This window comes from Lichenostomus cassidix, chromosome 22 (genome assembly GCF_008360975.1).
Source record: "Lichenostomus cassidix isolate B80296 chromosome 22, HeHo_3.0, whole genome shotgun sequence".
Taxonomy (NCBI): domain Eukaryota; kingdom Metazoa; phylum Chordata; class Aves; order Passeriformes; family Meliphagidae; genus Lichenostomus; species Lichenostomus cassidix.
The window spans coordinates 3,773,169-3,835,064 of NC_139502.1; the positions used below are offsets into that span (position 1 = coordinate 3,773,169).

Below are 61,896 nucleotides of genomic sequence, written 5' to 3' on the forward strand. Positions count from 1 at the left end.
GGCCAGCGAGGCCACCAGAGATGCCACAGCCCCGAGGATGTCCCAGCCCCACCACAGCAGGGACACTCTGACTCCAGGCCTGGAGAAGCTGAGGTGCCTGCAGCACATCCTGAGCTCAGCCTGGCTGTGTCCAGCTCCAGCTCCAGCAGAAGGTGCTGGGGTTGGTGGAATCCCATCAAACCCGAGCTCAGCCCTGGGTCTGAGGTCACCCCACAGCCCAGCCTTCCCTGCAGGGAATTGTGGCTGAACCAGCATTGCTGGAAAAGGAACATCCAACGGTTTTACCACAGAACTCCAGGGAAAAGGGAACAAAGCAAAGGGTTCAGGACTTGGGATGCTGGTGCAGCTCAGCATCCTCAAAATTGAGAGGTGACAGGCAGAGGGACAGTCCAGGAGAGGATGAGGAAAGGAGTGGAGATCCCAGCCCCATTCCTGCTCCTGCTGGGAACTGTGCTCCCCAAAGCATTCCAGCCAGCCAAGGCTGCTCTGGGGCACCCAAACCCCAGGGCCTGGGGTGCAGCAGAGCCCAGGCTGGGCTGGGAACGTGCAGAGCATTGGGATCAGCTGAGAGCCACAGAGGGACAGCCAGGAGTGCTCTGAGCTCCAGCTGAAGGCTGTCAGAGCTCAGAACCTTTCCCAGCTCCAGAAATCCACCCTCAGCCAAGCCACCCAGAGCTGCCTCCAGAGCAGCCACGGCAACAAACTCAGTGCAAAAGAACAAGAATTCTAAAAAAAGGAAGTTTTTATTAAACAACAACAAACCCAGTAAAACATCCCCCCTTTCCCACCCCACTCTGCCCACGGGGCTGCTCCTGTCCCACCCCCAGGGACAGCCCCCCCTTGTCCCCGCAGTGTCCCAGGGCTCCCTGGCCCTGCCCGAGGTCAGCAGCAGTGTCCTGGAGGGGCTCTGCAGGACAGGCCCCACCTTGGGGCACCAGGCTGGCACAGGAACGGTCTGGCAGGAGGAGGAGGAGGATGAGGAAGGCTGAAGCCCTGGTGAGCTCCCACACCACAGGGTGTCCCTGGGGTCACTGCAGAGAAGGGACAGCCAGGGTCAGTGGCCTGGGGATGCAGTGCCCACCTGAGCACAGAGACCCCAAAACAAACCCCAGTGGAACCCACGACAGCCCAAAGCAGCACCAGCCCCTCCCAAGAAGTTGGGATCCAATTCCCAGCTCCCATCCCAGCTCTGATTCCCAGATCCCCAGGATTGCCTCTCTCCCCCCAGGTCCCCCCATGAGGGTCCTGCCCACCCCAGCAGCTGCTCCCTGCTCTGGGCAGCCCTCCAGGCTCCCTGAAGTGTCCCAGGGACAGTGATGTGGCTCAGAGCACCCTGGGACAGGGGAAGGTGTCCCTGCCCGTGGTGGGACTGGATGGGCTTCAAGGGCCCTTCCAGCCCAACCCATCCAGGGTTCTGTGACCTTTTCCAGCAAGGACAGGAACCCCATGGCTCAGGGACAGCTGGGGTGCCCACAGTGGGACTGAAATTCCTGCTCCTGGAGTGTCCCTCGGGAAGGGAAAGGTGTTCCTGTCCCCCAGGGCTGCAGTCAGAGCTCTCCTCCTGCCCTCCTCACCCCCAGCTCAGCCCCAGCCCCAGGCCTGGTGCTGTGACCCTCCCCAGGACAGAGGTGTGACCCATGATCACTGCCCACCCCCGGAGCCACGGGCAGGATGTCCCCTCACTGCAGGGGACACCCCACAAGGTCCAAGCCTCCATGGAGCAGTTTCTTGCAAAGAGAAGTTCAGGTTTACTTTGTGTTTTTCACGTCACAGACACACCAGTGCTCATTGATCTCCTCACCCTGCTCTCACAGAGTCTCACACCGAGCTCCCCAGGGAAACTCCTCTCAGTTTTCCACCTCCTGTTTCATTCCCACAGGGGAAGGAAGGAGATGCCCACCCCAAAGTGCAGCCCCAGATCTCAATCCCGGCCTGGGCCACAACCAAAACCACCCCCAACACCCACACCAAAACACCAACACCCACAACCCAAAACCCACCCCCCAAAACAACGCCCTCAGCTGGAATTCCAGAGGGAACCCAGCCCTGGCTGCTGCTGGGAACACCAGAGCAGAACCCTCAGGAATCCCCCACAGGCTTTTGGGAACTCGCTGTGTTCCAGGAAGCCCTGCTGGGTGACAGAGCCGTGCCCAGGGCTGATGTCAGAGCTACAATCAGCCACACAAGCACACAGCTGCCCGTTTCCTGTCAAAGGCAGCTCTCAGTTTGCTGGTGCAGCAGCTCTCACACGGTTACAGCCCTGCCCTGAACACACAGGCTCAGCGTTGTAGGGAGAAGCCAGAATCCAACATCCAGCTCCAAGTGCCACCAGCTGGAAAAATGAACCTGTTCCTGCAGCCCTGGAGCCATCCGTGCCAAATGCCACCCTTGTCCTGGCTGCTGAGAGGGTCTCACAGGTGACAGGGACACATAGCACAGTGCAGCAGCTCTGAGGGGTGATTGAAGAGCACCAGAGTTGCCTCCAACAGTGAATTTCAGACCTGCAGCAGTGACTGTCCCAGTGCCCAGGTGGGACCTGAGGGCCACCAGCTCTGGGTTCCAGGCTCTGCACTGAGCTCTAAGCTCAGGGACTCAAAGAAATTCAGCAAAGTCAAGGAGGAAGGATGTGGATGTTCCCAAATCCTGAGATTTAGCCAAGATTCTGCATGAGAACTCCTAGCAATGATGGAGGCGCTGTCAGCTCTGAGGCAGCTCAGGACAAATGAAGGATTTATGGCTGCTGCTGTCACCCCACTGCCATCCAAAGGCTGCTCCAGCAGGATAATGCTTCCCTCAATAAATTCCAGCACCTCCACACCCTCCAGGATGCTGCCCACAGCTGGAGCTGAGCCCAGCAGCGCTGCAGAGCCCCAGGTAGCTCCAGTGGAAGGGACACTGCCTCAGAATGGGACAGCTTTAAGGTCTCTGCCAACCCCAACCAGCCAGGGATGCTGTGAGGATGCAAAGAGAAGATGGCTCTGCCTCTCCTGCAGAGCTCAGCTGGCCAGGGCCATGTGGGCACAAGTGGGAAAATCCCGTGCAAGGGGAAAAAGACACAAATTCTGCAAAGCTGGAGTGATCCTGGCAATCTCAGGGCAGCCTGAAATCCCTGCTGGGAACGGGAGCTGAGTGCCTGTGGGTGCTGATCTCATTCCCTGTGGGTGTTGATCCCTAATGGGTGCTGATCTGATCCCTGTGGGTGCTGATCTGATCCCCAATGGATGCTGCTCCCCCTTCTCCCTGCCAACCCAGCTCTCAAACCCTCTCCCTCAGCCACACCCCTGGGAATACCCTCAGGGAACCAGCAGCTCTTTCCCTGCAGTGTCTCCTCCAGCTCCCTGATTTCTCCTCCATTCCCAAGCCCAGGACATCCTGAGGAAGCCATGAGTGCTGCTGGGAGCACAGGGAAGCCACCAGAGCTCGGGCCAGCCCTGCTGCAGGCACAGCACAGCCACCAGCCTGGGCAGGGGCAGAGCCAACTTCCCACCCTCACTCACATCCATGGATCTGCCCAAAAACTGCCTCTGCTGCAGGATGGACCCTAAGGACCTCTTTTCCTCCAGGATTTGGGGATGAGAGGTCCATGTGGCAGTGCCCAAAACCCCACTGTGTCTAGAACAAAAATCTCCTCTCTGACCTGGCAGCCACACCAGGCCTTCCAGGATCCCTGGGACAGCACAGGAATGTGCTGAGAGCCCAAAGAGGAAGAGTTTTCCCTCCTGTCAGTGACCCCAAGAGGAATCTGCACCAGCAGCTCCAGCCCTGGAGCACAGGTCCTCAGCAGGGCAGGGAGCAGCAGCTGGGGAGCTGCACCAGGAAACAGGGCAGGAATTGGGGGAAAACTGCAGAATTCCCCATGTCCACAGGGCCTGGCCTCACATCAGGGGAGCTGAGAGGCAGGAGCAGCATTCCCAGGAGGAACACAGCTCCAGGCCAACCTGTTCTCCTGAGGAGAGCAGCAGAGAGATGCCACAACAGCTTCCCTCCTCCCACCATGATCCGTGGCTGCCAAGGAAATTTGGGATTCAGCGACAATTCCCACGTGGATGTCAGCTTTCCAAGGCAAGCTGGAGATTCCCTCAGTGCAGGAGCAGTGTGGGAAGGTTTGGATGGGATTTGGGAAGGAATTCCTGGCTGGGAGGGTGGGGAGGGATGGGATAGAATTCCCAGAGGAGCTGTGGCTGCCCCTGGCCAGGCTGGGTGGGGTTTGGAGCAGCCTGGGGTGGGGAAGGTGTCCCTGATGGAACTGGATGGGATTGAAGGTCTCCCCCAACCCAACCCCTTCCATGATATGGAGGACAATCAGACCTGAAGGGACACAACAGTGACAACACCCTGAGTCCTGTCCCCTTCCCCAGCAGAGCCCTCACAGCCTAGACAGCACCCAGATCTCCTTCCCTGCTGCAGAGCACAAAGCCTTGCAAACTGAGCTGATCCCCTGTGGGTGCCTTGGTAAGATCCTTGCTCACTCCTGTTACTTTGGCTAACCAGAAAAGCACTCTGGGAATGATTCAGCTAAACTAGAGGTGAAAACCAAGTTACAGAATTGTAAAACAATTATTAGAACCAATCAGTGCTCACACCATGGGGCTGTAGTTGGTCACACCTGATGCCTATTGTGAGGCACAGCAAATGTGCTTAACCACCACAGAGCACAAGTGTATAAACTCATAACAAACAATTCAAAAACCCTGAATTTTTGCAATAAAGCATCTTTGCCATACCATTGTAAAAATTGTGAGTTTAACAGCATAGACACCCAGGAGGGCCAGGAGCAGCTCAGGAGAGCAGCCAGGTGAGCAGCCACAGCCACAGCCCAGCCAAGGTGTCCCCTTACCTGTGGGCCCTGTGCCTGCTCCTCCAGCTGGGGCTGGGCTGTCCCCATGGCCGCTGGGCTCAGGGTCCCCACGCGGCCCGGCTGTCCCCGCAGTGTCACCGTGATGGTCGTGGGAGCCTTCAGGCCTGTGGGACACACAGCAAGGTGGCTCTGAGACACCATGGGGGTCACCCCCAAACCGGGCTGCAGCTCCCACCAGAGGGGGATGCTTGGGAACCACCAGAAACAGGGCAGGAGCAGCTGGGGCTTTGGGGGTCCCTGTGTGGGGCTTAGAGAGGGGCTGGGGGTCCTAGAGGGGTCCTGAGGGCTTCTGAGGGGGCAAAGAGGGGCTTGAGGGGTCCTAGAGAGGTTCTGAGGGGGCAAAGAGGGGTTTGAGGGGTAGAAGGGTCCTGGGGGTGACTGGGAGGCCCTGGGCAGGAAAAAGGGGTTTGAGGGGGTTTGGGGGTGTCCTAACGGGTTTGGAGGGGGTAAAGAGGGGATTTGGGGGAGGTCTGGGGGTGACTGGGGAAGTTCTGAGGGAGCAAAGAGGGGTTTGAGGGGGTCCTGGGGGGTTAAAAAAGGGCTTGGGGGGCACAAAAAGGAGGGTTTTGGTGGGGGGAAAGAAGGATTTTGGGGGATCTCAGTGGTCCCAGAGTGTTATAGAAGGGTTTGGGTGGCACAAAGAGGGTTTGGGGGGCACAAAAAGGGGGGTTTTGGTAGGGCAAAGAAGGATTTTGGGTGGTCTCAAGGGTCCCAGAGGGGTCCTGGCAGGACAGCACCTCCCTGCCCTCCCTCCCTCACCTGCAGCCTGGTTGGAGATCTGGGCCAGCCCGGGCAGGCTGCTGGCCAGCTTGGCCAGCCCGCCGTTGGCCAGCAGCTGGTGGATGGCCGTGGGCTTGCCCGTCCCCGAGGCGCCCAGGGCCAGCGAGGTGGCCACCGGGATGGTGCGCACGATGGCCCCGGGCTCCGTGCCCATGGCTGCCAGGCTCTGCAGCGCCGCGGGGGCCTTGCCAGCCGAGCCCTGGGGGACACACAGAGCCCTGAGCCGCGGGACAGCGACACCGCGAGGGACAGCGACGCCGCGAGGGACAGCCACGCCGCGAGGGACAGCCACGCCGCGAGGGACAGCCACGCCGCGAGGGACAGCCACGCCGCGAGGGACAGCCACACCGCGAGGGACAGCCACACCGCGAGGGACAGCCACACCGCGAGGGACAGCCACACCGCGAGGGACAGCCACACCGCGAGGGACAGCCACACCGCGAGGGACAGCCACACCGCGAGGGACAGCCACACCGCGAGGGACAGCCACACCGCGAGGGACAGGCAGGAGAGGATGGCCACTGTCCCTCGCAGGCCAGAGGCCTCTGGGGCTTCCAGGCTTCCTCCCTGGCCACAGGCAGGATTGAATCACACTGGGTTTGTCCTTCCCAGGGGGTTTGTCCCCCACAGCAGACTTGTCCCTCCCAGCCGGTTTGGCCCTCACCGATTTGGACCTCCCAGTGGGTTTGGCCCCCACAGAGGATTTAGCCCACCCAGCAGATTTGGCCACCCCAGCAGGTTTCTGTCTCCCAGAGCGTTTGTCCTTCCCAGCCTGCACAACTCATTTCAGCCTGAACCTGTGCCTGGGACAAAACTGACATCCCTGATGTCCCCTCACAGTGACACGTGTGGGTTTTCCCCAAGGTGTGGGTTTCCCCAGAACATGATGCAGAATGAGCATGGATCCCCCTGGATCTGTTCTGTAACTCACAAACACCACCCCACAGAGCCCCTCAGGACCCGTGTCACTCGAGGTGACACCCCTCATCTCTCCTGCCCCACAAGGCCTGGCCAGGTTCCCCCTGTCCCCCCTGTCTGCTCACCTGTGCAGGTGAGCTGGCAGCAGCCACGCTGGCAGGGAGGCTGGAGGCCTTGGTGCCGATGTCCTGCAGGCTGAAGCTCAGCCCCTGGAGCAGGCTGCTGGCAGAGGCTGCTCCTGAAACACCCAGGGGAGAACAAAGTCAGCCTGGGAGGATCCAGCAGCACGGAATTCCAGGTGTGTCCCGGGGCTGTGAAGCTGTTTGTCAAGGAGCAGCATGCTGAGGTGGCTGGGAATTGTCCCACAGCACGTTTATGGGATCATGGAATATCCTGAGCTGGAAGGACCCACAGGATCACTGATCCAACCCCTGGCCCTGCACTGACACCCCAAAATCCCACCCTGTCCATCCCTGGCAGTGCTGTCCAAACACTCCTGGAGCTCTGGGTCTGTTCCCATTTCCCCAGCACCCTCTGGGGGAAGAACCTTTCCCAAAATCCACCCTAAACCCCCCTGCACAGCTTCATTTCACAGCTGCAGCTCCAAAGGGGTTCCCTGTGAGCCAGAAGAGGTTGGGTTTGGTGTCTCAAGGCATCATTCCGTTCAAGTGACACAATTTCCAAGTCACCAACAGCACAACCCGACAAACCCCATCCCAGCCAGACCCACAGCGAGCAGGGCACACAAGGAAGAGGCTCCACCAAATGCTGAGAACCTAGCAGAGCTTTTCCCATCCCAAAGGAGTACCTGTGAGGGCAGTGGCTGGCTGGGCCTGCAGGCTGTGGGTGCCACTGGCCACCAGCCTGCTCTGCAGGGCGTGGAAGGCGCTGGGGGCAGAGCTGCTGGGGATGCCGGCTGGAGCAGGGCTGGGAGAGACCTCTGCTGCTGAGCTGAGCCTGGAGGGGAAGGGAGAGAGCCCAGTGAGGGATGAGAGTGCTGAATTCAGCCTGGAGGGGAAGGGAGAGAGCCCAGTGAGGATGAAAGTGCTCAATTCAGCCTGGAGGGGAAGGGAGAGAGCCCAGTGAGGATGAAAGTGCTCAATTCAGCCTGGAGGGGAAGGGAGAGAGCCCAGTGAGGGACAGAACTGCCCAGGGCAGGGAGGAACAGCCTTGGCAGGGAGCTGGCACTGCCCTGAGCAGGCAGAGCTCCGGGAGGAGGGAGCAGAGCTACAGAACACAGAGCAAGAGAACCACAGGATTGGTCAGGCTGGAAAAGGCCTTTGAGATCATCAATTCCAAGAGAAGTTTCCTTGTGTTCAGGGCAGCAGCCAAGACAAGAATCACCAAGGGTAAAATCCATGTGGATTTCCAAACTGGAAGAGGGCAAAATCTATGGATTTCTCAACCAGAAGAGGGCTCATTACCTGTGTAACCTCCCTGGTCACCCTGCTACAAAGCCATCGACCCTGCAGGGGCATCTTCCCTGTTTAAAACCTCATTCCTATTTAAAAACAGCTCTTCATGCTTTCCTAAATCACAGAATCCTGGAATGGTTTGGGTTCGCAGTGCCTTAAAGCCCACCCAGGACACCTCCCCCTGTCCCAGGGTGCTCCAAGCCCTATCCACCACTTCCAGGGGCAGCCCCAGCTGCTCTGGGAATGAGGTCAGGCAGAGCCCAGTTCCCCAAAGCCTGGTTTGGATCAGGAAGTTAAAAAGGTGCCCACATGAGATTTATTCCCCAAAACACATCCCTATAGACAGTTCATCCCCTCGGTGAGCTGCTTTGAGAATTCCTTCCCTGCCTTTGGAGTGAAAACCTTCGGCTTGCAGAGGGAAGGAAGGGAAGGATGAAACATGGAATTTCCACCAAAAACTCCAAAGCCAGGGATAAGCAAGCTTGAGTTTGGGAAAACAGCAAACATAACCCACAGCCACACCACCTTCCACTGCTCCCAGTCCTGCCATTCCCTGCTGGCACAGAGCTCCCAGCAGCCCCAGTCTCCCCCATGACACGAAACTCCAGTGGGAAGCAAGACACCAGAAAGCTCCACACGCAGGGATGACCCTGTGGAGGTGTTTGCCTGTCAGAAAACCCCCAAAAAACCCCAAACCCCAAATTCCCACTCACTTGGGGGTGGAGAGCAGCCCCGACAGCTCCTTCGCACTGGACACGGACTGGCCGGCGGGCAGCGGCTTCCCGGAGACAACTGCAAAACAAGAGGGAGAATCCTCAATTTCCTGCCCCAGGAATCCTGTGGGATCTCTCAGGGATCCCCCTCTCTCCAAGTACCCACAGGCACAGCCAGGGGCTCATCCAGCTCCCAGAGCTTCTTCTCCAGGAATCAGGGGAGGATGAAAATCCAGTTAAAACGCGCGTGGAATTACGGCAGCCAAAAGTGAAGTGAAAATCACCTTCCAAAACCCTCAAGGAATCTCAGGCCCTCGGCACCAAATGCAAATCTCTCTCCACTAATCCCCTCCTCAACGGGTTTCTGGGATCTGGTTGATTTTGTAAGGATTCTTTAATCAAAGACACTTTACAAAATACACAGGGATGCGACGAGTCACGGTATTTGTTTATTGCAGCATTTTGGGATACAACTGCATTCCTGTCTTGTGCATTCCTCCTGCTCACACCCAGGAAAGAGGGAATTCTCGTTTGGGTTCATGTTTACTTCTGCAATTCATTTCCTTTCTGTGAAAAGAAGTAAAGTTTGGAAAATTAAAAAAAAATTTTTTAAAAAAATAGCTTCTGGAAACCAGAGGTTTTCAAAGCTGCCAGAAGATCAAGTGAAATCTTCCAGAAGGATGTGGGTTTGTCTTTTCACAGCTCAGAACAGCTGTTAATCTGGCAGAGAGGCGCTTGGAAAGGAGCAGTTATTTCTCAGCTTTGAAAACCTCGGATTTCCCAGCAGAACGGAGCCGCTGAGCTCTGACTCCACGAGCAGGGAGTGTTCATGGAGCTGGGCTCTGGCACGAGGAAGATGCTCCAGACAAGGCAGTATCCTTGGGGACAGCAGCCAGAGCTCTTGGCCTTTCCTGCAGAGCTCAGGGGAAGAAGATGGAGCACATCACCTCTTCTTGGACACAGCAGCTTTTCCAGGATGCAGAGGCAGGATGGGAGCCAGGATTGGTTGGGATTGGCATCCAAGGTGTGCTGTGCTGTGCCAGCCTCCAGTGCATCAGCAGCCCCCCACATCGGGGATTTTGAGCACACAGAACTCTTCCAGAGGGAGGAACATCGCTGTGATCCTCATGCAGAAGCAGCTTCCAGGCAGGTAGAGTGGAACTGGAGATGCTCCCACCCTGCATGGAGCACGGGGTCCAGCAGGACCAGCATCCAGCTCCTGGCAGGGCCAGCATCCTGCTTCCAGGGGGGCCAGTATCCTGCTTTTGGTGGGGCCAGCATCCTGCTTCCAGCAGGGTCAGCATCCCACATCCAGCGGGACCAGCATGGCCAACATCCCACTTCCAGCAGAACCAGCATCCCACTTCCAGCAGGAGTTCCAGGCCTCAGAGCGAGGTGTGGGACCAGAGGGAGGTGTGGGATGCACCTCCCAGCTCCAGGCTGTGGCTGAGTGTTTTGCCAGAGCACAGAATTCCAAGCGCCATGGAAAACAGGCTCCCGCCGAGCCACACTCCCCCAGAGCCCGTGCCTTTTCCTTGCAGCTGCCTCCTCCAAAAGCCAGGCTAACCGAGCCACAGCTCCCTCCCTCCCCTCCTGGGCGCAGCCAGGCCCTGGCTCGGGGTGCCCCAGCGGCTAGCTGGGCATCACGACTCACTTTCTGCCGGCGCGCCGAGGGCGGCTCCGCTCCCCACGGCCGCAGCATCTCCGTGGGAGACAATGGTCACCTTGATTTTGGCTCGTTTGGAGGCTTTGGCGCTCGGGGTCGGGCTGGGGCTCTGCTGCCTCTTCAGCTGCACGCGCACATCACCTTTGTCAGCCCTGTCCGAGTGCTCGGAGGCCACGGGCACTGGGGGACACAGAAGGAGCTGTCTGAGCCCCGCGGCCAGCCTGTGCCACAGGAACATGCCCATGCACACTGCGCTGCTCCCTTCATGCCAGCCTGCCCATGCACAGCAACCCACGCTGCTCCTCTGCTGCGCTGCCTGCCCCCAGAGCCCAGCGTGGCTCCAGCTGCTCCCAGGAAGCTCTGCCTCTGCAGAGAAGAGAAAGGGCTGCAGGCAGTGGTGCCACAGCTCCACAGGGATGGTTTTCAGCTCACATCCTGGCGTCAGGCCCCTCCGACAGCCCTGATGGCCAGGAGAGGGGACAAGGTGTGGACAAGGCACAGAGATCAGAGCTCAGAGCATCTCCCAGCAGCTCTGCTGGGGCTGGGAGGCTTCTGAGAGGCACCAAGCCAAGCAGAACAAGGGCTGCAGCAAAGCCAAGCCCCCAAAACCCCACATTGCCAGGGACTGGGGCAGAAGAAGCCCAAGCTGAGAGCTCATCTCCACACCAGGGTGTCACTGTGCTGCCACATCCCTGAGCTGTCACATCCACTCCATCCTGCCCCAAGGCCAGGGCCATCAGGAAAAGCACAGAGGACCCACAAGGGCAGCCCAGGGACACTGCCATGACACTGCCATGAGCTGCCACATCCACACTCTGCCACCACTGCTGCACAATCCCCCAGCCTGAAATGCTGAGAATTCCCTCCTTCCAGAGGGCCCTGGGCATCCCAGCTGTGTATTCAGCAGCCCAGAGGCCAAGATGCACATCCCCTATCATCAATAAACATCTGGGTACAGATACATGATATAAACTCAACAGAGACGTGGATATGTTCATATTCACACTGTGTGTCACCCACACACCTGGAGCTGAGGGGCAGGACAAGGCTGCAGCCAAATCCCCACATTTCAGGTGACTCCAAGCGTTTTGGGGCTGCTCTGGTCCCCAGGCCAAGTGCCAAGCTCACTGTCCTGCTCTGTCACCTCGAGCCTGTCCCCTCATGCCCCTCGTGCAGCATTCCTGCTGTTCCCCCAGCTCCCAGCATGCACCAAACCATCCAGGACAGCCCCACCCAGGGCCACCAGCCAAGCAGGACAGCGAGTGGCACATGCACAGGCACCAGGTGTCCCTCCAAGCCCCGGCAAGCAGCGACCCAATGTCCCTCTGTGTCCCCTCCTGTCCCTGCCCGTGCCGGGAAGCGCTGGCTGTGTGTTCCCAAGGAGCATCCCATTCCCAAATCAGCAAAGTAGCTTCCTGTCTCACACCAAGCCAGCACGGTAGTGAGCTGTTAATTAGCTCTGGGTGCTGTGCACAGGCAGGCCAGGCCTGGGCTGGGCTCTGCACAGCCAGCAGGGAAACATCCACTGGAGATTGCCCTGCAGGGCTGCAGGTCTGCTCCCACCCTCGTGCCTCAGGGGAAGCTCACGGAGAGGCTCGGATCAAGGAACATCCAAACCAGGCTCGAGAGGGAAGGGAACCTTCAAAGCACAGCCTGGGGCAGTGCCTGGCTCAGGAGCTGGTGCAGAGTTAAAGCAGAACATTCTGGGTGGTCAGGGGCACTCTGGGCCCTGGGGCCACCCCAGAGAAATGACAGTGACAGCTCAGGTGACACCACTGCAGCCTCCCAAAGCCTTGGATCTGCATTGTCCTCCCTCTCCTGAGCCTAGATTCACACAGAAACTCGTTCATGATGGCAAAACACATCATTGGGACAGCCTGGACCTCACTCTCCATCCCCAACCCTCAGAGCACAGCACACACTCAGTCACCTCTGTGTGTGCTCAGTGTCCCCTGGGCCAGACAGTGTCCCTCTGTCCCTGATCCCAAAGCCATCCCTCTGTCTCTGACCCATCACCCCTTCTCACAGCCATCTCTCTGTCCCTGACCCATCACCCCCTTCCCAAAGCCATCCCCCTGTCTCCCCCTGTCCCTGATCGCAAAGCCATCTCCCTGTCCCTGATCTATGATCCCAAAGCCATCCCCCTGTCCCTGATCCATGATCCCAAAGCCATCCCCCTGTCCCTGATCCATGATCCCAAAGCCATCCCCCTGTCCCTGATCGCAAAGCCATCTCCCTGTCCCTGATCCATGATCCCAAAGCCATGACCCTGTCCCTGATCCCACAGCCATCCTTCTCCCTGACCTCTGTGCTCTTCCCTAACTCCCTGAGGCCAAGCAGTGATGCCCCAGGTGTCTCCCTGTGTCCCTTGGAGTCCCCTGGCTGTCCCTCATTCCTGTCCCACATGTCTGGGATGCTCCACTGACAGCCCTGCTCTGTCACACTGCTGTCCCCATCACCGGGGAGGGAAGGGTTAAACTCATGTCCACCAAGCCTTAGTCCAGCAGAGCAAACCAGACTCCAGAATTTATCCCCTGGGAACAGGGAAGGGCTCGGGAAAAGGCTGAGCTCTCTGGGAGCAAAGCTCAGGTTTAGTTCCAAACGCAGCAGAGAGAAGGCAAGAAGCAGGGGACAAGGGGACACATCAGGCCACATCCCCAAACCAAGGCCAGAGGAGAGGAAGATGATGGAAGAAGGCAGCAGAGACAGAGAGAAGGAGGGAGACAGGGAGAGAGACAGCGAGAAGTGAGGAGATACTCACCAAAGAGACATGAGGAGGTGCCAGGAGGAAGAGCTTTCCTCACCAGCATGTTTTGTTTCAGAAAAGCAGCAAACTGAGCTGAAATGAATCAGAGAGAATTACAGTATCACAGCCCGGCTCTGCAGGGGACAGGGGCGCCAGGGACACCACCGGGAGCTCCATGGAGAGCTGGGAGCAGCCAGAGCTCCGGACAGGGCTGATCAGCATCGGGAGTAAGAGACACGGGAAGCTCATCTCCTGCAGCACTGCCAGGGCACAGCTCAGCTCTGGGAAAGCACAGCCCAACAGAGAGCCCTCTCCAGCCACCAGGAAAGCTCTGAGAGCAGTGCTGAGCTCAGCTGAGCTGCACCAAGAGGCTGAGAGCAGCTGGAGACTGAGCCAGCACTTCTCTGAGCAGCTCCAGCCAGGAATCACCGCAGCATTCCCAAAAAAACCAGGCAGCTCCACACAGCTCCACCACAGAGCCTCCTCGTGCCTGTCCTGGGCCAGCTGGGAACTGCCTCTCTCAGCTACAGCAACACAGGAATGCAATCCTTTAGTCCATGGTCTGAGGAACTAACCGAGATCCACGATCCAGCTTCCCCCTGGAGTCTGTCCCTGAGTCAGGATGGATGGGGAGGGTCACAGGTGACATCATCCAGCCTGGCCAGGGTCACTGCTGCAGGTGACACCACCTAGCCTGGCCAGCTCTGTCCCTCAGGATGGATGGGGAGGGTCACTGGTGACACCACCCAGCCTGGCCAGCTCTGTCCCTCAGGATGGACAGTGAAGGTCACAGGTGACACCACCCAGCCTGGCCAGGTGTGTCCTGAGCAAAGCAAGGAGAGCAGGGAGGATGGAGAACTCTCCCCCAGGTGCTGCTGTGTTTGCCAGAAGGGATCCTCAGCCACAAAACCACTCCCTGCACTCCCAGCATTCACCACCAGACTGAAGTTGTTCCGTCAACCTCTAACAGGACACAAATCCCATAGCTCAAGATGGTTTCTTATCCAGAGTTCCACAGGCCATGTGCTGCAAGATGGTTCTCTAATTCTCCAAATCCCGCAGTTTCCACCTCAACCCAACAGCCTCAAGCATCTCCTGAGCACCTTCAGTCTCACCAAGCAGCCTTGAAGGAGACACCAGACCAGGGTCTCTCCCAAAATGATCAGAGCCAGAGAGAAAACCCTTCCCACTCCCAACAGCAGGAAGGAAGTCCCCACAAGCTGCAGAAACACATTCCCAACCCAAACTCCATCCCTCCACAGGCCGTGACAGAGGGCTGAGCTGCAGAGAAAGCTGCCACAGGTAGCTTGGAATTCAACACAAGACTGACAAGATGAAAACTTTTACAGGTCGAGACAGAGAAAGACCAAAGCTGTGGCTGCTGCAGGGTGGGAAGGCTGAGGGATTACCTTGTGCCTGCTTGTGGCTCAGGACAGCGTCCGTCCTGGGCACCTGCCTCTTGAGCAGCTGCGTGGGGCCCTGGCTGGCCTTGGGCAGGGACAGCGCCGCCACCTTGGTCTTGGGGCTGGACGTGGGGCTGCTGGACACGCTGGACAGGTCCTGCTGGGACAGAGGGACACCTTAACCCCGTGTTTCCCTGAGCACCGGGCACTCTCTGGTGGAGCAGCCCTGTGGCTGAAGGTGCACTTCCCTCACCACCAGAAACCTGGGATTTTTAAAGCTGGAAAAGACCATCAAGTCCCATTGTCAACACCATGGTCACCCCTAACCCATGTCCCCAAGTGCCACATCCATGTTTTCTGAACACTCCCAGGGTGGTGATGCCACCCCTGGCCTGAGCAGCCTGTTCCAACGCCTCACAACCTTAATCATTTATCCTAATATCAAAAAAAAAAAGTCATTTTTCTTAATATCCCGTGCAAACCTCCCCTGGCACACCCTGATGCCATTTCCCCCTCAGTCTCCTCTCTCCTCACTCTCCCCACAGATTCCAGCGGCACAAAAGCCTCTCTTCACACAAGCCCAGCTGGAATTCCCCCGGGAAGGGAAGGGAGGAGCTCCCACCTCGGAGCCCGAGGGCGAGGCTGGCACTTTGGCTGCGGGTGAGGCGGGTCTGCTGCTCCTCTCGGGCAGCTCGAAGGACAGATCCCTCCTGCTGGAATCCCGAGGCTTCCTCTTCTTCTCAGCGTCCAGGTCGCGGGGCTCGGAGCCCGAGTGGCTCTCGGCTCGGGTCAGCACTCCTGTCAGGAAGTCTGCAATCTCATCCTGGGAATTTCGGGAGAAAGAGTGGGATTAAGTGCTGTGCAGCTCTCTGAACAATGGGTCTCCACAGCTGGAAGCAAAGAAATTAAGGATTCCCAAAGGGATATATGGATAAGGCTCTGTGGGTTTGATATTCCACAGGGAATCCCTAAAATCTCACAGACAGAACTTGATTTCTCGGTGAAGCTCACAAGGCACTGATTTAGGACATGTGGGAAAAAACCACAATGGTTTCTCCTGAGATGCTGCTGTGTCCCCAGGCAAGTGTGTTGGGACACTCAGGAAACTGCTCCTTGTTTGAGGTGCACCTCCAGGAATCTCCCATCTCTCCTCCCTTCCAAACCTCCCTCAGGAGAAGATTCCTTCCAATCCAGCCTGTGAGCACTGAGACATTCCAGCACAGATTCCTTCCTCTCTTGAGGTGCAAAGGGAAGATTCCTGTGCTCACCTGGATGCACCTGTCCACCATACTCTGGGTCAGGCCTTCTGCCTTCTTTTTGGCCTTGCTTATCCTAGGGAAAAAAGAACCAAAACAGGTGGAAATCAACTCTTTTCCACGTGCACACTCCCGTCATTCTCCACCTGAGAGCAATGCAAGATCACTGCCCTGCCCAGTTACACACCGAGTAGGGGCAGAGTAAGAGCCAGCTCACAACCCAAGAGCACCAGCCCCTGGGAAGATGAGGCTGATCCCTCAGAAGTGCCAAAAAACCAACTCTGATGAGGAAAAAGATCCTTTTTGGAACTCCCCAAAGCATTTTGCAAAGCCAACTCAACATTCCAGAGCTCTGTCTTCACATCCAGTGTCAGAATTTTACGTTTCTTTCTTTCCTCTCCTCTACTTATTTTCACTACTAGGGATTTCTGCCCAGTTTGATGCTCCATAACCTCATCTGTCCTGCTAGGCCCAGCCCTAAATCAGGCCCAGCCCTAAATCAGGCCCATTCCCATACACGCCTTGCTCAGGTTCTTCCTGCAGTTATTCCCAAAACCACATGAGTTTGGAGTATTTTTATGCAGTTCCCACCTCGCTCCACTCCCAAATCTGAGGTTTGATGCACCCAGCATACTCAGATGTTGCCCAGAATTCCCAAGAAGAGAGAATCTCCCTGGCAGAGCTGTACCTGAGGTTGTCATCTGCTCCTCCCACCACCACCATGCTGTTATCTGCCCGGATCTTCTCCCGGAAATCCTCCATGGCTTCGATGTTGCACTGCAGGGAATTCTGTCCGATGACAAAGAGCACAGGAGTCTTCATCTCCAGGAGGGGATCATCCACATCCTGCAGGAACAACGGGGGTTGGAGCCTGGAAGGAGCTGACAGCCCGGGATGAGGCTGAGGAGGGAGCTGAGATCCCAGGATAGGCTCAAAATGGAGAAATCCAGGTTTCATGTCAATGACATGGACAAGGAGGGAGCCAGGCCATGGACAAGGAGGGACACAGGCACGACAGAAAACACCTGACACAAACACCTGACAGCAGAGACAAACCAACCCTCCTCACAGCAGCTCCTGCACCAAGAATCCCACCAGGAATGCAGCAGTCCCTCCTCTAAAGCAACACCTCCTCCAAACAAAAATCACACACACATCCCCCCCAAAAACCAGCCAGTTATGACTGGACTTCCAAGAATGACTCCATGAAACAACCCAGGGAGATTTAGAGTCAAGCAGAGTGCTCCAAACAGCTCCATGTGGTCCTTACCCCTCTGGGGCCATCCACGGTGAGCAGTGGGAAGCCAAGGCACACGACAGCAGTGACATATTCCATCACTGAAACCTGGGCAGGGAGAGCAGCAGTCAGCATTGCCAGAGCCCAGCACGTCCTGGGAATGAAGGCTGCTTTGCCAGGCCTCTGCCAGGCACAGAAACACCTCAATAGCAACACCTCGCTGACTAAACAAGTGATTAAAAAATATTAAATGATTCAAATTGCAAAGGGCCCATGACCAGAGAGGTCAAATGCAGGCCTTGGAAAGAGCAGAGGGACAAGGAAAATCCTGGCAGATTCTTAAAATCAATTCAAATCCAGCTCTGCACTGAGGCTGCCAAGGGCTCTGGGAGAATCACAGAACCCTGGAATGGTTTGGGCTGGGAAGGACCTTGGAGCCCATCCAGTGCCACCTCTGCCAGGGCAGGAACACCTTCCACTGTCCCAGGCTGCTCCAAGCCCCAGTGTCCAACCTTTCCTTGGATACTTCCAGGGATCCAGGGGCAGCCACAGCTTCTCTGGGAATTCCATTCCTGCCCCTCCCCACCCTTCCAGCCAGGAATTCCTTCCCAAATCCCACCTAACCCTGCCCTCTGGCAGTGTCCCCATTCCCTGTGTCCTGTCCCTCCAGCCCTTGTCCCCACTCCCTCTCCAGCTCTCCTGGAGCCCCTTTAGGCACAGGAAGGGCTCTGAGCTCTCCCTGGATCCTTCTCCTCTCTAGGTGAACATTCCCAGCTCTCCCAGCCTGGCTCCAGAAGGGTTCCAGCCCTGGGAGCATCTCTGTGGCCTCCTCTGGACTGCTCTAACAGATCCACATCCTCCCTGTGCTTCCCTGAGGACACAGAGCATCTGGGCACTCACGTGACAGGCCACCAAGGCACCCGTGTTCCACCCGATCAGGATGATCTGCTTGTGCGAGAAGTGGTTGTGAATCTGTGGGAGACAAAAAGAACCACAGATGGACAATGGGGACAGAGCCAGGATGATGCCCTGGGGTGGCACAATGGGGACAGAGCCAGGACGGTGCCCCGGGGTGGCACAATGGGGACAGAGCCAGGACGGTGCCCCGGGGTGGCACAATGGGGACAGAGCCAGGACGGTGCCCTGGGGTGGCACAATGGGGACAGAGCCAGGACAGTGCCCCGGGGTGGCACAGCCCCTCCAGGCACAGGAAGGCTGTCAGGGATCCCCAAGGAGCCGCTGGTGTCCTCACCTCGGCCACCTTGCCCCTGACGGCGCCGATCATGTGCTCCAGGCACTGCAGCACCCCCACACCGCTGCCGTTGTTCAGCAGGGAGGTGGCGATGGGAATCACCTGCCAGGGAAAGGGAACATCAGGAATCACCAACTCGTGGCTGGGGACAACGACCAGCATGGGCTGCAGCCCAGCTCAGGCAGGAACTTGTGCTTTCTCTCCTCTCTCATGGGATTCTCTCCTAACACCAGTGGGAATGAAGAATTCCCCACAGAATCCCAATGGAACCAGCCCTGCTCCTGCCCTGTCCCAACCTCATCCATGGGATGTGGGCAGCTCCACACACAGGCTGAGTGCTGAGGTGACCTCTGGGACCCCTCCTGCAACCCCTTCCCACCAGAGCCCACATCAGTCCTTAATCACAGGATCAAATGACCCCAAACCCATCAGATTTGGGCAACTCCATCCCCTGGGAAGGGCCTGCAGGTGGCAGGTGCCCACCTTGGCTTCCAGCAGAGCCCAAGATTCCAGAGCAACAAAGACCTCTAGAAACAAAGCCTAGCAGCCTCAGCCCTGCTCTGCTGTGGGTTCCTCCTTCAGAACCAATCCCTCAGAGCCAACTGCACAGCCAGCCCCAGAGTCAAGCCCAGAGCTGACCCTGCAGAGGCAACCCCACATACACAACCCTAGAGCCAACCCCGCAGAGCCAACCCCAGAGCCAACCCTGCAGAGCTGACTCTGCAGTGACAACCCCGCAGTGACAACCCCAGAGATGACCCCGCAGTGACAACCCCGCAGACCTTTCCGAGGCAGGAGAGCTGGGACTGCCAGAAGCGGTGCCGTCGGGACGTGGGGAACATGGAGTTGGCGGGGCCGGAGGACGCGATCAGGATCAGGGGGGAGCCGGGCAGCTTGCTCTGCAAAGTTCAACCCAAGCCGTGTCAGGGACAGCAGCTTCCTGGGAAGGACCTCCCTGACACACAGGAACCGGGGAGGGATCCTGCACAGCTTGGTCATGGATTGTTTTCCCAAGCCAAAGCTCCCTCGGGATAGCCCAGGGAATGTGCTCAGCAGAAGGAATGTCCCTTCTTTTTGAGGGACAGACCCTCAGCTCAGGGGAACAGGGACAGGACCCAGGGAACAACTGGGGCCCTGCCAGGGGGGTTTAGGGTGGATTCTGGGAAAGGTTCTTCCCCCAGAGGGTGCTGGGCACTGCCCAGGCTCCCCAGGGAATGGGCACAGCCCCAGAGCTCCAGGAGTGTTTGGACAGTGTTCCCAGGGATGCACAGGGTGGGATTTTGGGGTGTCAGTGCAGGGTCAGGGAATGGATCAGTGATCCTGTGGGTCTCTCCCATTCATGGAACAAGTCCAAAGCAGGGCAGAAGAGCCCAGGGACAGGACAGGGCACAGGAGGGGAAAACCAAAGCTGAGCTCTCATTCCCCACAAGCCCCCAAGGCACTCACTGGTTTATTATGGGACAGGACTCCCACTGCAGGGTCCCAGGGCCTCTTGAGCAGCAGGGACAGAGCCTCAGCCCCGGCTGCTCCGGTCTTGGCCGTGGAGGACAGCAGCATCCTGTCAATCAGCGTGGGGATCTGCAACCAGAGCCAGGCAGGACTGAGGCAACACACACAGAATATGGGATAACAATCCCAGCCTCTTCCCTCTGCCAGCTGTGTGAAGGGGGAACATCCCCTGGGACAGCCAAGCCTCCCACTGCCTTTATCACCTACCTTTCCTTTCAGGGTCTGCAGGGCATCCAAGTAGGCAGCCAGCACGGGCAGGCTGAGCGTCTCCACCAGCGTGGTGTGCAGCCACTGGATGAGTTTGGTGTCCCAGTTGACGCTGGCCAGCGCCTGGCGCACCCTGCGGGCACACTTGTCCACCGCGATCCTCCTCAGCACGGGCTCGTTGCAAGCCTGGGAAGCAGGAATCCCCACAGCAATGGTCAAAGGAAGATCAGGCGTGGCAGGGCAGTCCCATCCACAGGGAAGCGTGGCACGGGCTGCCCAAAGCCCTCTGAGGACAAATTCTCAGGAGGAGGAGGCTGAGAGGAGCCCTCAAAGCAATCCAGAACTTCCAAGGGGAAGCGCTGATCCCTGCTTTGTGTGACAAGGACAGGAGCCAAGGACCCCTGGAATTGGGCCAGGGGGGGTTAGGGTGGATTTTGGGAAAGGTTCTTCCTGCAGAGGGTGCTGGGCACTGCCCAGGCTCCCCAGGGAATGTGACATTCCCCAATCTGCCAGAGTTCCAGGAGTGTTTGGACACTGCTCCCAGGGTACACAGGGTGGGATTTTGGGGTGTCTGTGCAGGGCCAGGGGTTGGATCAGTGATCCTGTGGGTCCCTTCCTGCTCAGGACAGTCTGTGACTCCACAAAAATCACAGCTCAGAGAAACCCAGAGCTGCCTGTTTCTCAAGGCTACATGGCCCAAAGGCCAAACTTTCCATCCTGACTGTCTGGGGTTTTTTGGGAAGGATGGATCCCAGCCCCTCTTACCCCCTCGTTGGCCAGGCGAGCCAGCCTGTCCGACTGCAGCGCTTTGTGGATCTTGTTGAACAGCTTGTTCTGGGCCATGGTCCAGCCTGTCCTGTGGGGACACACACACAGGGGTCACCCAGAAAACACCCAAACCATTCCTGCCTTCAGCAGGACCTTGGGCTGGAGGGTTCCACAGGCTGGAGTCCATGCACATCCTCATTTTCTTTGGCACTGGAATATGGCTGAACTAAAAATCCACGTGTAACCCAGTGAGTGCATGGATCTCCCCCTGAGCTGAGGCACCTCCAGTCCTGGGTCAGTGCTGACCCCTCAGAACAGTGGACACTGAGGGGCTGCAGTGTGTCCAGAGATGGGAACGGAGCTGGGGAAAGGTCTGGAGCTCCAGGAGAGGCTGAGGGAGCTGGGAAAGGGCTCAGCCTGGAGAAAAGGGGGATCAGAGGGAACCTTCTGGCTCTGCACAACTCCTGACAGGAGGGGACAGCCAGGGGGATTTGGGATCTGATCCTCAGGGGGATTTGGGATCTGATCCCAGGGAACAGAGACAGGAGGAGACGGAACAGCATCAGGCTGTGTCAGAGCAGCTTCAGGGTGGATATTGGGAAAATTTCTGCACCCAAAGGGCTGCCCAGTCCTGGCACAGCTGCGCAGGGCAGTGGTGGAGTTCCCACCCCTGGGGTGATTTAGCAGCAGTGTTGATGTGGCACTTGGGGACACGGTCAGTGGTGGCCTTGGCAGTGCTGGGGGCATGGTTGCACTTAATAACCTCAGAGGGGTTTTCCAATCTAAACAAGTCCATGGATCTATTGTATGACTCTAGGACTCACTGCCCCAACCTCCCATGAACAGAACAGGCAGTTTTCTGGGACGGACATCAGCAGGAATTTTCCCTTGGAAAGGGCAGTCAGGCAGGAACTGTCTGGGAATGGTGGAGCCCCCAGCCCTGGAGGTGTCCAAGGAACACCTGGAGGTGGCACTCAGTGCTCTGAGGTGAGCATCAGTCACAGGCTGGACTGGATGATCCTAGAGATCTTTTCCAGCCTCAGAGATTCTGGGATTCTGTGTGGGAGAGGCTCCCCAGCTGTGCCAGCCCCTCATCACGCCCAGCAGCTTCCACAGCAGCCTGACGAGGAGTTGGGAATGAGAACCAACACTCCTCGGACACAGCTCAGCTCAGGAACATCCCCATGGATGCCGAGCCATGGCTGCTGGGCACCTGGATTCCTATTCCCTGGTGTTCCCAGCCCACCTGCTGACATGCTCCTCCCCGTAGAACTCCCAGCCCAGATTTCTGTTCCCTGGCATTCCCAACCCGAATTCCCTTTCTCTAGAATTCCCAGCCCACCTGTGGATGTGCTCCTCCAGGCCCAGGCTTCCTCTCTCTGGAATTACCATCCCAGATTGCCCTTCCCAGGCATTCCCAGCCCACCTGTTGACATGCTCCTCCCAGGCCAGATTCCCATTCCCTGACATTCCCAGCCCCAATTGCCATTCCCAGCCCGGATTCCCACTCCCTGGCACTCCCAGCCCAGATTCCCACTCCCTGGCATTCCTAATCTGTATTTCCATTCCCTAGCATTCCCAGCCCCGATTCCCACTCCCTGGCACTCCCATTCTCTGCCATTCCCAGCCCAGATTCCCACTCCCTGGCATTCCTAATCCGTATTTCCATTCCCCAGCATTCCCAGCCCTGATTCTCGTTGCCTGGCATTCCCAGCCCCGATTCCCACTCCCTGGCATTCCTAATCTGCATTTTTGTTCCCTGGCACTCCCAGCCCCGATACCCGTTCCCTGGCACCCCCTGGCACTCCGTGCCCACCTGTTGACGTGCTCCTCCCAGTCGTCAGGCGGCGGCGGCGCGTCGGCGTCAGTCCGGGCGAACATCACGTGCCGCTCGCACTCGTTCATCACGCTCCGAGCCTTCTGGTTGTCGTACAGCGGCAGCGGCGTGGGTGTCACCGTCTCCACGTCGATGGGGACATCGGCCTCCCTGCCACCGCCACGGGCACGGGGTCAGGGCAGGGATGGGGCACCCCGGGGGTTTGGGTGATCCCGCCCCACTGAGCTGTGCCAGGGGGGTTCAGGGTGGATTTTGGGAAAGGCTCTTCCCCCAGAGGGTGCTGGGCACTGCCCAGGGAATGGGCACAGCTCCACGGCTCCAGGAGTGGTTGGACAGCACTGCCAGGGTGCAGAGGGTGGGACTGACCCAGGGACCTTGGTACTCCTGGGCCATGGAATGGCAGCCCCTGGAGCCCCCAGACTGAGACCTCTGGACCCCAAAACCAAACCTATTCCGGACCCCCAAACTGAGCCCCCGGGATCCCAAAACCAAGACCTCTGGACCCCAAAACCAAACCTTACCCTGGACCCCAAAACCAATCCACCTGGACGCCCAAACCGAGAGCCCTGGACACCCCAAACCAAACCTATCCTGAAGCCCCAAACCAACCATCCTGGACCACCAAACCAAGACTCCTGGAGCTTACAAACCATGGCCCCTGGAGCCCCCTGGACACCCTAAACCAAGACTCCTGGACATCCCAAACCAAGTGCCCCAGAACCCCCAAAACATGACCCCTGGAACCCAAATCAAGACCCTCAGCTGTGGTCCTGAGTGTTACCCCATCCCTCATCCCACCCTCCCCTGTGACCCCAGGCCTGTCCCTGGCCCTGTCCCACCCCAGCACTGCAGTGGTGACACCAGCCCAGAGCCCACCCCACAGCTGAGACCCCCTCAACTCAGCCCCTCACCTTCCCCCAGCCCATCCGGCTCCCCACGGACCCCAAAACCTGCCCTGGTGTCCCCAGGCCACGCTCTGCCCCCTCCAACAGCCCCTCACAGACCCCTCAGAGCCTGCCCTGCTCCTTCCCCAGGGCCCCAAAACTTCCCCCATCCCACAGGACTGCCCCACGACCTCAGCCATACCCAGACCTCTCAGCCCCCATCATAGCCACCACAGTGTCCCCTTCCCCAGGCACCTCAGGGACCCTCACCCACCCCACAGCCCCCCAGCAGTCCCCCAGCAGCCCCTCAGCCCCCAAACCCCACACCAGCCCCCCAGGATCCCACTCTCCCCCAGGACAGCCCCCCAGCTGCTTCAGCCCCCTCAGCCCCATAGGACCCCCCGTTCCCCCCTCACAGCCCCTCAGGACACCCCCAGCCCCCTCACAGCCTCCCCACCAGCCCCTCAGGACCCCTCCTGCCCCTCATGGCCACCCAGGCTCCCCCTCACAACCCCCCCGGACCCTTCAGCCTCACAGAACTGCCAACTCCTCCTTCACAGCCCCTCAGACCCCACACAGCTGCCCCCAGCCCCACAGGAGCCCTGCTTTCCCCTCACAGCCTCCAGAACCACACAGCATCCTCTCCTTTCCCCTCACAGCCCCTCACACCCACAGCATCTCCTCCTTCCCCCTCACAGCCCCCTCAGCCCCACAGTATCCCCTCCTTTCCCCTGACAGCCCCACAGAACTCCTCCTTTCCCCTCACAGCCCCCTCAGCCCACAGGATCCCTCCTTTCCCCCTCCCCGCCCCTCAGGCCCCCTCCGAGCCCCCCGCTCTCCCCTGCCCGCCCCTCAGGCTCTCACGGGGCGCTGCCGAGGTGTCTCCGCGGGGTGAGGAAGAGCAGTCGGGCGGGGCGGGCGGCGCTGGCATCGGGATGGGCGCTCCAGGGCTTGGCGTAGCTGTGGTCGAGGCACACCAGGTCGAGCTCGCGCTCGTGCGCCGACAGCTGCAGCAGCAGCGAGGTGCCCATCCTGCGGGCGGACCACTGCAGCTCCCGCTCCCTGTCGCGCTCCCTGTCGCGCTCCGCGGCGCGCTGCGACATGGCGGGAGCCCCGCCCCCTGCCCCGCCCCCTCAGCGCGCCTGCGCCGAGCGCGCGGCCGCCTTCTCCCCCTCAGTGCGCGTGCGCCAGACGCGCTCCTGCCCTTCTCCCCTCAGCGCGCCTGCGCCCAGCGCGCTCCCTCCTCCCAGGTGCAGTGCGCGTGCGCCCAGCGCGCTCATGCCTCGCTCTCACTAGTGCGCGTGCGCCAGGCGCGCTCCTGCCCTTCTCCCGTCAGTGCGCGTGCGCTGAGCGCGCTACCGCCTTCCCACCGCAGTGCGCATGCGCCAGGCGCGCTCCCGCGGCACGGCGGCATGTCAGCGGGAGCGCGCTGGGGATGTCCCGCATGGAGAAGGACCAGCGGGGATCGGGGATGTCCCGCGCGGGGAGGGACACCCGGGGGTCACCCAGCCCGCCTCCTGGCGCGGCACAGGGCGCTGCGCGCTCCCGCGGCGTCTCGCGCGTCCCGAGGGGGACACGGGGACAGTCAGCGCGTGCCACTCACCCGCCCGACAGCCCCTGCCGCCCGCCGTTGGCATTGGGCACACGGGGAGCCAACGGCTGTGCGGCCGCGGTGTCACCGGAGCGCTGATGGCACTGGGGCTGGCGCACTGCTGGCAGCCCCTTGGTGACAAACGTGCTGCCATTGCTTCGGTGACAGCCCCTGGGGGTGGCACATTGATGGCACAACCTTGGTGACAGCACCTCGGCGGTGGCACGTTGGCGGCAGCCCCTTGGTGACAGTGGTGGCACGTTGGTGGCACCCCGTTGGTGACAAACCTGCAGCTGTGACCGGTGACAGCACCTTGGGGTCACAATCTCAGGGTGGCCCACTGGTGGCACTGCTTTGGTTCGGCCATTGCTTCGGTGACAGCACCTCGGGGTGGCACATTGGTGGCACCCCCTTGGTGACAGTTTCCCAGCCGTCACCGGTGACAGGGGTGGCCCGTTGGTGGCAGCCCTGGTGACAGCTCTGTCCCCGGTGCCAGCTCCGTGGCCATGCTGCGGTGCCACGTGGTCGCCGCCCACATTCCCGGGGCCACCGGCTTCGGTCGCGGTGTCCTGCTGTCCGCGGGTTTCCGAGGTACGCGGGGTGCGGCTGGGGACACCGCGGTGGCTGTCCCCGTGTCCCCAGGCCACCTGCCAAGGCGGCACTGGCCATGGTGGGGTGGCCGGGATGTGACAGGACGGTGCCAGCCGCACCTGGGGACAGCGCTGGGTGTCACTGTGCTTGGCGCCAGTGCCAGGCTTGCCCTGTCACCCCGGTGTCCCCACCCCGAGGTGCCAGCACCCCGTTGTCCCCACGCAGGTGTCCCCAGGAGGACGCAGGTGGTGCCCGAGGAGCGCAGCCTCAGATGGAACGAGGTGAGGTGGCCCCGGGGCGCCCCGCGGTGGCACAGGGACAGCCGGGCCACCCCTGAGCGCTGTCACCCCCCAGGAGCTGGTGTGGCCGCTGGACACTTGTCCCCTGGGTGTCACCGACACGCTGAGCCTGCGGCTGCGGCGCTGGGACAGCCCTGTGCCCCCGGGGTGAGTGCCACCCCGCTGGCACCCTGGGTCACCCTCGCCACGGCCACCCTCACCGTGTCCCCATCGCACAGCGACCTGGGTGCCACCACGGTGTCACTGGCCCCGCTGGTGGCCGAGCCCGGCGTGCCGCTGGCCTGCAGGGACATGGCGCTGCTGGACCGCCGGGAGCTGCCCACGGGGGTGAGAGCCTGTCCCACTGCCCGGTGACACCGGCACTGTCCCGTGTCACTGTGCCTTGTCACTGTGCCTTGTCACTGTGCCTATGTCACTGCCTGTGTCACTGTGCCTGTGTCACCATCCCTGTGTCACTGTGCCTTGTCACTGTGCCTGTGTCACTGTGCCTGTGTCACTGTTCCAGTGTCACCATCCCCGTGTCACTGTGCCTGTGTCACTGTTCCAGTGTCACCATCCCCGTGTCACTGTGCTTGTGTCACTGTGCTTGTGTCACTGCCCGTGTCACTGTCCCTGTGTCACTGCGCCTGTGTCACTGCCCGTGTCACTGCGCCTGTGTCACTGCGCCTGTGTCACTGCCCGTGTCACTGTCCCTGTGTCACCATCGCATTGTCACCATCCCCGTGTCCCCATCCCTTTGCAGTGCACTGTCACCTTCTGCTGCTACCACGACCCCCATGGCGTGCCTGGGGACATCGCTGTCACCACGCAGGGACAGGTGGCACTGGAGCCACCCCAGTGCCCCAGCATGGCCCCCGCGGGGAGGAAAGAGGATTTCCAGGTATGGCACCGACTGGCACGGTGACACCCGCGGGTGACATCCCCTGCGGCCACCACGGCACTGCCCCCCGCAGGTCCGGCTCAGGGTCATCAAGGGCCGCCAGCTGCGCGGCAGGGACATCCGGCCCGTGGTCAAGGTGCTCATCGGCAAGGGACAGTTCCGCACCCAGAGCCGCAGCGGGAACAACCCCTACTTCAATGAGGTGACACCGCAGGGGACACGGGGACAGCCGGTGGCCCTCAGCGCGCCCTTACTCTTGTTTTCCCGGTTTTTAGGTGTTTTGCCAAAATTTCCACCAGACGCAGGAGCAGCTGGTGGCACAGCCCATCCGGATCCAGGTGGGAGGGAGCAGTGGCACTGGGGACAGGGATGGGGATGGGGATGGGGATGGGGATGGGGATGGGGATGGGGATGGGGATGGGGATGGGGATGGGGACAGGGACAAGGACAAGGACAGGGAAAGGACAGGGACAGGGTTGGGGACAGGGATGGGGACAGGGACAGAGACAGGGACAGGGATAGGGACAAGGACGGGGATGGGGACAGGGACAGGGACGGGGACAGGGACAGGGACAGGGACAGGGACAGGGACAGGGACAGGGACAAGGACGGGGACAGGGACAGGGACAGGGACAGGGATGGCACAGGGACAGCCATGTCCCCTTCCCCGTCACAGGTGCTCCGTTCACCAAACATCTGCACCAAACCTGTCATCGGCGTCTTCGAGGTGAGCAATGGGGGATCAGGAATGGGGGATTGGGTTTTGGGGTTTGGGAATGGGGGGACTGGAATGGATTTTGAGAATGGCATAATGGGAATGGGGTGTTGGGAATGGGGGATCGGGAATTGGGATGTTGGGAATGCAGGATCTGGAATAGGGCATCGGGAATTGGGGTTTGGGAGTGGTGTGTCAGGAACGGGGTGTTGGGAAGGGGGAGACTGGAATAGGACATCAGGAAATGAATTTTGGGAATGGGGTGTCAGGAGTGGGGTGTTGGGAATGGGAGATGTGGAATGTGGCATCAGGAGTTGAGTTTTGAGAATGGTGTGTCAGGAACGGGGTGTTGGGAATGGGGATGTCTGTAATGGGGCATCAGGAATTGGGTTTTGGGAATGGTGTGTTGGGAGTGGAGTGTTTGGGATGGTCAGGAAAGGTAGGTCTGGAACAGAACATCAGGAATCAGGCTTTGGGAACAGCATGTCAGGAATGGGGTGTTGGGAACAGGGGATGTGGGACAGGCTGTGAGCAATGGGATTTTGGGAATGGGGTGTTGGGAGCAGGGGATCTGAACAGGCAGTCTGCAATGGGATTTTGGGAATGGGGGAATGGGGTTTTGGGAATGGAGTGTCAGCCATGGGATTTTGGGAATGGAGTGTCAGCCATGGGATTTTGGGAATGGGGTGCAGGAATGGGGTTTTGGGACTGGGGTGCAGGACTGGGCTGTCACAGCACTCTCACCCCTTTGCCGTTCCCACAGCTCGACGTTGGCACTGTCTACTCTGCACCAGGTAATGATGGGCTTGGGGTGGCACTGGGGGACACTGGGGTGACACTGTGGTGACATTGGAGTGACATCGGGGGGACACTGGGGTGGCACTGGGGTGACGCTGGGGTGCTGCATTTTGAGGTGACACATTTTGGGGGTGTTCCAGGCATGCACTGGCTGGTGTGAAAATGTTGATTTTGGGGGGACTCTGCATTTTGGGGGTGTTTTGGCCGGGATGACCCCGAGGTGACCCCGAGGTGACCCCGAGGTGACCCTGCTGTCCCCAGGGCGCAGCCTGAGCTGGAGGTGGGTGAGCCTGCGGCATCCCCGGTACGGCAGCAGCAGCTCCCAGGGCTTCCTGCAGCTCAGCCTGGCCGTGCGCCGCGCGGGGGAGAGAGCCCAGGTGAGACCCCAAACTGCACCCCAAAACAGCCCGGGTGAGACCCCAAACTGCACCCCAAAACAGCCCGGGTGAGACCCCAAACTGCACCCCAAACTGCCCAGGTGAGACCCCAAATGGCCCAGGTGAGACCCCAAACTGCACCCCAAACGGCCCAGGTGAGACCCCAAACTGCACCCCAAAACGGCCCGGGTGAGACCCCAAACTGTACCCCAAAACAGCCCAGGTGAGACCCCAATACGGCCCAGGGGAGACCCCAAACTGCACCCCAAAATGCACCCCAAGACAGCCCAGAGGAGACCCCAACTGCACCCCAAACTGCACCCCAAAACGGCCCAGGTGAGCCCCAAACTGCATCCCAAAATGGTCCGGAGGAGACCCCAAACTGCGCCCCAAAATTTCCCAAGTGAGCTCCAAACTGCACCCCAAAATGGCCCAGGTGAGTCCCCAAAAGGGCCCAGGTGAGCCCCAGACTCCCCACACCCCAAAGCCCTCGCGGTGTCGCCGCTGTCCCCAGGAGCAGGAGAAGCCGCCGGGCGATGAGGATGTCGCTGCCAACCTGCTGCGCCCCCCGCGCTGTGCCACCACCCTGCTGGTCCGCGTGTTCCGCGGCGACAGCCTGCCGCTCGGTGCGACAGCGGGGACGGGGACAGCGGGGACTGGGGGGGACAGCGGGAACTGGGGGGACAGCGGGAGGACAGCGGGAATTGGGGTGGGGACAGCGGGGACGGGGGACAGCGGGAATTGGGGACCTGCCGCTCCGTGCGACACCGGGAACGGGGACAGCGGGACCGGGGGGACAGTGGGAATTGGGGTAGGACGCTGGGAACTTGTGGAGGGAACAGTGGGAACTCGGCGGGGGGACAGCGGGAACTGGGGTGGGAACGCCTGGAATTTGAGTGGGACAGCGGGACAGCGGAGATTGGGGTGGGAATGGCGGGAACTGGGGGAGACACTGGAAATTGGGGTGGGACAGCGGGAGTTTGGGATGGGACAGTGGCAATTTGGAGTGGGACAGTGGGAATTTGGGGTGGGTCACCGAGAATTGGGGTGGGAATACTGGGAATTGGGGTGGAGGTGGATTTGGGGACACCCGAAATGTCCCTGCCTGCAGCGGAGCCAAGGCGGCGGTGCCTGAGCGGCTCCAAGGGCTCCGAGACGGTGGCGGTGAGGGTTGCGTTCGGCGGCAGGACGGTGAGCGGCGGGCGGGGATGGGGAACGGGGAATTGGGAATTGGGAATTGGGAATAGGAACTGGGGACAGGGAATGGGGATGGGGGAATGGGAATTGGGGACAGGGAATGGGGAATGGGGGACAGGACAGGGAATGGGGGACAGGGAATGGAGAGACAGGAATTTGGGATGGGGGACAGGGAATGGGGGACAGGGAATGGGGCAATGGGAATGGGGGACAGCAAGGGAATGGGGGGACAGGGCAGGGATGGGGTGGCAGGGAATGGGGGGACAGGGAATTTGGGATGGGGGACAGAAAGGGAATGGGGGACAGGGAATGGGGGATGCCAGGCAGGGAATGGGAGGACAGACAGGGAATGGGGTGTTCTGGGGTCCCGGGCAGGGAATGGGGGTTCTGAGCAGGGAATGGGGTGTTCTGGGGCTGCGGGGCTGCCGGACCCTTCCGGGGCTCACAGCTCTGCCAGCGCAGCTCTGCACCCGGGCGGTTCCCTTCGCCGCCAGCCCCGAGTGGAACGAGGTTTTGTTCTTCCCGCTGCGGGTGAGGAGAGTCCCGAACCCCACACACCCCACACCCTGCCCCAAACGGGGCACCCCAAACCCAGGGACACCCCATTGCCACACCCCGTTCTGTCCCCACAGCTGCCCCCCATCTGTGACGAGATCCGGCTGGAAATCCTCCGCGGGTGAGTGGGTGACAGCCCTGCGTTTGGGGACACTGCTTGGGTTTGGGACATCCCTGGGTTTGGGGACAGCCCTGGGTTTGGGGACAGCCCTGGGTTTGGGGACACTGCTTGGATTTGGGGACTCCCTGGGTTTGGGGACAGCCCCCTGGGTTTTGGGGTATCCCTTGGGTTGGGGGACACCCTGGGCTTGGGGACAGCCCTGGGCTTGGGGACAGCCCTGGGTTTTGGGGACATCCCTTGGGTTTGGCAGACATCTCTCGAGTTTAGGGGGCACCCCTCGGGTTTTGGGGTCCCCCCCGACCGTGTCCCCTGACGCTGTCTCCACCCGGTGTCCCCGCAGGTCGTGCCGGAGCCATGTGGTGGCCAGAGCCACCCTGCGGCTGTCGCAGCTGTGTTGGGGTGACACCGAGCTGGAGGGTCAGTGGTGTCACCCGGGGGTCGCACAGTGGTGTCACCCGGGGTCCCCCAGCCCCACTGAGCCTGTCTGTGTCCCCAGGGGGAGCCCCGGGATCGCTGCCCTGCTTCGGGCCCTGCTGGCTGCCCTGCTACGGGCCCAGGGCCGGCTGCCCCCGGGTACGGAGTGGGGTGGGGAATGGGGTGTGGGGTGAATGGGGTTTGGGGGAAATGGGGGATTTGGGCAATAAAAAACAAAACAAAAAGGGAATGGATTTGGGAATGGGGTTTTGGGGAGAAAAGGGCTATTTGGGGAAATGGGGATTTGGGGATCGGGGAATGGGGGATTTGGGGAATGAGGGATTTGGGGAATGGGGGATTTGAGTGGAAATGAAGATGTGGGGAACGGAGGATTTGGGGAAAAATGGGGATTTGGGGCAAATGGGGGATTTAAGGGTGTGGGAATGGGTGGAAATGGGGATTTGGGGAGAATGGGGGATTTGGGAGAATGGGGTATTTGGGGAATGGGATATGGGAAATGGGGGATTTGGGGAATGGGGGATTTGGGTGGGAAATGGGGTGTGGGGAATGGGGGATTTGGGGGGAAATGGGGGATCTGGGGGAGAAAATGGGGCATTTGGGGGAGAAATGGGATATTCGGGCAAAAATAGGGTATTTGGGGGAAAATGGGGTATTTGGGGGGAATGGGGGATTTGGGGGGGAAATGAGGGATTGTGGAGCAAAGGAAGAATTTTTGAGGGCTGTGGGACGTTTGAGGTGAAAACAGGACAATCGAGGAGATAATAGGGTGTTTGGAGGCGGAAATGGGATCCTTGGGGCTGCCAGTCAGGGTTTGGGGGATAGCAAAGGGGATTTGGGACATTTTCGAGGACAATGGGACATTTGGGGTGACAATGGGACGTTTGGGGTGCAAATGGCACATTAGGGGTGCAGATGGCACATTCGGGGTGCAGATGGGACAATTGGGGTGCCGATGGGATGTTTGGGATGCAGATGGCACATTGGGGTGCCGATGGCACATTGGGGTGTCACTGTTCCCACGCCCACCCTGCTCCAGGACTCGGGGCTGGTTTTCGGGGGTCGCCTGCTGCTGGAGCTCTGCACCCGCCGGGGCTCCCCGAGCCGGCGCCAGCGCGAGGCCATCGCCGCCGTGGACATGGAGGGGACGCAGGTGGGGCCCTGGGGACACGGGCAGTGCCACCCTGCCCCGAGGGCCCCGCTGAGCGCTTTGGGGCTCTGCTGTCCCGCAGAGCCACCTGCCCCGCTGCCGGCTGGGGCTCTGCGGGGTGTTCCACTCGGCCACCATGCTGCCCGGCGGCACCGAGGCGCTGCGGCTGGAGCTGGGCGTGGGCAGCGCTGCGGCCAGCACTGCCCTGGCACTGCCCGTGACCCACGGTGAGCTGGGGACACTGGGGGACAGCGGGGTCATTGTCACCAACGACACACCCAACACACCAACAGTGAGCTGGGGACACTGGGGACATGGGGGACACCGGGGTCATTGTCACCAACGGTGAGCTGGGGACACCTGGGGACACATGGGGACACTGGGGTCATTGTCACCAACGGTGAGCTGGGGACAACGGGGACATGGGGACATTGTCACCAACAGTGAGCTGGGGACACCTGGGGTCACAGGGGCTGATTGTCACCAACGGTGAGCTGGGGACACCTGGGGTGACCGGGGCTGATTGTCACCAATGGGGTGTGATCCCTAAAAAAGGAAACAGTGGGAATTGGTAATTCCAGCACAGAGGGTTTGATCCCTGGGCTGGGATTGGTGTGGGATGGGAGGGGACTGGGATGGGAATGAGGACTGGGGACATCTGCATGATGTCACCATGGGATACTTTGGGAATCTGGGATGATCCTGGGAGTTTCACCTGGATGATGTCACCATGGGACACTTTGGGATCCTTGGCTGTCCCATGTCACCTCCCAGGAGGCCACCCCTGCCCCTCCCCAGCACAGCCCAGTCAGTTCTGTCCCCTCTCCCTCCCAATTTCCCATTTTCCCCAATTGTAGGGAACCTGTACCACCACCTGCCGTGGTTTGGGGACAAGCCGGTGGTGGCTGTCACCTCACTCTGGGAGGACGCTGGGCACCGCTGGGACAGCCTGAACCTGCTGCGAGCTCTGTGCCGGCGCCTGGTGAGAGCTGGGATGGGATATGGGGTGTGGGATATGGGATTGATGGGGTATGGGGTAATATGGGATATGGGATATGGGATATGGGATATGGGATAATATGGGATATGGGGTATGGAGTATGGGATAATATGGGATATGGGATATGGGATATGGGATATGGGATATGGGATATGGGATAATATGGGATATGGGGGATGGGATATGGGATGTGGGATATGGGATATGGGGTATGGGGTATGGGGTATGGGGTACGGGATAATGTGGGATATGGGGTATGGGATGGATGGGATGGGATGGGATAATGGGATGGATCCATGGGATGGGATAATGGGATGGATCCATGGGATGGATGGATAGATGTGACCCCAAATCCCGGTGGGAATGGTCTGCTCCCATCCCAGGAGAGGAATGTGGCAGAACTGCAGCGCTGCCATGGGGGCACAGCCAGGGCCATCGGGACGAGGCTGCTGCGGGAGCTGGCACAGGACTGCGAGTGAGGGGCGATCCTGGGGGTCCCAAAACCCCAAAATGGGATTTGGGGCAGGGAAATGGGGAATTGGGGGGAAATGGGACCCTATTGGCAATCAGGGCTCAGAGGAATGAGGTGGGGAATTTGGGACACTTTTGGGGACAATGGGACATTTGGCGTGAGAGTGTGTGGGTTTGGGGTGCTCAGGGAGGCCCTGGCTGGGGAGGAAGCTGTTCATTTTGGGGTAACCCTGTGTGGTTTTGAGGTAACCCCATGCATTTATGGGATATTTCAGGGTGGCCCTGGCTGGGGTGATTTTGGCATAAACCTGTGTGGTTTTGGGGTAACCCTGTGTGGTTTTGGGGTAACCCTGTTCATTCTGGGGTCCCAGGGAGGCCCTGGCCCGGGTTCATTTTGGGGTGTCCCAGGGGTGATTTTGGGGTAACCCAGGACATTTTTGGTATCCCAGGGAGGTGCTGGCCCAGGTTCATTTTGGGGTAACCCAGTGCAGTTTAGGGGAGCCCAGGGGTGTTTTTGGGGTAACGCAGTGTGGTTTTGGGGTGTCCCAGGGAGGCGCTGGCCTGGGTTCATTCTGGGGTGTCCCGAGGTGATTTTGGGGTAACTCCGTGTATTTTTGGTGTCCCAGGGAGGCGCTGGCCTGGCTGGACACTCAGCCCACGCCGACAGCGCTGGACCAGCAGCTCCGCAGCTCCCGGCTGCAGCTCCTGCGGCAGCTCTGTGACACTGCGCAGGGACAGCTCTGTCACACAGCCCGGGGACAGCCCTGTCACACAGCCCGGGGACAGCCGCAGCCACCGCCGCTCCGCTGGGACACGCTGGGGACAGTGGCACTGGGCTGGCTGCGCCGCCTGGCCGCGCTGGCCATCGAGGTGGGAGCATGGGGTGACACTGAACCCCAAATTTGGGATCCATGAACCCCGAATTTGGGATCCATGAGCCCCCCAGATAGCAGTTTTAGGGTCGGAGGGTCGGGAGATCATTCCTGGCCAGGGTTTGGGTGGGGATCACGAAATTCCAGAAAATTTGAACTTCTTTGTGCGTTTTTAGCAAAGAAATTCACAGCCATTGGTTCTAATTTGTGTAATTCTGTTAATTGGTTTGTAGCTCTGTTGGTTGTTCATTTCTCCCTGTTTCTGCTGATTAGTCAGTATTTTTATTTATCCATATTTTTATTACTCCTTTTAGTCCTTATTAGTCCTTTTAGTCCTTATTTGTTCTTTATTAGTCCATGGGAAGATCCAAAGCCAAAAAGGGAAATTTGGGTCCATAGTTTTATTAATCCATATTTTTAATAATCCATATTTTTAATAATCCATATTTTTATTAATCCATATATTTATTAGCCCTTTTTTAATCCTTATCTGTCCTGTGTTAGTCCATGGGAAGATCCGGAGCCAAGAAAGGGAAATCTGGGGAATGGGAATTTCCCAAATGCCTCCCAAAGACCCTCAAAAGAGTTCTGTGCTATGCAAATGAGGCCGTGGAGATAATTAGGATGTGTGGGTGGATTCAGGAAATGTGATGGATGTGGGATGGAATAAGATGGTATAGAATAGAATGGAATATGTAGAAATAATGATAATAATAATAGTAATAGCAATAATAATAACAGCAAAACAGCAATGATAATAAATAAAATACAATATCCATACAATACAAACGTAATACGAAGAATGCATAATGTATAAAATATACAGTACAATATGTAAAATATTTAATAAAATATGTTATATGTAATATGTATATCAAATGTATATAATGTTCATATAATATATATAATATTTAATAAAATACGTTAATACAACGTATATATCAAATGTATATAGTGTTCATACAATATATATATAGTGTGTGACATATTATATATAATGTATTTTATTTTACAGTATGTAGCATATAAAATGTAATTCATAACATGATATATAATGTGATATAACATACGTTATCTAATTGTATAGATCACGATATTATTATAATAACCGTGTAATAATTATTAAAATAAACATTATCATGTTATTATAATAATATTAGAAAAATAAGTATATAACACTTTTAATAATACTAGTATGCAGTAGATGGAAAACATCAATAATAATAGCAACAGTAACAATAATAAAAACAAAACAACAGTAACAATAACAATAACCAACAATAATAACAACAATAGCAATAATAATAATAATAATAATAATAATAATAATAATAATAACGACCAACTATAACAATAATAATAATATTAAAAATGCTGGAATAAGTCCTGGGAATGCCGCAGTTCCCCACGGCCCCGGGCTGGCTCAGGGGATGTGGCGTTCTGTCCCACCCGCTGTCACCCGTGTCCCCGCAGCCCCAGCTGGGTGTCCCGGACGTGCAGCTGTGGCTGCTGCGGGGCCAGCGCGGGGTGGCCTCTGTCCGTGTCCCTGCCGGCGACATCCTGCACTCCCCGCGCGGCCAGCGCGCCTGCGGCCACCTCTGCGGCAGGATCCAGACGCTCTTCCTGGTGCGACCTCCGTGTGGCCCCCGTGTCCCCCCGTGCCCCCCTGTGTCACCCCGTGTCCCCCCGTGCCTCCCTGTGTCACCCCGTGCCCCTCGGTGTCACCCCGTGTCCCCCACAGCCTCTCTGTGTCCCTCCACACCCCCGCTGTGTCCCCTCTGTCACTGTGCCGTGTCCCTTCCGTGTGACCCTCCATGACCCCCCCCGGTGTCCCTCCGTGTCCCCCCATGTCGCCACCTCCATCCCTGCTCCATGTCGCTTCTGTATTCCCTCCACATGCTCTGTGTCCCCTCCGTGTCCCCTCCATTCCCTCTCCGTGTCACCCACATTGTCCCCTCCGTGTCCCCTCCATGTCCCCTCTCTGTCCCCTCCACACCCCCCCCCCCGTGTCCCCTGGGTGTCCCCGCGTGTCCCCCGCCGGTGACACTGTGTGCCGCAGGGCTGCGGGGATGTCCGTGCCCAGGTGCGCGTGCGGCTGTGGCTGGGACGGGTGTGCGACAGCGGCGACCTGGAGCGGCTGCTCGAGGGGACACTGCGCTTCTACTGCGAGACGGTGGGGACAGCGGGGAGGGGACAGCGGGGAGGGGACAGCGAGGAGGGGACAGCGGGCAGGGGACAGCATCTGGGAGGCGATAACAGCCAGGAGGGGACAACACCCGGGAGGGGACAGCACCGGGGAGGGGACAGCCGGGGAGGGGACAGCAGCGGGGAGGAGACACCACCCGGGAGAGAACACCACCTCGGGAGAACACAGTAGCGGGAGGCGACAGCCGGGCAGGGGACAGCACCCCTGGCAGAGGACAACACCCGGGGAGGGGACAGCACCAGGAGGGGACAGCACGCCCCGCAGTGTCCCCTGACCCCGCGCTGTGTCCCCCGCGCAGTACGAGAAGCAGACGCGGCTGCTGGGGCTCTGGGCTCCCCGGAAGCTCCTGGGGCGCCCCGCGTTCTCGGACGGCTGCGGCAGGGCAGTGCCACCCCCGGCCAGCACCCTGCCGCCCCGCGGGTGGCGTTGGGACGGAGCCTGGAGCGTGGAGCGGCCGCGGCGGTGAGTGGCACGGGACAGCCACCCGCCTGCCGCTGGGGGGACGGAGGGGACCCGGCGGTGTCCCCAGAGCTCTGCTGCTCTGGGGACAGAGGTGACCCGGCGGTGTCCCCGGGGTGATGCCCATGTGGGGCTGAGGTGACCCAGCGGTGTGCCTATGTGTCCCCAGGGTGCTGCCGCTGTGGGGACAGAGGTGACCCAGCAGTGTCCCCAGAGCCATGCCGCTGTGGGTGCCGATGTGACCCCGTGGTGTCCCCGTGTGTCCCCAGGGCCATGCCGCTGTGGTACCGAGGTGACCCGGCGGTGTCACTGTGTCCCCAGGGCCATGCCGCTGTGGTACCGAGGTGACCCGGCGGTGTCACTGTGTCCCCAGGGCCATGCCGCTGTGGTACCGAGGTGACCCGGCGGTGTCACTGTGTCCCCAGGGCCATGCCGCTGTGGTACCGAGGTGACCCGGCGGTGTCACTGTGTCCCCAGGGCCATGGCGCTCGGGGACGCGGCGGTGCGCGCGGTGCTGGAGGAGCTCTACGAGAACCAGCGCCGTGACTGCAGCGGGAGCTGGAGCGCCTCAGGCACTGCCAGCACGGACGCCGTGAGTGGGGGACAGCCTGGGGACACCGGGGTGACAGCGGAGTGTCGGGCTCAGCTCTCGCCTGCTTTGGCAGAAGGGAGTGGCGGTGCCACCGAAGGAGGAGGTGGCGTGTCCCCAGGGCTGGCGTGTGACCAGTGAGTGGCACGTGGACATGGCAGGGGCCGTGGATGAGGACGGTGAGTGGGGGTGATGGGCACAGCGGGGTGCGGTGACAGGGATGGAGGTGACACGGATGGAGGTGACAGGGATGGGGGGACAGGGATGAGGTGACAGGGACAGGTGACAGGGAAGAAGGTGACCCGTGTGCCGCAGGGTGGGAGTACGGGGTGGGCACAGAGGACGGCAGCCCCCCGGCAGTGTGGCACGACAAGGGACAGCACTGCCACACCCTGCGGCGCCGGCGCTGGATCCGGGTCCGGCACAGGGACACCGACAGCGGGACACGGGAGCAGGACATGGACACCGCCAGCCCCCTGGTGACAGAGATGGGGACAGGGACGGGACGGTGGGGAGCGGGGTGGTGGGGATGGAAGTGGCAGGGCCAGGGGGCAGAATGGGGGTGACAGGGCTGGAGGTGACAGGGATGGGGCAGTGGGGATGGAGGATGAGGGGAGTGGAGGTGACAGGAATGGGGTTGACAGTGATGGGGGTGACAGGAATGGGGGTGATGGGGTGGAGGTGGAAAGGACAGGGGATGACAGGGATGGAGGTGACAAGGATGGGGTGACAGGGATGGAGGTGACAAGGATGGAGTGACAGGACGGGGTGGCAGCGTGGGGGTGACAGGGATGAGGGTGGTGGATTGAGGTGATGGGGATGATGATGGTGACAAGGAAGGGGGTGATGGGGATGGGGGTGATGGCAATGCGGGTGACAGGGCCAGGGGTGACCAGGCTGCTGTCCCCACGTCCCGCTGTCCCCACGTCACGCTGTCCCCATGTCCCACAGCCAGAGCCCGAGGAGCTGTGGGAGGACGAGGCCTGGCAGCCCGAGTGCTTCTGGGGCTGCTCCTGCCAGCCCAAGGTCCCCGCGGGGCCCTGGTGTCGCCGGCGGCGCTGGCACCGCAGCCTGGTCCCCGCCGAGCCCACGGCCGTGTCACCGCTCTTCCTGCTCCAGGGATTCCCGGTGGGAATGAGGCTGGGGACACCGGGAGGGACCTGGGGGAAGGGAGGTGTGGAGAGGGAGGGAGGAGGGATGGGGGAAAGAGGGAAGGGTGGAGGGATGGAGGATGGATAGATGGATGGATGGATGATGGAGTGGGGAGGAATGGAGGAAGGGAGGGAGGGAGGGAGGGAGGGATGGACGGGGGGATGGATGGAGCCCTGTGGAGCTGGGCCATGATGGGACAGCAGGCACAGGACAGGAGGCCACAGTGCCAGGGGACAGCAGGGTCCCCTCACCCACCCCATCCCATCCCGCCCCAGGACACAGAGGACCCAGCCCAGCAGGACAGTCCAGCTGTGGCCCCGCAGGCGCTGGGGGGCTCCTCCCGGACCCCCCTTCAGCAGCCAGCCCCCTTCATCCTCTGCAGCTTCCAACGTGAGCCCGGGGGGCCCGGGGGGGTTCGGGGGGGCCGGGAGGGGCCGAGGGGCTGTGGGGGCCATGGTGCCATAGGGCCATGGTGCCACCCCGCTGACCCCTGCCTGTCCCCAGGGCCCAGCCACTTCCAGCTCCGCTGCTACATCTTCCAGGCGCTGGGTCTGTCACCCAGCAGCGCCAGAACGTCCATAGGTGGGACCCCCCAGCCCTCGCCCCCCACCCCGGTGGCCGCCCGGGGCGCTGACGGTGTCACTGTCACCAGATGCCACCGCGCACGTGTGGTTCGTGTCCCTGAGCCAGTGCACGCGGGCGGTGCGGGGCGCTCTGGACCCGCAGTGGGAGCAGACGCTGCTGTTCCCGCGGGTGCTGCTCTTCGGGGATCCCCGCGGGGTGCAGGAGGATCCTCCCGCCGTGGTGGTGGAGGTGTTCGACCAGCGGGGACAGGTGGGGGACACAGCGGGACAGGTGGGGGACACAGCGGGACAGGGGAACGGGGGAGAGGGATGGAGCGGCGAGGGAGGGAGGGAGGGAGGGAGGGAGGGAGGGATGGGGGGAGGGATGGGACATGGATGGAGGGTTGACAGGAGGGATGGAAGGATTGGGGTCAGGGACCGAAGGACGGGGGATCAGGGATGGAAGGACACAGGGTCAGGGATGAAGAATGGGGTCAGGGATGGAAGGATCGGGACAGCCACGGATCAGGGATGGACGAACGGGGACACCGCGGGCAGGGCTGGAAGGACAGGGACACCCCGGGCAGGGACACTGCGGACAGGGATGGAAGGACAGGGACACCCCAGGTCAGGGAAGGACAGGGACACCGCGGGCAGGGACACCCCGGGCAGGGCTGGAAGGACAGGGACACCCCGGGCAGGGACACCCCGCGCTCAGGCTGTCTCGCAGGGCTCCGGTGTTCTCCTGGGACGCGCCGTGTGCCTGCCGGCGGTGTGGCTGGACGCGGCGCTCCGGGAGCTGCCCCGGCTGCAGCCTCACCCCCTGCGGGGGCCGCGGGGTCCGGCCGGGGAGCTGCTGGCGGCCTTCGAGCTCCTGCACGAGCCCGAGGTGAGGCGGTGGCACCGAGGGTGACACGCGGGGCAGCCGGGGGTGAGGACCCGCTGTCATTGTCCCACCCCCGGCAGGAGGGGTCCCTGGCTCTGCTCAGCCCCCCGCCGCTGAGGAAGGACGGGTTCGGCATCCCCCCGGAGCTGCGGCCACGCCTGCAGAGGGTGGCGCTGGAGGTGGGAGCCGCGGGGTGACAGGAGGGGACACGGCTGGGGACAGCGCGGGGAACGGGGTGGGACAGGGGTGGGGACAAGGAGGAGGCAGGGAGTGGGATGGGGACAGGGCTGGCTGGGAATGGGATGGGGACAGGGCTGGCTGGGCACAGGGATTGGGACAGGGATGAAGGCAGGATGGATATGGGGTGGGGCGGGACAGGGGTGGGGACAGGGACAAGGGGGATGGGGACGAGATGGAGACTTGGAATGGGACAGGGACAGTGCTGAAGGTCCTGGAGATGTGATGGGATGGGGACAGGGATAGGGACAGGGATAAAGGGGATGAGGACGAGGTTGGAGATGGAGAGTGGGAGGGGAACGGGACAGTGCTGAAGGTCCTGGGGATGGAATGGGGACAGAGATGGGACAGGGACAGGGCTAAAGGGATAGGGACAGGGCTAAAGGGACAGGGACAGGGCTAAAGGGATAGGGACAGGGCTAAAGGGATAGGGACAGGGCTAAGGGTGAGATGGGCACCAGGTCAGAGGTGGGGACTGGGAGTGGGACAGGCTGTGGACAGTGCTGGAGGTCCTGGGGATGAGGATGAGGACAAGGACAGAGGACGGAGGAGGGACAGGGACAAGAACAGGCCCAAGATGAGAACAGGCACAGAGGGCGAAGGCAAGGACAGCACAGGGGTCGGGAATGGGGACAGCGATGGGGACAGGGACAGGTGTCTTCAGCCTCCCAGCGGCCATGAAGCCACCCGCGGGTGACAGGAGGCGGCTGTCGCAGGTGCTGGCCTGGGGGCTGCGGGGGCTGCGCGGGGCCGTGCGGGAGCCGCGCCTGGAGCTGCAGTGGGGCGAGCAGAGCCTCTGCACTCCCCCGCTGGGGAACATCGCCGCCAACCCCAACTTCCCCAGCAACGCCTTCGTGCTGACCCTGGTGAGGGGAGGGGACAGGGGACACCCCGGCCCGCGGGCGCTGCCAGCGCGGTGACCAGCGCGGTGACCCGGCCGTGTCGCCAGGCGCTGCCCGAGGAGGAGCGGCTGGTGCCGCCGATCCGCCTGCGGCTGTGGGACAGAGCGGAGCGGGAGCGCAGAGTGCTGCTGGGCCAGGCCAGCGTCAGGGAGCTGCGGCCGTTCCGCTGTCCCCCGCCGCGCCGCGAGCAGCTGCTGGGCGCCGGGAGCCGCGGCAAGGACTCCTTCGTCGTCGTGGCCATGCCGGGTACTGCCGGCCGCGTCCCTGCCTCATCCCAGGAGTCCCTTGTCCTATCCCCCGTGTCCTCTGCCCCATCTCCGGTGGCCCCTGCCCCATTCCCGGTGTCCCTTGTCCTGTCCCAGGCGTCCCTTGACCTATCCCCGGTGTCCCCTGCCCCATCCCCGGTGTCCCCTGACCCATCCCTGCCCCATCCCCGATGTCCCCTGCCCCCTCCCCAATGTCCCCTGCCCATCCCCGATGTCCCCTGCCCATCCCCGATGTCCCCTGCCCATCCCCAGTGTCCCCTGCCCATCCCCGGTGTCCCCTGCCCATCCCCGCTGTCCCCTGCCTCACCCCTGCCCTCCCCTCTCTCCCCCAGAGGAGCTCCTTTCCCTGCCCGTCACCGCCAGCCTCTGGAAACGTTGGTGTTCCCGTTTTGTCACCACAGCCCCGGCCAGGATGGCTCAGGTGAGTCCCCATGTCACCTGTCACCAGCCCTCGCACTGCTGGATGGTGGCATCCCGGCCCTGTGCCTCAGTTTCCTCTTTGCTCCCTGCAGGCCCTGCTTGACTTCTTCAGGAGCACCAGGGCTGCGGACAAGGTGGGCACAGGGACGGGGCTACCAGGGGCTACCAGGGGCCACCAGGGGCCACCAGGGGCCACCAGGGCCACCGGTGCCACCTGTCCCCACCTGCTCCTGCTCCCCAGCAGGAGGAGGAAGAGGAGGAGGAGGAGGAGGAGAGGGATTGGTGGAGCAAATTCTACGCGTCCATGGAGGACAAGGATCCCCGATGGTCACGGGGAGCCAACAGGGACAGACTGACCGTGAGACACAGCCTGGGGCTGGGGCGGGGCGGGGACAGCGATGGCTGGGGACAGCGACGGATGGCTGGGGACAGGGATAGGGAGCAAGGTGAGCTAGAGCCTGAGATCGGGTCGGGATGGGGACAGCGATGGCTGGGGACAGGGACAGGGAGGGTGAAGGGAGGGGGTGAGGACAAGGACAGGACTGAAGAATGAAGGTAAGGAGAAGGATGGGGATGAAGCTGGGATGGGGATGGGATGAGGATGAATATGAAGATGGGATGGGAACAGGGATGAATCGGGGATGGGGATGAAGATGGGATGGGATGGGATGGGATGGGATGGGATGGGATGGGATGGGATGGGATGGGATGGGATGGGATGGGATGAGATGGGATGGGATGGGATGGGGACAGGGATGAAGAAGGTGACAAGGCTGCGCTGGGGAGAAGCACCCTGCTGGGGCTGGGAGCAGGGATCAATGCTGGGCCAGCTGGGAGCAAGGATCAATCCCAGCCTGGCCCCGCAGATCTACAGCTGCGAGCTGGAGGCAGTGCCCGAGTTCGAGGGGCTGCAGGACTTCTGCCAGACCTTCCCCCTCTACAAACCGGGGCGCCCCCCGCCCGGGCAGGACCCCGAGCCCGTGGCTGACTTCAAGGTGGGTGACCACCCCCCGGGGGACCCTGGGGACACGGAGGACACCCGGGGGACCCTGGGGACATGAAGGACACCCGGGGGACACTGCCGGGCGTCTCTCAGGGGCTTTTCAGCATCTACCCGCTGCCCGAGGAGCCGGCGGTGTCCCCCGAGGAGCTGGCAGTGTCCCCCGAGGAGCTGGCAGTGTCCCCCGCGCCGCGCTGCTTCCAGCGGCTGCCGCCCAGCGAGCCCCAGCCGTGCCTGGTGCGGGTCTACATCGTGCGAGCGCTCGACTTGTCCCCCCGCGACGTCACCGGGCTGGTAGGGACAGCGGGGACACCAGGGTGCCGGGCAGGGAGCCCCGTGCGCGGTGCCACCCTGGTGTCCCCTCCCCGCCGCAGAGCGATCCCTACGTGCGAGTGTCGCTGGGCAAGAGGACGCTGGGACATCGCGACCAGTATGTCCCCAACACCCTGGAGCCCGTGTTCGGCAGGTAGGGCCGGCGGTGGCCCTGCCACTGTCACCCTGGGTGGGTGGGCTCTGGCAGTGTCACCCCGGGTGGGTGGTTTATGTCACCCCTGTGGTCGCACTGGGCTGGGGCCGCCTGGCACTGAGGAGGGCAGGGGGCTGAGGGGCTCATTCCCCATGTCCCTGTGCCAGCCTGGCCCGGTGTCACCAGGTCCTCATTCCCTGTCCTGATGTGTCCCTGTGCCACCAGATCCCTGTGCCACCACCTGTCCCATTCCTAGTGCTGGCGTGTCTCTGTGCCACCAGCTGTGCCATTCCCTGTCCTGGTGTGTCCCTGTGCCACCAGATCTCCCATTTCCCAGGCTGGTGCGGCCAGGTGCCATCAGATGTCCCATTCCCTGTGCCCCCAGCTGTCCCATGCCCTGTGCTGCTGTGTCCCTGTGCCACCAGATCCTGTGCCGCTAGATCCCCGTGCCCCCAGCTGTCCCCGTGCCCCCAGCTGTCCCCACGGGTGTCCCCTCGCCACGCCAGCGGGTGCCATTGTCACCCCCAGGATGTTTGAGCTGACGGCCACCATCCCGCTGGAGAAGGACCTGCGGGTGACAATCATGGACCACGACAAGGTGCCACCGGACCAGGAGATCGGCAGCACCACCATCGACCTGGAGAACAGGCTGCTGTCCTCCTTCCGCGCCCACTGCGGGCTGCCCCGCCTCTACCGCACGTGCGTGGGCGGGGACACGGGGACATGGGGACACGGGGACAGGGGGACATGGGGGACACGGGGACATGGGGACATGGGGACACGGGGACATGGGGACACGGGGACATGGGGACACGGGGACATGGGGACACGGGGACACGGGGACACGGGGACACGGGGACATGGGGACATGGGGACACGGGGACACGGGGACATGGGGACACGGGGACATGGGGGACACGGGGACATGAGGACACGGGGACACGGGGACACGGGGACACGGGGACATGGGGACACGGGGACATGGGGACATGGGGACATGGGGACACGGGGACACGGGGACATGGGGACACGGGGACATGGGGACATGGGGATATGGTGGACATGGGGGATACGGGGTCTGGGGGTGGCACGGGGGACACAAGGGGAACACAGGAGGGACACAGAGCACACAGGGGGAACATGGGAGACGTTGGGGACATGGGGGGACACGGGGCTGGGACGAGGGGTGGGATGGGATTGATGGGATTGATGGGATGGGATGGGATGGGATGGGATGTGGGATATGGGATGTGGGATATGGGATATGGGATATGGGATAATATGGGATGGGATGGGATGGGATGGGATGGGATGGGAACAAGGAGAGGGTGAGGGGATGGATGGGGACAGGGCTGGGGTACAGGACGGGAGGAAGGACAGGCCCAGGGGGCTAGGGCAGGGTGGGCACAGAGGGACAGGGGACACCGGGAGGGGCAGGATGGGGATGGTGGGCACAGAGCGCTGGGGGCACAGGGCTGGCTCTGGGGTGGGCACAGGGGGTGACTGTGTGGGACACTGGGGTGGGCATGGGGAGGGGACTGGGAGGGGACACGCAGCATGGCAAGGAGGGGACACGGAGGTGGGCATGGTGATTGGCACAGGGAGGGGACACCGAGCACGGTGAGGGCACACAGAGGGGACACCGGGATGGTCATGGTGAGGGGCACAGGGAGGGGACACTGCACAGGGGTGACCCCCAGCCCCGGGGCTGGCACGGCGAGGGCACAGGGAGGTGACACCGCGCAGAGGTGACCCCCAGCCTGTCCCGCCGTGTCCCCAGCGGTGGCCCGGCGTGCTGGAGGGACCAGCTGTGCCCCAGCCGTGTCCTGGAGGTGCTGTGCGGCTGCCGAGGGCTGCCCGCGCCCCGCTACAGCCGGCACGGCACCGCGCTCAGCCTCGGCGGGCAGAGCTTCCTGCTGCGCACCTTCGGTCAGCCACAGGCACCGCGCCGGGGGGCTGGGGGGGGGATGGAGGGGGTCCGGAGGGTCTGGAGGGGGTCTGGAGGGGTCTAGAGGAGTCTGAGGGTTCTGGGAGGAGGTTTGCAGTGGTCTGGAGGGGGTTTGGGGGTTCTGGGGGAGTTTGGAGGGCGTCTAGAGGGATCTGGGAGGGGTCTGTGGGAGGTTGTGGGGTTTTGGGGGGTCTGCAGGGAGTTTCGGGGGTCTGGAGGGGTCTGGGGAGATCTGGGGGTCGGGAAGGGTCTGGAGGGTTTGAAGGGCTCTGGGGGTCTGGAGGGGGTCTGGGAGAGGTCTAGAGGGATTTTGGGGGTCTAGGGGGCTCTGGAGGGAAGTAGGGGGATCTGGAGGGGTTTTGGGGTGATCTGGGGGTTCTGGAGGGGTCTGGGGTGTCTGGAGGGGGTTTGGAGGGGCCGGGAGAGGGTTTGGGGTTCTGCGGAGGTGTGGAGGGCTCTGGGGGATCTGAAGGAGGTTTGGGGGTCTGGAGGGGTCTGAGGGTTCTGGGAGGAGGTTTGGGGGTCTGGAGGGGGTTTGGGGGCTCTGGGGGATCTGGAGGAGGGTTGGGGGCTCTGGGGAGTTTGGGGAGGTTTGGGGGATTTGGGAGGGATCTGGGTGGGTTTTAGGGAATCTGGAGGGGTTTGGTGGGGTCTGGGGGTTTGGGGGGTCTGGAGGGGTTTGGGGTTCTGCGGAGGTCTGGGGAGATCTGGAGGGGGTTTGGAAGGGTCTGGAGGGTTTGAAGGGGCTCTGGGGGTTCGGGAGTTTAGGGGTGATCTGGGGGTCTGGAGGGTTTGGGAGTCTGGAGGGTTTGGGGGTCTGGGGGGTTTGGGGTCTGGGGGGTTGCAGGGGCTCTGGGGGGATCGAGGGGGTTTGGGGAGGTTCGGGGTCTGGAGGGTGGGGGCACTGAGGAGGGCTGGGGGCTGAGGGTGGTCGGGGGGTCTGGAGGGGAAGTAAGGGATTTTGGGGATTCTGGATGGGGAGCTAGGGGAGTTCTGGAGGAGATCTGGGGGGTCTGGGGCAAGTCTGGGGGCCATGGAGGTTTCTGGGTGGGATCTGGGTGGGTTTGGGTGGGTCTGGGGGCGCGTGGGGTGTTGGGGGTCTCGGTGGGGTCTGGGGGATGTCTTGGGGGGCGCGGGAGGCTCTGGGTGGGGTCAGGGTGGGGTTGGGGGAAGTGTGGGGGGTTTGGGGGTTTCCGGGTGGGATCTGGGATGGTTCTGGGAGGTCTGGGGGAAGTGTGGGGGGTATGGGAGTTTCTCGGTGGGGGTGGGACGGTTCGGGGGGGTCTCGGGGGTCTCTGTGGGCTCTGGCGCGGCGGGGCGGTGACAGTGGCTGTCGCAGAGAGTGGCCCTCCCGCGTTCCGCCAGGCCGGGCCGCCCCGGGAGCGGCTGGCGCTGCACGTGCTGAACCGCTGCGGCTTTGTCCCCGAGCACCTGGAGAGCCGCAGCCTGCAGAGCAGCGCCCAGCCCGGCCTCGAGCAGGTGCCACACCGCGGGGACACCGCGGGGACAGGGACCACGGGGATGGGTGACAAGGACCTTGGGGGGACAGGGATGTGGCCAGAGAGGAACTCCGGGGTGACAGGGACTGTGGGGTACAGAGGACCACGGGGACCCTGGGGTGACAGGGAGCCTGGGGGGACAGAGAACCTGGAGATGGGTGACAAGGACCCTGGGGGGACGGGGGATGTGGCCTGAGAGGGACCCCGGGGGGACAGGGACTGTGGGGTATAGGGTGTGCCTGGGGGACTGTGGGGACCCTGGGGTGACAAGGACCCCGGATATGAGGACCTTGGGGTGACAAACACTCCATGAGCGGATGATGGGAACATTGGGGTGACAGAGAACCTGCGGATGGGTGACAAGGACCCTGGAGATGGGTGACAAGGACCTTGGGGTGACAAGGACAGACCCTGGGGGGACAAAGGGACCCCACAGTGACGAGGACCCCAGGGCAGGAGGGGCTGCTGGGTGTGGGGGGAGCTGAGGAGGAGCCCCGGGGCTGCGGGGACACGGAGGGGACACCGAGGGGACACCGAGGCGACACCGAGGGGTCAGTGCCAGCCGGTCCGTGTGTCCCCAGGGCAAGGTGCAGATGTGGGTGGACATTTTCCCCACCAGCCTTGGTCCCCCCGGACCCCCCGTGAACATCGACCCCCGCAAGGCCGAGGGGTGAGTGACAGGGAGGGGACGGGGACAGGGACAGGGACAGGGACAGGGACAGGGACAGGGACAGGGCCAGCCCGGAGGGGACAGGGGATAGGGGACAGAGGCACCCCTGAGGGGACAGAACCATGCCGGGAGGGGACAGAGCTATCCCTGAGGGGACAGAGCCATCTCGGGAGGGGACAGAGCCATTCCAGAGGGGACAAAGCCATCCCTGAGGGGACAGCGCCCCCCCGGGCCGGCTGGTGACACTGCTGTCCCCTCCCGAGGTACGAGCTGCGCTGCGTGGTGTGGAGGGTGAAGGACACAGACCTGGCGGATGTCAACCTGCTGGGACAGCGCATGAGTGACATCTACGTGTCAGGGTGAGCCCGGGCCACCCCTGTGTGTCCCCTTGGCTGTCCCCAGCACTGCGGGGTCCCTGTCACCCCCCAGCAGCTTTCCTGGTCACCCCTGGCTCCTTGTCACCCCAGGGTGTCCCCATCCCTGTGGGCACAGGGTGACAGCAGCGTCCCCTCATGGTGGCACGGTGGTGCCAGCAGTGTCCCGCAGGTGGCTGGGTGGGCAGAGGGGTGACAGCAGTGTCCCCATGGTGGCACACGGTGACAGCAGTGTCCCCACAGTAACAGCAGTGTCCCCACGGTGACAGCCCTGTCCCCATTGGCAGGTGGCTGGACGGGCTGGCCGAGCAGCGGCAGCAGTGTCCCCACGGTGTCAGCAGTGTCCCCACGGTGGCACACGGTGACACCAGTGTCCCTACAGGTGGCTGGACAGGCTGCCCGAGCAGTGGCAGCAGTGTCCCCACGGTGGCACACGGTGACAGCAGTGTCCCCAGGGTGACAGCAGTGTCCCCGCAGGTGGCTGGACGGGCTGGCCGAGCAGCGGCAGCACACGGACATCCACTATCGCTCCCGGGACGGCAATGGCTCCTTCAACTGGCGCTTCGTGTTCCCCTTCGAGTTCCTGGCGGCAGAGAAGCTCTGCACCGTCCGCCACAAGGTCAGGGGACAGCCCGGGCGGGGACAGCGCGGGGACACCCTGGGGACCGGCACGACCCCTCGCTGTCCCCTCGCCAGGCGCACGTGTGGAGTTTGGATGAGACGGAGCTGAAGGTGCCACCGAAACTCATCCTCCAGGTGTGGGACAATGACAAGTTCAAGGCGGACGATCTGCTGGGTGAGAGTTTGTGTCCCCTGGCGGGTGGGGGACAGCCCCGGGGACAGGGGACAGCCCCGGGGGACAGGGAGCAGCTGGTGGGGACTGAGAGTGGGGACAGGGAGGAGCCACTGGTGACAAAGAGCATTCACTGGAGATGAGGAGCACCCACTGGGGACAGGGAGTGGGGACAGGGAGCAGCCAGTGGGGCAGGGAGCACCCATGGGGGACAAGGGAACACCACTGGTGACAAGGAGCACCCAGTGGGGACAGGGAGAACCCAGTGCTGATGGAGAGCACCCAGTGGTGACAAGGGAGCACCACTGGCAACAGGGATCACCCAGTGGGGACAATGAGCACCCAGTGGTGACAAGGAGCACCCCCTGGTGACCAGGAGCACCCACCGGTGACAGAGCTCGCCTGTCCCGCAGGGACCCTGGAGCTGGAGCTGACGCAGCTGGCCCGGCCCGCCCCGAGCCCGCGGCTCTGCAGACTGTCCCCGCCGGAGCTGTCGCGCTTCCCCTGGCCGTGGCGCAGAGCCCCGCGGCGACACCGCGCCCCGCTCGACCTGTTCCGCAGGAGGAGAGCGCACGGCTGGTGGCCCTGCGCCATGCAGGAGGACAGCGGCCAGCGCCTCTCGGTGCGCGGGGGACACGGCGGTGACAGCGACAGATCCTACACCTCAGTCACTCCTTGGGGACATGGGGACAGGGGCTGGCGGTGGCAGGGACAGGTCTTATACCTCAGCCACTCCTTGGGGACATGGGGATCACAGAGCTGGGGATGGCAGTGACAGATCACGGATGGCAGGGACACATCATGAGTGGCAGTGGACACACCACTGGCGGCAGAGGCACATCACAGGTGGCAGGGACAGATCCTAAACATCAGTCACCTGCTGGGGACATCGGGATGAGGGGCTGGGGCTGGCAGTGGACATGTCATGGGTGGCAGCGACAGATCCTACACCTCAGCTGCCCCCTGGGGACATGGAGATCATGGGGCTGGTGGTGGCAGGGACAGATCTTATACCTCAGCCATCCGCCGGGGACATGGGGATCACACGGCTGGGGGAGGCAAGCACAGATCACAGGTGGCAGGGACAGGTCACGGGTGGCAGTGAACACAGATCACAGGTGACAGGGACAGGTCACGGGTGGCAGGGACAGGTGCCACACCCCAGCTGTCCCCGGGCCCGCAGGGGAAGGTGGAGCTGAGCCTGGAGCTGCTGCCAGCGCAGGAGGCTGAGGAGAGACCGGTGGGGAAAGGTCGGGAGGAACCCAACAGAGACCCAACGCTGCCGCCGCCCCGGTGAGCCCGGGAGGGACACGGGAGGCACAGGGGAGGGGACACGGGAGGGGGACACAGGTTGGCTGAGCTCCATGTCCCCAGGGGAGCAGGGAGGTGACAGGGGTGGCTGAGCTCTGTCCCCAGGGGAGCAGGGAGGTGACAGGGGTGGCTGAGCTCTGTCCCCGCAGGCGCCCCAAGTCCTCGTTCCTGTGGCTGCAGAACCCGCTGAAGATGGTTCGCCACGGGATCCGCTGGCGCTACCTGCTCTGGCTCGGCCTGGCGCTGGCGGCGCTCATGCTGCTCTTCCTCGTGCACTCCTTCTTCCCGGTGAGCGACAGTGACCCTGTGTGCCTCAGAGTGACCCTGTGTGCCTGACAGTGACCCTGTGTGCCTGACAGTGACCCACCAGTGACCCTGTGTTCCTGACAGTGACCCTGTGTGCCTGACAATGACCCTGTGTCCTTGAGAGTGACCCACGAGTGACACTGTGTCCGTGTGAATGACCCCACGAGTGACCCTGTGTCCCTCTGAGTGAGCCCATAAATGCCCATTTATCCCTGTGAATGACCCCACAAGTGACCCTTTACCCCTCTGAATGACCCCACAAGTGCCCTTTATCCCTGTGAGTGACCCCACAAGTGACCCTTTCCCAGTGACCCCACAAGTGACCCTTTGTCCCTGTGAACGACCCCACAAGTGACCCTTTCCCGCCTAAGAGTGACCCCACAAATGCCCCTTTATCCCTGTCCATGACCCCACAACTCCCCGTTTCCCGGTGACCCCACAAGTGTCCCTTTCCCGGTGACCCCACAACCCCGTGTCCCCGCAGGGCTCTCTCACCGTGAAGGTCGCAGACCCTCGCCAGCTCCTGCAGCACTCCGGGAACCAACATCCCAGCGCAGAGCCCAGCCCGGGCGGGAAGCACAGACCCTAAAAACCCCAAATCCCCATTTCCCACCAGCCCGGGCGGGAAGCACAGACCCTAAAAACCCCAAATCCCATTTCCCACCAGCCCGGGCGGGAAGCACAAACCCTAAAAACCCCAAATTCCCATTTTCCGCCGCCCCGAGCTCTTCCCCCTCACCTCCATGGACTCTCCGGCCGGGAATGGGATTTTCCTGCTCCTGGTGAATCCCAAAAATGCTGAGGGAGCTTCCCATCCGTGTTCCCTCCTGACAAAATGAATGTCACCCTGCCGCCGGAGCGCTGTCCCCAAATCTGTGCTCTGGGGGGACACGAGTCGTGGGGAGAATCGCGTGGACATCGCTAAGGGACAGAGGGGACAGGGAGGGGACACGGGACAGCCAGGGCAGCGTCACCGAGGCTCGGGAACCTCCTTTAGGCGTTCATTTTGGGGGTTCATTTGGGTTCATTTTGACCTTATTTTGGGGCTCAGGACCCTCATTTGGGGGATCAGCACTCCGATTTTGGGGGCTCAGCACCCTCATTTTGGGGCTCAGGAAACTTTGGGGGCTCAGGACGCTCAATTGGGGGGGATCAGGACCCTCATTTGGGGCTCAGAACTCTAATTTGGGGGATCAGAACCCTCATTTGGGGGATCAGGATCCTCATTTGGGGTTCAGGACCCTCAATTTGGGGAGCTCAGGACCCTCATTTGGGGATCAGCATTCTGATTTTGGGGCCTCAGAACCCTCATGTTGGGGCTCAGGACCCTTTGGGGCTTAGGATCCTAAATTTGGGGGGCTCAGGACCCTTAGGGGCTCAGCACCCTCATTTTGGGGGCTCAGGACACTTTGGGGGCTCAGGATCCTGAATTTGAGGGGCTCGGGACCCTCATTTCAGGGGATCAGCACCCTAATTTGGGGCTCAGCCCCTCCCCAGCTCGTTCCCCAATGCACAGCGCGGGCAGGGGGCGTGGTCTCTCTGGGGGCGTGGTCTCACCCAGGGGCGTGGCTTTGCGCTATGACGTAATCACTCAGAGATGCGGCCCCCTGGGGGCGTGGTCTCACCCCAGGGGGCGTGGCCTCACAGGGGCGTGTCTGCATACCAATGAGCCCTTGGCTCCGCCCCTCGATGGGCGCGGTCAGCCGAGGCCACGCCCCTGGCGGCAGTGCCGGTAAGGGACGGGAAGGGGCGGGGGGGGAGGGGCGCTCCGGGGGGTCCCCGCGGCCCGGGGGGGCTCAGCTGTCCCCAGAGTGTCCCCAGGGGGTCCCCAAAATCCCCCCGCGCTCCCCCAGCCCGGGAGGAGCTCCCCAAAATCCCCCGGCCACGCCCCCGCCGCCAGCGGGGCACCCCAGAACCTTTGCCCCCCAGAACTTTCGGGGTTCCCTGGAACTCTTGGGGTTCCCCATAACCTTTGGGGTTCCCCCATAACTTTTGGGGTGCCCCAAGAGCTTTGGGGTCCCCCCGGACTCTGAGGGTCCCCCTGGAGATCCCCTAAATCTCTTCCCCACCCCCCATAACCTTTGGGGTCCTCTCGCCCTTTGGGATCCCCCATAACTCTTGGGGTTCCCCATAACCTTTGAGGACCTCCCGGATTCTCGGGATCCCCCCTGGAGCCCCCCAAATCCCCACCCCCCCGTTTTGGGGTCCCCGCTCCCCGTTTAAGCCCCCCCTGCCCTTTTTGGGGTCCCCTGTAACCCTTGGGGTCCCCCCGCCCTCCTGACCCCCCCAAACTTTGGGTTTCCCCGATCTTTGGGGTCTCACGCTGTGCGATCCCCCCTCCCCACATTTGGGGTCTCCCGCCCCCATTGCGACCCCCCAAACCCCATAACCCAGCGCGGGGTCCCTGTGGGGCGGGGGGTCCCGATTTTGGGGTCATCCCAATACAATCAGCACCCCCAGCTGGGGGCAAAATCCCTCCTCAATTTGGGGACCCTGGGGTGCCCCCCACCCCAAAAATGGGATGCTGGGAGGGTCCGGGACCCCCGACCCCACTGGGGCTTCTCCGCGGATTTTGGGAGGATTTGGAGCCCAATTTTTGGGGTTCCGGGGGGATCCCTCCTCTATCGGGACCCCCGACCCCGCTGGGACTTCTCCGCCGATTTGGGGCTGATTTAGGGTGGATTTAGGGGCTGATTTAGGGTGGATTTAGGGTGGATTTAGGGCGGGTTTGGATAGCAGTTTTTGGGGTTCCGGAGGGTGTTTGGGGTGCTCAATCCCACATCGGGACCCCTGACCCGCTGGGGTTTATCGGCCGATTTTGGGCAGATTTTGGGCAGATTTCGGGCGGGTTTGGAGCCCGATTTTTGGGGTTCCGGGGGATGCTTGGGGTGCCCCCCCCCCGTTTCCTGCCCCCCCCGGGCGGAAGCGGCGCGGGTGGCGCGGGGACAGTGACGCGCTGGTGGCCTCGGAGGGACCGAGCAGGTGCGGGGGGAGCGGGGAGACCCCAGAGCCCAGCCCGACCCCAGCCCGGGCTCTCCCCGCGGTCTCCTTCCTCCCCCTCCCCTCCTCCTCCTTTCCCATCCTCCTTCCCCCTCTCCCCCTCCCCCTCTCGGGCACTTCCTCCTTCCCTCTCTCCCGCCGCACCCCCGCGCCTCCCCCGCCTGCCCAGCGCTTCCCCAGCCCTTCCCTCCCTCTTCCCATCCTCCCTCCCACCTTTCCTGCCTCCCCTCCTCTCTCCCTCCCCTCCCTCCCACACTTTTTCCTCCTTCCTTCTTTCCTTCTCCCTCCCTCCCTCCCTTCCTTCCCTTTTCCTCCCCTCCTCTCTCTCCCCCCTTTCCTCCCCCTTCCTTCTCTCCTCCATCTCCTCCCTTCTTCCTCTGAACTTCCTCCCTCCCTCTCTCCTTCTCCCTTCTTCCTCCATCCTTCACTCCCTCCTCCTCCTCCTCTTCCCTCCTTCCTTCCTTCCTTCCCTCCTCTCTCTTTTCCTCCCTTCCACCTCCATCCCTCTTTCCCTCCTGTCCTCCATTCCTTCCTCCTCCCTCCTTCCCCCTTTTCCTCCCCCCTTCCTTCTCCATCTCTCCTTCCCTCCGTCCTCTCAACTTCCTTCTCTCCCTCTCTCCCTTCCGCCTTCCTCCTCCATCCCTCCCTCTCTCCCTCTCTCTCGCCTTTTCTCCCTTCCTCCCTCTCCCTTCCCTCCCTTCCTGCTCCCTCCCTCCCTCCATCCCTCTCTCCCTCCCTCTCCCCTCCCTCCTTCCCTCCCTCCCTCTCCCCTCCCCGCTCCCCACCCACCCTCTCCCCCTCTCCCCAGGCTCTCCCCCGCCATGGACACTCCTCCGGCCCCAGCCCAGCTGCCGGCACTGCCCCCTGGAGCCGCGGGGACTGACCGCAGGGACTGACCATGGAGCGGCCCGAGACCCCCGGCGTGCCCCCCGGGACTGACCGCGGGGACTGACCGCGGGGACTGACCGCGGGGACTGACCGCGGGGACTGACCATGGAGCCGCCCGGGACCCCCGGGGCCCAGCCCCTCCCCCAGCCCCTCCCCCAGCCCGGGCTGCTGGTGGCGCAGGACGCCATCGCCTTCTCGGGGGGAGGGGCTGAGACCCCCGCGCTGACCAGTGCGCTGACCAGTGCCTTGACCAGTGCCTTGACCCCTGCCCTGACATCCACACTGACCCCCGCGCTGACCCCTGCCTTGACCCCTGCCTTGACCACTGCCCAGCCCCCCGCACTAACCCCCACACTGACCCCTGCGCTGACCAGTGCCCTGACCCCTGCAGTGACCCCTGCGCTGACCCCTGCCCAGACCCCTGCAGTGACCCCTGCACTGACCACTGCCCTAACACCTGCACTGACCAGTGCCCTGACCCCTGCACTGACCCCTGCGCTGACCAGTGCCTTGACCCCTGCAGTGACCCTGGCAGTGACCCCTGCCTTGACCCCTGCACTGACCAGTGCCTTGACCCCTGCACTGACCCCTGTGCTGAGCCCCACCCCAACCCCCACCCCAGCCCCTGCCCTGACCCCGACCTTGACCACCTCCCAGCCCCCTGCCCAGCCCCCCACCCTGACCCCCACCCCAGCCCCCGATGTGTTCTGGGCCAGCCTGCTCCGCGCCCAGCTCTGCGTCCAGGAGCTCCAGGGAGCCCTCGAGGGGCAGCTGGACATTGGTGACCACCCTGACCAGCACTCCCAGGACACCAGGGACCCCCAGCACAGCCCAGGCCACCCCCACCCCCAGCTCGGGGTTCCGGAGCCCCTGGGTGGGGCTGGGAACGTCTCCCAGGAGGAACCAGGACCTGGATCTGTGTTTGAGGACATCTCCCAGGGCTCCGTGGATGGCTCTATCCCACCCAGTTCCGTGTCCATGAATGGATCCATCCCTCCCAAGTCCACAGCCATGGACGGGAGCATCTTCCAGGAGGAACAAGGCCATGGATCCATGTTTGAGGACATCCTCCACGTGTCCAGGGATGGTCCCATCCCACCCAGTTCCATGGATAAGAACATCCCACCCGTGTCCGTGACCGTGGGTGGGAGCATCTTCCAGGAGGAACCAAGCCATGGATCCACCTACGAGAGCATCTTCCAGCTGTCCATGGGTCAGTCCATCACACCCAGTTCCACGGCCATGGACAAGGACATCCCACCCGTGTCCATGATTGTGGGTGGGAGCATCTTCCAGGAAGAACCAGGACATGGATCCATGTTTGAGGACATCCTCCAGGTGTCCATGGATGAGAACATCCCACCCAAGTCCATGGCCGTGGACGAGAACATTTCCCAGGTGTCTGTGGATGGTTCCACCTCACTGAATTCCATGGCCATGGACAAGGACATCCCACCAAATTCCATGGCCATGGCTGGGAGCATCTTCCAGGAGCACCAAAGGCACAGATCCATGTTTGAGGACATCTTCCACATGTCCATGGATAAGGACATCCCACCCAATTCCATAGCCATGGACGAGAACATTTCCCAGGTGTCTGTGGATGGTTCCATCTCACCCAGTTCCACAGCCATGGACAAGGACATCCCACCCAGGTCCATAGCCATGGCTGAGAACATTTTCCAGGTGTCCACAGATGGTTTCATCTCAGACAAGTCCATGGCCATGGATGGTTCCACCACACCCAAATCCGTGTCCATGAGTGGATCCATCCCACCCGTGTCCATGACTGTGGGTGGGAGCACCTTCCAGGAGCACCAAAGCTGTGGATCCACGTTTGAGGACATCTTCCAGGTGTCCATGGATAAGGACATCCCACCCCATTCCGTGGCCATGGATGGATCCATCCCACCCAATTCCATGGATAAGAACATCCCACCTGTGTCTGGGAGCATCTTCCAGGAGCACCAAAGCTGTGGATGCACCCATAGGAGCATTGTCCATTCATCCATGGGTGGGAATGTCCCACCTGGGTCCACATCCATGGCTGGGAGCATCTTCCAGGAGGAACAAGGCCATGGATCCACGTTTGAGAGCATCTTCCACATGTCCATGGGTGGGACCATCCCACCCAGGTCCATGGCCATGGATAAGGACATTTTCCAGGTGTCTACAGATGGTTCCACCTCACCCAAACCCATGACCATGGCTGGGAGCATCTTCCAGGAACACCAATTCCATGGATCCACCTACAGGAGCATTTCCCAGGTGTCCACAGGTGGTTCCATCCCACCCAAGTCCATGCCCATGGGTGAGAACATCCCACTCAAGTCCACATCCCTGGATGGGAGCATCTTCCAGGAGGAACAAGGCCATGGATCCATATTTGAGGACATCCTCCAGGTGTCCGTGGTTGGGGACATCTCACCCAATTCCATACCCATGGATGAGAACATTTTCCAGGTGTCCACAGATGGTTTCATCTCACCCAAATCCATGGCTATGGATAAGGACATCCCACCCATGTCCATGGCCAGGGATGAGAACATCTTTCAGGTGTCTACAGATGGTTCCATCTCACCCCAGTCCATGCCCATGGATAAGGACATCTCACCCAATCCCATGGATAACAACATCCCACCAAATTCTGTGGGTGAGAACATCTCACTCAATCCCATGGATGAGAAGATCCCACCCAAGTCCACACCCATGGATGAGAACATTTTCCAGGAGCACCAAAGGCACAAATCCACGTTTGAGGACATCCTCCACGTGTCCATGGATGGGTCCAACCCACCCACTTTGGACATCTCATCCTGGACTGTGACCATGGATGGGACCTGTTTGTCTGAGTCTGTGCCTTTGGAGGGGACAACCTCACCCAAATCCATGACCACGGATGGGACCATGGATGGGACCATGGATGGGACCATCTCTCCAGAGAACGTTCCCATGGATTCAAGGATCTCACTCACACCCATGCCCATGGATGAGACCATCTCACCCAAGTCCATGGCCATGGATGAGACCAACTCGTTCCAGACCGGGACAAAGGGTTGGACAATCTCTCCCAACTCCATGGCCACTGATGGGACCATCTGTCCAGAGAACATTCCCATGGATTTGACCATCTCATCCCACATCCTTGCCATCAGTGGGACTCTCTCTCTGGACCACCTTCCCATGGATTCAGGGATCTCACCCCAGACCACGGCCATGGGTGGGACCACCTTGTCCAAACCCAGGGATGGGACCATCTCTCCAGCCCACCTGCCCATGGATTCGGGGATCTCAGTCCAGGCCATGGCCATGGGTGGGACCATCTCCCCCAGACCCATGACCCCAGATGTGTCCATCTCTCCAGAGACCATTTCCGTGGATTTGGCCATCCCACCCCAGACGGTGGCCATGGGTGACACCACCTTGTCCAACCCCATGACCACACATGTGTCCATCTCTCCTGACCACCTGCCCATGGATTCAGGGATCTCACCCCAGACCATGACCATGGGTGACACCACCTTGTCCAACCGCATGGCCACGGGTGGGACCAGCCCTGCTGAGCCCCGAGACCCCAAAACCAGCCAGGAGGACAAGGAGGGTGACCATGACGATGACCATGACCACCACCATGGCGACCACAACAATGACCATGACCACCACCATGGTGACGGTGACAATGACCACGACAGTGATGATGACCATGATGAGGATGACCGTGATGAGGATGACCACGGCAATGATGACCACGATGATGATGACCACAGCTGCTCCTCCCGAGAGGAGGAAGAGGATGAGGAGGATCTGGAGGATCTGGATGAGGAGGAAGAGGAACCTCATTTCCACACCAACCCTCTGTTCCAGCTGCCCCCGGGGGTGCCGCTGTATCGTCCCCACCGCACCTGGGGGGACACCGGGGGGGACATCGAGGGGGACAGCAGGGGTGACCCTCCTTCACCCCACAGTGTCACCCCCCAGTGTCCCCCACTGGGAGCCCCTGGGGACATCAAGGACATGGCGGGGGACACTGGGGATGAGCCTCCAGCAGCCCCCCAGGACATCAGGGGTGACATCAGGAGTGACCCTCCTGCCCCCCACAGTGTCACCCCCCAGTGTCCCCAGCCAGGAGCCCCCCAGGACATCGGAGGTGACACACCAGGACCTCCCCAGGACATTGGGGACATCGCTGAGGATTGGGGTGAGTGTGGTGATCCCCACCTTTGGGGGTCATTTTTGGGGTCATTTGGGGTTAATTTTGGGGTAATTTTGAGGTTCATTTGGGGTCATTTTTGGGTTAATTTTGGGGTCCATTTAGGGTTAATGTTGGGGTCATTTTGGGTAATTTTGGGGTCATTTTGGGGTTCATTTGGGGTCATTTTGGGTTCATTTTGGGGTCCATTTAAGGTTCACTTTAGGGTTATTTTGGGTTCATTTTGGGGTTCATTTTGGGGTCATTTTGGGTTAATTTGGGGTCATTTTGGCATTAATTTTTAATTCATTTGGGGTTAATTTTGGGGTCCATTTAAGGTACATTTTGGGGTTCATTTTGGGACCCCAACTCCCCAAAATGTCTTCTCCTCCTCAGGACCCCCGGAGCTCTGGGACCCCCCGGATTTGGGATTTGGGGAGCCCCGGATTGACCCCAAATGGGGGCAGCAGGACCCCCCGACCCCTCCAAAGCCCCCCCGGGGGGGGAATGAGACCCCCGAGAGCCCCTGGGACCCCCAGGAGTTACCCCAAAAAGGAGGGGAGAAAACCCCTCACGACCCCCAAGAATTACCCCAAAAAGAACCCCAACCCCCCCCAGATTTGCCCCAAAAAGAAGGGGAAAAAGCCCCTCAAGATCCCCCAGAATTACCCCAAAAATCGGGGAACAAAACCCCCCAAGACCCCAAAGAACTGCCCCAAAAAGAGCCCCAAGCCCCCCCGGATTTGCCCCAAAAATGGGGGTACAGGACCCCTCAAGACCCCAAAGAATTACCCCAAAAAGAGGGTGACAAAACCCCTCAAGACCCCCCAGATTTACCCCAAAAAGGAGGAGACAGAACCCTTCAAGACTCCCAAAAATTACCCCAAAAAGAAGGGGAAAAAAGCCCTCAAGACCCCCCAGATTTGCCCCAAAAGGAGGAGGCACAAAGCCCCCCAGATTTTCCCCAAAAATGGGGGGACGAAACCCCTCAAGACCCCCCTGATTTACCCAAAAAATGTGGGGAGAAAACCCCTCAAGACCTCCGAGAATTACCCCAAAAAGAGGGTGACAAAGCCCCTCAAGACCCCCAAAAATTACCCCAAAAAGAAGGGGGAAAAAGCCCGCAAGACCCCCCGGATTTGCCCCAAAAAGAGCCCCAAAGCCCCCCAGAGTTCCCCCAAAAATGGGGGGACAAAACCCCTCAAGACCCCAAAGAATTACCCCGAAAAGAGGAGCCCCAAACCCCCCCAGATTTACCCCAAAAAGGAGGGGAGAAAACCCCTCAAGACCCCCGAGAGTTACCCCAGAAATGGGGGAACAGAACTCCTCATGATCCTCCAGATTTACCCCAAAAATGTGGGGAAAAAACCCCCAAAGACGCCCAGGAATTGCCCCACAAAGGAGGGGAAAAAAACCCTCAAGACCCCCCTGATTTGCCCCAAAAAGGGGGGTCCAGCCCCTCCCTAAAGCCCCCGGATTTACCCCAAACAGGGGGGCTATCAGCCCCCCCGGAAATGCCCCCCAAAATCGGGGGCTGTCAGCCCCCCCCGAGCCCAATGAGCCCCCCGGGTTTGCCCCCAAAATGGGGGCGCCAGACCCCCCTGAACGCCCCCCAGAGCCTCCTGAAACCCCCTCAGGACACCCCAAAACCAGCCCTGAGCCCCCTGAGCCCCCAAATCCCCAAAACCCCAAAAACCCCCAAATCCCCAGCGTTGCCCCCAGCTCCCCAGTGATGCACAAACCTCCTCCGCCCCCCTCAGCCCCCAAAAACCCCCAGGACACCCCCAAATCCCCCTCAGCCCCCAAAAACCCCTCAGGACACCCCCAAAATTCCCCAGGAACCCCCAAAACCCCCTGAGCCCCACCAGATCCCCAGGATCCCTAAAATCCCTCAGGATCCCCAAGCCCCCGAGCCCCCTGATGCCCCCAAACTGCTCTGATCCCCCAAAACCCCCAGGACCCCAAAATCCCCCTGAGCCCCCAAAAACTGCCTGAGGCCCCCAAATTCCTCCAGGTCCCCGAAACCCCTGAGCCCCCAAAAACCCCTCAGGACCTCCCCAAATCCCTCAGGATCCCTAAAATCCCCTCAGGATCCCCCAAACCACCCAGAGTCCAAACCCTGATCCCCCAAACCCCCTGAGCCCCAAATCCCCAGGATGACCCCAAAACCCCCAAAGTCCCCCAAACCCCTCAGAACCTCCCCAGAATTCCTTCAGGAGCTCCCCAAAACCCCCTGGCCCCCAAAATCCCCCAGGACCCCCAACCCCCCAGAGCAGCCCTGAGGAGCTGCAGCCCCCCGAATCGGCGCTGAGCCCCGCGGGTCCCCCTGGGTGAGACCCCCAACCCCAAATCCCCCTGAACCCCAAATCCCTGAACCCCAAAAACCCATCATCCTCCCCAAATCCTCCTTCTCACCTCCCCAAATCCAATTTTCCCACCCCAAATCCTCATTTCCCCCCTGAAAAATCCCAATTTCCCCCAAAACCCCAATTTCCCCAAATCATTATTTTCCCCAAATCCTCCTTTCCCACCCCAAATCCATTTCCCCCAAAACCTCCACTATTACCCCAAATCTCATTTTTCCCCAAAAATCTGATTTCCCCCAAATCCCCATTTCCCCTCCCAAAATCCTAATTCTCCCCCAAAATCTAATCTTCCCACACAAATCCTCCTTTTCCACCCCAAATCCTCAATTTTCTCCCCCAAATCCCCACGTTCCCCTCCAAAATCCCATTTCCCCACCCCAAATCATCACTTCCCTCCCCAATTCCCATTTTTTCTGCCCCAAATCGCCTTTTATTCCAAAAAAATCCCCATTTCCCCCAAAACTCCCCATTTTCCCCCCAAATCCTCATTTTTCCCCAAATCCCCATTTCCCCTCCAAAGGAATCCCATTTTTTCTGCCCCAAAAATCCCCATTTTCTACCCAAATCCCCAATTTCCCCCCAAAATCTCCTTTTTTCCCCAAAATCCCATTTTCCCCAAAATATCCCCATTTTCTCACCCCAAATCCCCATTATTTTCCCTCCCCAAAATCCCCGTTTTCCCAAAATCCCATTTTTCCCCAAAATCCCATTTTTCCTTAAAAATCCCCATTTTTTCCCCTCTAAATCCCTATTTTTCCACCCAAAAAATCCCTTTTTTTCCCCCAAATCCCCATTTTCCCCCAAAAATCCCATTTTTCCCAAAATCCCCATTTTTCTCCCAAATCCCACTTTTTCCCCAAAATCCCATTTTTCCCCAAAAATCCCCATTTTTCCCACAAAACCCCATT

At 60.9% G+C, this 61,896-nt stretch overlaps 3 protein-coding genes across 13 annotated transcripts; 2 read left to right on the forward strand and 1 right to left on the reverse strand.

Moving 5' to 3' along the window:
* Positions 1-1,000: 1,000 nt before the first annotated feature.
* KANSL3 (KAT8 regulatory NSL complex subunit 3) lies at positions 1,001-24,594 on the reverse strand. 5 transcript variants are annotated; one of them, XM_085080824.1, is made up of 21 exons: positions 24,314-24,594; positions 22,545-22,715; positions 20,726-20,816; positions 19,961-20,146; positions 19,691-19,822; positions 19,027-19,143; positions 18,245-18,346; positions 17,893-17,964; positions 17,026-17,100; positions 16,444-16,601; positions 15,768-15,831; positions 15,122-15,322; positions 14,506-14,656; positions 13,112-13,189; positions 10,339-10,530; positions 8,685-8,763; positions 7,365-7,513; positions 6,682-6,794; positions 5,618-5,837; positions 4,838-4,962; positions 1,001-1,031 (listed from the first exon to the last, which is right to left on the reverse strand). In XM_085080824.1, exons 1-21 carry the CDS (start codon positions 24,550-24,552, stop codon positions 1,029-1,031), a joined length of 2,718 nt encoding a protein of 905 aa, XP_084936950.1. In that variant the 5' UTR covers positions 24,553-24,594; the 3' UTR covers positions 1,001-1,028. The 5 variants fall into 5 exon arrangements, with proteins under 5 accessions (XP_084936950.1, XP_084936951.1, XP_084936952.1 ...); XM_085080825.1 differs by lacking the exon at positions 13,112-13,189 and having other exon boundaries at positions 24,314-24,593; XM_085080826.1 differs by lacking the exon at positions 10,339-10,530 and having other exon boundaries at positions 24,314-24,593.
* An 827-nt stretch (positions 24,595-25,421) lies between these two features.
* On the forward strand, positions 25,422-51,403 carry FER1L5 (fer-1 like family member 5). Of its 7 annotated transcripts, XM_085080535.1 has the most exons (53): positions 25,424-25,631; positions 25,857-25,912; positions 25,986-26,077; positions 26,149-26,257; positions 26,673-26,810; positions 26,884-27,012; positions 27,086-27,148; positions 27,487-27,537; positions 28,289-28,319; positions 28,585-28,700; positions 29,215-29,326; positions 29,812-29,891; positions 30,360-30,428; positions 30,530-30,573; positions 30,914-30,990; positions 31,070-31,146; positions 32,045-32,158; positions 32,238-32,382; positions 33,013-33,137; positions 33,539-33,630; positions 34,253-34,496; positions 35,972-36,124; positions 36,558-36,671; positions 37,003-37,166; positions 37,641-37,755; positions 37,829-37,931; positions 38,029-38,231; positions 38,704-38,880; positions 39,180-39,294; positions 39,409-39,486; positions 39,557-39,738; positions 40,198-40,356; positions 40,434-40,532; positions 41,307-41,456; positions 41,540-41,738; positions 42,091-42,179; positions 42,271-42,312; positions 42,420-42,536; positions 43,045-43,173; positions 43,275-43,472; positions 43,553-43,644; positions 44,173-44,343; positions 45,425-45,573; positions 46,932-47,071; positions 47,673-47,761; positions 48,025-48,120; positions 48,613-48,754; positions 48,832-48,931; positions 49,342-49,550; positions 50,112-50,221; positions 50,389-50,527; positions 51,030-51,105; positions 51,209-51,403. In XM_085080535.1, the coding sequence occupies exons 1-53, from the start codon at positions 25,547-25,549 to the stop codon at positions 51,235-51,237; spliced, it is 6,177 nt and encodes a 2,058-aa protein (XP_084936661.1). In that variant the 5' UTR covers positions 25,424-25,546; the 3' UTR covers positions 51,238-51,403. The 7 variants fall into 7 exon arrangements, with proteins under 7 accessions (XP_084936666.1, XP_084936667.1, XP_084936661.1 ...); XM_085080536.1 differs by lacking the exon at positions 51,209-51,403 and having other exon boundaries at positions 42,423-42,536; positions 51,030-51,201; XM_085080538.1 differs by lacking the exon at positions 51,209-51,403 and having other exon boundaries at positions 38,068-38,231; positions 51,030-51,201.
* Positions 51,404-53,368: 1,965 nt separating this feature from the next.
* On the forward strand, positions 53,369-60,355 carry LOC146428075 (uncharacterized). The gene is made up of 5 exons (XM_085080482.1): positions 53,369-53,527; positions 54,354-56,896; positions 56,990-58,631; positions 59,019-59,192; positions 59,226-60,355. Exons 2-5 carry the CDS (start codon positions 54,539-54,541, stop codon positions 60,353-60,355), a joined length of 5,304 nt encoding a protein of 1,767 aa, XP_084936608.1. The 5' UTR covers positions 53,369-53,527; positions 54,354-54,538.
* Positions 60,356-61,896: the final 1,541 nt, after the last annotated feature.

Excerpts from the sequence above, each read along its gene's own strand:
- KANSL3 (XM_085080824.1), bottom strand. The coding sequence starts at position 24,552 with ATGTCGCAGCGCGCCGCGGAGCGCGACAGGGAGCGCGACAGGGAGCGG. Across the intron at positions 17,965-18,244 it reads TCAGGGGCAAGGTGGCCGAG|ATTCACAACCACTTCTCGCA; the intron begins GTGAGGACACCA and ends TGTCTCCCACAG. Across the intron at positions 5,838-6,681 it reads CTGCCAGCTCACCTGCACAG|GGCTCGGCTGGCAAGGCCCC; the intron begins GTGAGCAGACAG and ends TGTGTCCCCCAG.
- FER1L5 (XM_085080535.1), top strand. The coding sequence starts at position 25,547 with ATGCTGCGGTGCCACGTGGTCGCCGCCCACATTCCCGGGGCCACCGGC. Across the intron at positions 38,881-39,179 it reads TCCTGCTCCAGGGATTCCCG|GACACAGAGGACCCAGCCCA; the intron begins GTGGGAATGAGG and ends ATCCCGCCCCAG. Across the intron at positions 48,755-48,831 it reads TCTGCACCGTCCGCCACAAG|GCGCACGTGTGGAGTTTGGA; the intron begins GTCAGGGGACAG and ends TCCCCTCGCCAG.
- LOC146428075 (XM_085080482.1), top strand. The coding sequence starts at position 54,539 with ATGGAGCCGCCCGGGACCCCCGGGGCCCAGCCCCTCCCCCAGCCCCTC. Across the intron at positions 56,897-56,989 it reads TGGATGAGAACATTTTCCAG|GTGTCTACAGATGGTTCCAT; the intron begins GTGTCCACAGAT and ends AACATCTTTCAG. Across the intron at positions 58,632-59,018 it reads GGACATCGCTGAGGATTGGG|GACCCCCGGAGCTCTGGGAC; the intron begins GTGAGTGTGGTG and ends TCTCCTCCTCAG.